The sequence below is a fragment of the Nicotiana tabacum genome, chromosome 6 (genome assembly GCF_000715075.1).
Source record: "Nicotiana tabacum cultivar K326 chromosome 6, ASM71507v2, whole genome shotgun sequence".
NCBI lineage: Eukaryota > Viridiplantae > Streptophyta > Magnoliopsida > Solanales > Solanaceae > Nicotiana > Nicotiana tabacum.
In genome coordinates, this window is record NC_134085.1 from 201,854,818 (window position 1) to 201,915,765 (window position 60,948).

Below are 60,948 nucleotides of genomic sequence, written 5' to 3' on the forward strand. Positions count from 1 at the left end.
CGTAGTATGAGCTTGCTGCTGTAAGTTTCATGGAAAGGAACTGAATCCAACAAATTCGAATCAATCAATTTATTTGTTCTCCTTTTTTTCAACTAAGAAAAGGAACACTCCTCTTTTATATTTTATGCAAACTTACCTCCACTTGATTTTGCAAAGATTGTACGTAATTAATTATTTCATCTAACATTCCCGCCATGCCCATTGTCTGCAATTTCATTAAAATGGAAAATTATTAATGTCAAAATTCTGCTCTCTTGTCCTTAGGAAAAATGAAATGTTCGGGAGAAAAAGACACTGTTTTATTCATTAAATTAAAAGAATTTGATACCTTGTAGCATCCTGGAACAATATCTTGCAAACACCTAAGTTTTTCATTAATTTTTCCTCTTCTAACCTGAACCAGAAAAAAACATGCATTAGTCATCAGTATGTTACTGGCATTATGAGTGACGGGTTCGAACCCTAAAATCAGTCATTGATACTAGCAATAGAATAGACTGACTACTGTACACCCCCGAGGCATGACCTTTTTTCAGACTGTGCGTAAACGCGAGATATTTTATATATCAGATTGTCTTTTTAATCATCAATATGTAAATGGAAAATACTATATTCGGTAGGTAGATGAGTTACCCTTTCTGCTAAGCTGTGACTATCAGTAGCTTGGCCTCTTTTGGCTCTAACATGGACCACTTCCTTTGGTTTCTCTTCTTCCTTTTCATCACTACTTTTCACACTATTTCCTCTTCTTTTAATCTGTAAATTAAAAAACAGTTTCATGCATCAGATACATGACTGAGAATAAAACATACAAATTGACAATTCGAATAAAAAATTAACTTACACTTCTTCTTTTAGTTCCAGTGGCAGAAACTGCAGGGGATGAATACGCTGAACTGCTTTCTGGTGTATCAATTGTTTTCCTCTTTTTGCTTTCATTGATAGGCACCATATCGCTAGATACTAATGAAGCATTAATCTTCTCATCTTGTTGAATATTTTCTTGAAAATATTCCTGTAAATTTCCTGGAAATTCAGCTACTTGAGTGAAAATATTTTCATGAGAAAATTCCATTGAGCTCTGTAAATTGAAGCTCGACAATTCAGAGGAACATGGGTTGATTATTTCTGGAAACTGGTTCATGAAATCCATACTCGAATCAATATTAAATAAAGAAAATGGTGAATTAATAAAATGATCAGCCATAGCAACTTGAGTTTTTTAAAAATGGTTTTTACGAGGGATGCTAATTTGTGTGTTTTTTGTAATGATAAAGAACCTTGTTATGACTTATTTATATATATAGAACATGGGGGTATGAATTTTCATTTTTCTTTTTATTAAAGAATGAAAAAGTGAAGCATTTTTAGAGTCCACGTGGAATTTTAAGCTTCTATGGTTTTGTTCCCCTTGTTGGATTATATTCAGGAGATATATCCAATTACACTGGACCCAGCTTCGGGCAGTGGTTTCCAATCAGCAAATTATTGGCAATTTAGTTGAGAACCACCAAAAATATAAAAATAACAATATTTTTTTTAAAATTAGAAGTCATGGGCAAGTAACCCTACGGGGCCAAGTTGGTTGAGCAGCGGACTTTTCCCACTTGCATACCTCTTTGGTCGAACCTGTCACGCGAGACTTATAATTACCTAGTGCGATCTACCCTCCTATGTTATTTGTGAATAAGAATAAGATTAATTTATCATATGCGCACGTGAAGGATAGCTACTGTATTTTTCCTGGTTAACCAGAAAAAAAGTCATGGGGCAAGTAAAGTAGAAGCAGTTTGGTGGGCTAGTGCTTTTTTTTATATATAAAAAAAAAATTAAAATTAGTAACAGATTCAGAGTATAAAGATCAACATTTTTATTTATATTTCTAATTTTTAAAAAGGGGCAGGGAGAAGGACAAGAAGGTATAGGCAGTATAGTAATAAAATTATGGACAGTATAGTATAATGTGGTATGAGTTAAATTAAAGTTTTGGAAAAGGAGGTAGGATAAGACATAATAAGAGATTGAGAATGATATGTGTGCAGTTCATTTGATTAATAATAATCAGTGTCAAAGTGGTTGATTGAAGATGGGACATTACTCATTATCAAAAGAGAATTATTTTTAAGATCGGATGATCTCAACATTAAATGAACTAATCCAAAAATTGGTGGAAACTCTAGAGACCATGCTGTTAATCACAATTTCTGCATTTGAATCTTTAAGTATCATCATTACCATTGTGAAGTTAATTGGTTGGTGACTGTTAATCTCCACTACCTCACAGCTAAAATGACATTTCAATGAATGTGCACGATCATCATAAAAAGTACCAGAAACAATGTTATTTGGATGCAGAGAGGGAATAAGTGATTTATTGCAAGTCGTAACCATTGAGAAAAAATCGATAAAATTGAAACGATAAAAAGAAGATTAGGATGACTTTTACGTAAAAATGATACACAGTTATACTCAACTCGATAAATGGTCCAAGATTCATCGTAACAATTTGACGTAACTTGTGTCATAGTACATTTTTTTTCTTCTTCTTCTCAAAACATACCCGTAAAAGAAACTAGAAGTAATAAATAATTACTTAAGTAAACAATTTTGGAATATTAGTTTATGATAGATAACTCGCCATGTCAACAATTTGCCTCTCAGTAAATGTCATGTCAAAAATAAATAAATTATTCTTGAATATAAAAGACAATTTAAAAAGGCATTTACATGGAAAAAAAACGAAAAACGAGTATAACATAGAAGAAGTTAGATTATAGAAAACTTACAAAATCCAACTCTGCCTAAAATATGGATAACAAAAGTTTTTTTGCGCGATGAATCCATATTATTACCGGTGCCGGCTTAAGGGCAAGCAAATGAAGCAATGGCTTTAGGGCCCCATTTTAAAATTATAATATATTAATGATAAAATACATAGTTTATTCATCGATCTTGTACCCAAATCCCTCTTACGCACATGTTTACTGCGGGGATAATATTACACGCTCAAACCTCTTAAAAGTATGTCAATACCACACCACTTTAACTACGTGGCACCTGCGTGTTCTTCACATAACACAGGCGCGTAATGCTAAGAATTTCATGTCAGAAGGTTTATAAAGAATCGACGTGTCTAATTTTTAAGTTTTTTTTCCTTTTTACGCCAATTAACAAATTTAAAAAAATAAAAAATAACCCCTCCCACTCTTGTCTTCTTCCCCGCCCCAACCCCCCACCCCGCATCTTCTTCCTAGTTCCCCACCCCCCAGGTTTCGTCTCCCCTCCCCCTATTTAGGTGTTACAACTAGTATTATTGTGGTAACTATGACAGAATATTTTTTTTACAAAGAAGAAGGGTTTGCAATGGTGGAGAAGGTGATGCACTGATTGTTGGATTTTTTATTTGAGTGGGTCGGATTTTTAAAAGGGTTGGGTGATTAAAAGAGTCCATTTAATTTAGAGACGCGCGTGTGATACACAACATATACCAGACTACACATTACATTCAGGCACGAAATCCACGTGATCGAATAACTCCATCCCTGGTTGCATATAGTTGATCACTGTTGATACCCAATTTTTTCCCTATATATTTTTCATATGCAAATACTTTCAAAATAGCATACGTATGCATATATAAGCATGTCCAAGTGTTTTATTATTTTTCACATTTCTAAATATTTTTAAATCAATTTATCGCCTTATTTTATCAGGGGAAAAACCAATAATTATTTTCCAAATTATCATTTTTGGTAACTCCTCTATTGAATTCTCATATTTTACCAAAATATAGTGAAGGTAAATTTTTGCACATTTTTTACAGATTTATTTAGCATTTTAAAGTTAAATTGCATATAATTGCAATTTTAGTCTATTTTAAGATTTAATTGTGTTTATAATTACAAATTTGATTCCAGTATTTTTAATTTAATATTTGCATATTATTAATCGATCTAGTACCTTTAATTTATTTTCAGAAATTATTTTATTATTTTTATAAAATAAATAAGTGAAAATGGCTATTTAAATGTTAGCCCCGTCTATTTCAATTTTACCCTTATTTGATCCCCAAATGAACCCAATTCCCAATCTCAATTCCACAACCCAATTTTAATTTAAACTCGCCCCTGACCCGATTAAATCCTGCCCGACCAAGACCCCTCTCATCCTGGTCGTTGATCTCAGAGATCAACGACCCCTATTCACTCTTACCTTTTTAAACCCAAACGACCACCCTAACCTTCTCATTTCTCACCTACCATCCGCCTCTGAACTCTCAAACTCTCTCGAACATTCCCAAACCCTAACCGCCTCTTACCACCACCTTCACCTTGAAACCCATCGGAATCCATGGCTTCTCAAGCTATGAGAGTCTTATACTTGTAAGCACGTGATTTTTGCCCTATATGAGAATTACTCCCAAAAATTCAAAATAAAACAATTTTCCTTTGTGTGCAATTTTGAGAATTTTCGTGGCATTTTGGATAATTATTTGTATTTTGTCCATGCATGTTTATTTGTTAAATTAATAAAAAATACAAAAATATGTCGCATTTGCATTTAGGATTTAATTTTACAATTAGAAGTAATTAAGTTTGTTTTACAAGGATGAAAATTACAAAATATGCATAGTTTGTATTTTTAGCATTCAATGTCAAATTGTGCAATTTTGTTTTAACTGATGATTGATTATGTATGATAATTGTTGCTAGGAATTAATTAGTATTTTTGATAAGTTTATTTAGTTTATAACTTAATTTATAATTTTTGTTTTATTAATTAGAAAGTAAAAGAAAAGAGAGCAAAAAATATAAGAAAAATCGAATTGGGCCACCTGTTAATTTAAATCAACCAGGCCCAAACCAAATAAACTCCTACTGGGTTGACCCGACCCGGTCCGCCCCATAACCCCAAGCAAACACCCCCACCCTTTCTTCCATTTGGACATTTGTTTTGAAAAAACCCTAAAAAACCCAAAGTCACCCGCCCCCCTCTCTTCTTCTTCTCCAAAACCACCCCTCTCTCTTCATCTTCTTCGTCCAAACGAACCAGTCCAAAAACCAGTCGAACCCCGCCCCCGTCCGCCATTGACGAGCTCCGTCGACCTACCATGGCCGCTGCTTCATCTGCTTCGTCTTCATCGCTGCTGCATCGTCCACCCAAACCACCATGGCTGCTGCTCTTCATCTTCTTCATCTCAGCTGCGTCGAACTCCAGTCAGCCCATGGCTGCTGCTGCATCTCCCATGGCTGCCTGCATCGTCCACCCAAACCCCCATCGCTGTTGCTTCTTCTTCTTCGTCCCCATAGGTCCCAAACGACCATCTGCTAAATAACCTCACGTCCAAACGAACCCCATCGGCTTCTGCTTCGTCCAGTCGAGCTCCAGCCAGCCGCCATGGCTGCTGCTGCTCAATACACATACACACTGTCTCACGTCCAAACAACCTACTGTCTCGTTATTTCTTCAGGTTCAATCCGTCGAGGTCGTCGTTTGTCGTTCTGAGTTCGTCGAGGTTAAAAGAGAAGGTGGGTTGTCGTTGAAGTCGAGATCCGTTAGGTCGTTGGCAGTCTTGGTTCGAGTTTGCCATTTCTGTTCGAGTTCGTCGTTGGTCATTTCTGGTTAGTTGGTTTAAGTTTCATTTCTGTCCGTATTTTGTTTGATATTCTCGGATTTAAAATCAGTATATGTTTGATTTTTTTCTTGTTTGTTGTTATCATTTCTTGATTATTTCTTCGGTTTGTTTTTATTCATTTGTTTTTGTTTAGTTTTAATATAGAAGTGTGTTAGTTTAATCACTTGAATCATTCATCTTTGTTGTTTAAGTTAGATTTAATTCGTGTTCATTTTTTGTTTGAATTTCGTTTTTCATCCAGTGATTTAATGTGAGTTTATGTTTTGGTTTTTAATTTTTGATTTAGTTTGAATCATTCAACTTTGTTGTAATGTTGTTGGATTTAATTCGAGGTTCGATTGATGATCGAGTTTAGTAATTTGTATTTACTTGTTTGTTCTGCTGAGTTTGTTCGGATATGAATCTGACTATGTTGTTAATTCATGAACGTTGTCGATTAGGAGTTTGTTTGGCAAGTTTATTATGCAGAGTTTGATTATTAGTTGTCAATTGTCAGGTTTGATTGGTTATAGCTGCTGTATTTTGGTTAATTGATTAGGTGAATTGGTTATAGCTGATGTGGGTAGAATGTTAAATTGCAGTATTTTCAGGTGTAGAATGGTAATTTCAGTAATTTCAGAGGGGTATTTTTGGAATTGGAAATCTGAACAATTATTTATTTTGAGTGCTTTGTCCACTAAGATAATAATATTAAAATAAGGTATTAAAATAATATAGTGGGGGACAAGACATGTGATAGTGGGGAATAATGCATTTGTTTAATCAATAATGGGGAACAAGACATAGTAGGATTACGGGGCTCAAGAAAAGTTGATTAAATAAAATAATAATTGCATTTTTTATGTAGTAGTGGGTTTGGTAAGAGAAAATGGATTGTTTTATTATTTGTTTAATTAATTAAGGGGTCTGTTATGAGGCATAAATAGAGCAGACTTGGACATAATTAGGGGGGAATTGGCTGAATATTGGGAGAAAAAATTCAAAAAGATTAAAAGATTTTTGAGGATTCGAATTTGAAGAAAGTTTAAAAGAAAGAATTTTCTGAATATAAAAAAAAGGAGAAGAGATTCAGAATTCAAGTTAAAAATTGACTGACTTTTAAATCTTGGAGAGTCAGAATTTGAGAGAAAAGAACTAGATTTTAACGTTAAGAATTCAGTTTCTTTTTTAGAGTCAGTAGTTTGAGCGTGTTCTATTTTGAGTGCTAAAAGAACAAAAATCAGAACGGGTCCATTGCATCTTTTGCTTCTGGTTCAATCTGCATTCTGCCTGTGATTGTTTGGTATTGCTGGGTTTCAAGTTGGTTTTTCCTGGGTTGCTATTTGGTTATTTGTCATTGTTTCATTAGGTGTTGCTGGATTTCTGCTCGTTTTTTTTTAAATTTGTTGCTGGGTGTTGTTGTTGTCGTATGCTACTACATTTCTGCTGATCTTCCTTTTTTTTTCTTCCAATATCAGGTACACAACTGACACGCCGGTTACTATAAACTGAAACATGAAGCATGAATATGAAATGAAGAGTTGAAGTTCTGAATTTACCTTAGTTATATTCCGAATTTTAATTGTATATATACACATTATTTAGCTTCCTCTAATCAAAATCATGTAGTTGTTTAAGATATATAATGGAACATCTGACAGTAGCTTAGTGGACGAACTGTCTATGTATTGCTAAAAAATAAATAAATGGTGTAGTAATTCTGTTCAGTTAGTTCGTTATTGTTTGATGATTATCATGTCTCAAAAAGCATGTTAGCTGATTTAGACTATTTTTAAACATTCAACAATTAGCTCATTAAACGAATAGACCGTTTCGGAACTTGTAGGAATATTGTTTAGCTAGATACTATTGGTTAATTTCAGCATGTAAATGGTCTAGGATTAAAATTAGATTGCCAAGTTTTTTTTAATTTGACAAACTGTGAGCATGCCTAGTATAATGTAACTAGGTAGTAACATGTGAATGAGATAGCCCAGGTCCAGTTTTGTGCCATACACGTTGGGCCTAGGTCCACGTTGGCCAACGGGCTGTCCATATTGTGTTTACATTCTGATTTAACAAATTGCGTTCGTAACCCGACTATAACAACTCGTAAGCATGTAAATAAATTAGGATCTTTTCTCTTTCATTTTTTAGAGACAAATTTAATAGAAAAAATGTAGGCATTTTAGGATTATCCTTTTAAAATAAATGAGATGAGCCTCACCCAATAAAACGCACAAGTTGCAGGGCCCTCAATAAATGGTTAATAATTGTATAGACTTCGGGATCGGTCGTTTAGCAAATTTCACGGCCTCACCCAAAATAATGATACGCTAGTCGCTTTAGGCGCGCCTTTAACAATTTATTTTCTTAAACTCGGGTGCACATTTATGTGACCCAAATCCAAATCTCAACAGAGTCGAAATATGTCGATAACCACGGGTACATTGATGTGACGTGGTTCGAGATATATTTTCACGATATTGCAATTCTCGATAAAAATAATAATAATGATAAAAGCGGTTAAAAGTTAAAATTCGCACATATGTTCAACATGTATTATATCAGATAATCAAGCCGAATATGACAGTTGAGCGACCGTGCTAGAACCACGGAACTAGGGAATGCCTAACACCTTCTCCCGGGTTAACAGAATTCCTTATCCGGATTTCTGATGCGCAGACTGTTAAACAGAGTCAATATTTTCCTCGATTCGGGATTCAACCGGTGCCGAAACCTTCTCTTCTTACCTCCGAGGATGTGCTTACTGGTTGAGACTCCCTATTATGTTAGTGTCATACCTTAAATAAAAGAGGCTCAGAAAGTTTCTAAGCCGGCTGGCCTTTTGGTTCCCGGAAAGGAGCTCTTTCCTCAACTCGAGTTGTACACTGTCTAGAACATATACCCAGGTTGAACCTAGAATAACTTGACTTCATGTCGGATCCCTAGTAGGAACGTTTATTTGCATCATGTTGTATTTGGCTTAGGGGACTCAACACAGGGGTTGAGTCCGTCTAGGACAAGCAACCTGAAATGAAAAAGATCATCCTGCCGCATCTTGTTTGTTTTGCACATTTATTTGCTTCAGATCTACATGCTGACCGGCTTCTGAAATCAGGAATTTTGAAAAAAAAATAGCAGTGTAGGGAGATAACTACTTATTTTTTTAGAAAAATAAAACCAATGTCTAAGTAGTGTCAAAACCCTGCCAAAATTTTGAATTTTTTTTTAGTTTGATTTATTGGAAAAGAAAGGAGTATTGTTTACAAAGTTTAGTTTATATGTGGCGAACTACGTTGTTTTGATTTTCACAGGATGTGATATACGTAGGCAACCCTTGTCGGGTCCAACCTCCTATTTTGCAAAATAGCAAAAAAAAAATCGTCATAGAGTAGGGTGATACTGTTTTTATCAAAAATAGCCGAATGTTCCCAAAAGGGACGCCAGAAGGCTGACTTTGCATAAACGGTCACTTCTGTCATTTTTTGAACAGTTGACTCACACAACCTTAAAATCTTCGTCCCTGAAGTGCTGAAAGGTCGTGTTCGGAAAATCTGGTCTTTCTTTTATGAAAAATAATCAAATCGTTTTGAGTCAAATAAATTTTCTTTTGTTTAATCGCATTAATAAATGTGCAGAATGAGCACGACTCAAAATGAACATTTTTCAATCATGAATAAAATCCCCCTCCAGTTGCGGCTATAGTGGAATGATTTAGGCAAAGAAGGGCGAGACGAAGTCAAGAAACATCTGAAAGGTCTCACGGGTTTGTTGGGTATCAGGCCTCGAAGGGATATTATAAGGGCACTGGTCCCTTACTGGGACCCTACGCACAATGTCTTCCACTTTTCAGACTTTGAACTCACCCCGACTTTAGAGGAAATAGCAGGGTACATCGGCAGTGCTGAGGTTCCGTTGAGGCGTAAATACATGGTTGCTCCAAGAGCCGTAGCAGTGCACCGGTTTTTGGACTCGTTAAAGATAGTCAGAACAATCCATAACCCAGACTTGGCGAAAGGTTTTTGCACTCCGAGCTTCATATACCAAAGATACAGCCACATAGGAGGATTCGACAAGCCAGAAAACAAGTTGTGCAGCAAAAGTAATCGTCGAAAGTGGGATGAACATAGACGGGTTGCTTTCATGATAACCTTCTTAGGGCTTTTAGTGTTCCCAAGAAAAGACGGGAATATTGACATAAAGATAGCTGGGGTCGTCAGTACTTTGCTCACTCAAGATGACAGCACGCTTGCGCCCATGATTGTATCTGATATGTTCCGAGCTCTCACGGCCTGCAAAGCCGGAGGGAACTTTTTCGAAGGGTGTAACTTGTTATTGCAAATGTGGATGACCAAACACCTATGTCACCGAGCCCAGTTCCTGAGCCATGGATCTTCTAAGAAAACCTGCATAGAGGAGTTCTACACCAGAATTAATGAGGTCCGCTTACCTGAAGGAGTCTTGGCATGGACCTCATATTTCCGGGCCCTCAACGCCAGTCAAATACAGTGGACACTGGGATGGTTACCGATCGACGAATTCATATATATGCCAGTAGCTAGGCCCCATTTTCTCTTGATGGGACTTAGAGCATTCAACCTTATGCACCGTATCGGGTTTTTAGGCAACTTGGGAGGTGTCAGATAGTGCCGAAAGATGAGGACCTGAGCACCCAAGTGATTGAGATCAGTTCTGATGGCCAGTTTCCTGAAGCAAGGGTCCGCCAGATTTGGAGCCAATATCAATACTTAGAGGCAAATACTTGTGTACTGAATCGAGCAAGAGGGGAAGTTTCACCCGGATATCAGGCTTGGTACAAAGGGGAAGTGTTGTCTGGAAGGCCGGCCAAAAGACCTCACCTTCAAGAATTTTCCAAGTCCTCACAAGAGCATTGGGATTGGTTGGAAAAGGAAAAAGAATAAAGGGCAACAATAGGCAAGTTGAAGCAGCAGGTCATAGATCTTCAATTTGAAAGAGAAATTCAGACCGCGACCGATGAAGGTGACAGAAAGAAATCAGCCCAAGAAAATGACTCCCTTAGAGCTCAAAACCGACAAGTCATAATGGATGCCGACAACCAACGGAGAAGCCAGTCCGATAAAAGGTTGATAGCAGGGTTAAGGAATCAGGTCATTGAAAGCCGAAAAGACTTGGAAAGATCCTAGGCTAGCATAGCAAGAATGCGGGCCAGATGGGCAAAAGGTACAACAGCACGTAAAAAGCACCTATGTCAAGTAATAATGGATTACGAAGGGAGCATTGCAATATTGAGAGAAACAAATTCCACTCTCAGAGATCGGGTCTTTAAACAAGCCCGAGAGGCTAGAACGGATAGGGAGCGCTGCTATGATTCAATAGCCCGAATGGAAGAACAAATGGAGAGGTTCCAAGATCAGCTCGTTGACAACACTCAAGTATTGGGACTAAAGAATCAACTAATAGAACAACTGTGTATGGAAAGGGATAGAATAAGGGGTAGGATAGATGAGATTGGGCGCTACATCACCATGAAGTGCCTAACATGTGAAGAAATGCCCCGTGATACCCTTTTTGCCTCAGTCATGGGTTATGTCCACCGGATCATGGAGAAATTAAAAGGCTTGCAAAGAGGCCTGGCACCAAAGCCCGCGGAAAGGCCGAACGATGCCTCGCCGGTACCAAAATTCAAGACCCTAATGTATCCCTAGTTCAAGTCTGCAATTGTTGTTTTTGAAAGTCTGTTGTCTACCCCTCTATTCTCTTTTCATATCAAACAATGTTAATAATATAGAGTTTGTATTTCGTTTGTTTGTTTTTCTTCAAATGCGTAGCTTGTAATAACATATTTTGGTAATAAAATGCAAAATTACGACTTTATTTTTACTTATGGCAGAACTACGCCCGGTCTGATTCATGCGGGGACATGATACGTAGGCAATCCACATAAGATTCGACCACCACTAAAAAGAAAAGTCAAAGTGAATAAAGAAAGGACATAACTCGGAATGACGCATGCAGTCGAAGCAAAAACATGTTAGAAATGGTTAACTGCCTAGGAACATTGCATTCCCCAATGTGAAATTGCAATATGTGTTAAACTCTAACGCTAACAAGTTTGTTGTTTATATCAGAGAAAGAGATTTCAAAACAGTTAGTTCGTTAGAACGTTCTGGTAGATTACCATTACCACACAAGATCAAAAGGGCCCATTCCGGAAAGTATGTCTGGTTCGAACAAAAGTGTTGAGGAGGAAAAGACAAAGATGCAAATGATGAAGGAGGAAGTAGACAAGTTAAGACAAGAGATAGTTGGGATGCACCTAGCCTGGGCTAAGGGGTAAACACCACCAATACTTCCCCCTACTCCTACCCTTTCACCAGCTCGGACTCCGGAACACCCTTCCACTGGTCCATCAACGAGCTTCCCCATTGCCCAATACTATCAAGGGGAAACTTCCTATAATCTCCAAGCTTCACCACCCAAACAAAATCCTCCTCCACCAATTGTTCCTGTTTTCGTGGCACCTACACCCGCCACGTTGCAAAAATCAGCCGATGAACCAGTGTTTCAGGTTCACGACAACCAATACTATCCTCTCGAACTCACCTTCAAAGCACCCGAGCCATACACTTACACCCCTCACCTTTAGCTCCCGGCAGAAACTGAGAGGCTGGCTAAGAATCCGGAGTAGGACGAAGTGCTTCGTAAAGTGAAAAGCCTGGAGCAATCCTTCAGGAATATGCATGGATTGGGTAACCAAGTCAGTGTGTCTTATAAAGATCTCTGTCTCTTCCCCGATGTTCAATTTCTGGCAGGTTTTAAGATGCCAAAGTTTGATCTATATGAGGGACATGGTGATCCCATGGCGCATCTACGAGGTTTCTGCAATAAGATGAGAGGGGCAGGTGGAAAGGATGAGTTGCTGATAGCTTATTTCGGTCAAAGTTTAAGCGGGTCTACATTAGAATGGTACACGAAGCAGGGTCCTAGCAAGTGGTATACCTGGGACGATCTAGCACAAGCGTTTGCAGGTCATTTCCAGTATAACCTTGAAATCGTCCCCGACCGTCTTACACTGTTAAAACTTGAGAAAAAGCCTGGAGAGAGCTTCAGGGAATTCGGATTTCGTTGGAGAGAACAAGCGGCAAGAGTCGATCCGCCAATGAGGGAAGGTGAAATGGTAGACTACTTCTTACAAACGTTGGAGCCAACTTACTTTGGTCACCTGGTGACGTCAGTTGGTAAATCTTTCAATGAAGTAGTAAAAATGGGCGGCATGGTTGAAGAGGAACTCAGATCCAACAAAATAATGAGTTATTCAGCGATCAAGGCCACAACTCAGGCTATCCAAAGTCTCACGGGAGGTGCGCTCGGGAAAAAGAAGAGGGAGGAGGTCGCAATAGTCAAAGCAGGTACTTGGTCCAGATCAAGAGGTCCAGCCCCTCGCTACCAAACCAGACCCCATTACCCAAATTATCCACACAATCCATACAACCCTATTATCCACCACAAGAGCCCCATTTCTTCGTTAATCACGCCCAAACTTACACCCAGCCTCCGGCTCATCCGCAATGGCTTGCGCCGGCTCCCCAACATACATATTCACCCCCACAAAACACATATCCCCCTCCACAAAACACATATCCACCACCAAGGGTCTACAGGAATCCTTCAAGGCCAAGCTTCCGCGGAAATCAGGCTTTCAGGAATGAAAGGATGCAGAAGCCAAGAACATTCACTCCGTTGGGAGAAACCTATACTACTCTGTTCCACAAGTTGAGATAGATAGGCCTATTAAGTCCTGTTGAACCCAAATTGCCAAATCCTCTTCCCAAAAATCTGGACCACTCAGTAAGCTATGAATATTGTTTGGGGGCTCCCGGGCATGATACTGAGAAGTGTTGGAAGTTGAAGACTGCCATACAAGATCTTATTGACACAAATAGGATCGAGGTTTAGGCACCAGAGGCACCCAACATCAATGAAAACCCATTACCGGTGCACCATGAGGCCCACATGATCGAACTAGTGCACGAAAGAGGGAAACCTAAAACACCCTCACAAACGGTAATGATGATTCGTACCAGTCCAAACGAAAAGTCGACCAGTGGAAAGGCAGTGGTACAGTTGGGAAAGGTAGATGACAAGCCATTTATGGTAGTGGAGAAAGGTTCGTCTGTTGTTGCGAAGAAGGCAGAGTCAGTCAGGGCAGTGCTGCAGGGAGTATCAAGCACACCAGTGTTAATGGTGAAGGGGGTCCACGTAGAACCAATTGTTATCAGGCCAGTAATGCAGTTGCCGATAACAAGTGAGAAAATTGTACCGTAGAGCTACAGTCAAGTGACAGTGATGCATAAGAAGGAGGTTGTGGAAGAAGTATGCGAGGCCCAGGGGTTAACTCGTTCGGGAAGGTGTTTTGTTCCCGTAGAATTGAGAAGGACCAATCCTATAACAATAAAGAAACCAGTGACAGAGGAAGAAGCAGAGGAGTTTTTGAAGAAGATGAAGGCACAGGACTACTCAATTATAGAGCAGTTGAGGAAGACCCCAGCCCGCGTTGCTATCCTTGTTGATCCATTCAAGCGATCATTGTCAGGCCTTAATGAAGATTCTGAACGAAGCCCATGTCCCGGACAAGCTCTCAGTGAACAATTTGGAGAAAATAGTGCACAAGATCTTTGATGTAAACCGAGTAACATTCTCTGATGATGAGTTACCGGTAGAGGGTACAGAACACAACAGAGCACTCTACCTGACTGTGAAATGCGAAGAATCGGTGGTCACTCGAGTACTGATTGATAATGGGTCAAGTACCAATATCTGTCCTTTGGCCACTTTGAACAAACTAAAGGTTGCTGATGATAGGATCCACAAGAACAGCGTCTGCGTCCGAGGTTTTGATGGGGGCGGTACTGACACAGTGGGTGATATCGTACTGGAATTAACCATTGGTCCAGTCGAGTTCACCATGGAATTTAAAGTGATAGATGTGGCGGTGTCGTATAATCTTCTGTTGGGACGACCCTGGATCCATGCAGCCAAAGCAGTGCCTTCTACACTGCATCAGATGGTCAAATTTGAATGGGATAGACAAGAGATTGTGGTACACGGGGATGACGGTAACCATGCTGTTAGCGATGCCATTGTGCCCTTCATAGAAACCGACGATGACAAGGGCCCATAGGTTTATCATGTTTTTGACGCAGTCTCAGTAGACAAAATTCCTGAGGGTGGGGGCCTTCCACTTCCCAGAATCACAAATGAAACCTTCATGATAGCCTTAGAGATTTTGAACAGTGGGTTTGTACCAGGAAAAGGTCTGGGGATTGATCTGCAGGGAATGGTCCAACCAGTTTCTTTGCCCAAGAACTTGGATACTTTTGGGTTGGGATTCAAGCCTACCGCAGCGGATGTAAAGCGGGCCCACAAGTTGAAGAAAAGAGTCTGGGTCCTTCCTAAGCCAATCCCACACCTGTCCAAATCATTTGTCAAAGCAGGGTGCAGAAAGTTGCCAGTCCCAGAAGTTCTCGGACCCCTGATCGGGCCAGATGGAGATTTGAATGAGGGCTTTGAAAGGATGTTCGCTGATGTCAACATGATAGAAGCTGGAGAGGGTTCCAGTAAGGCAGACATACAGTTTGTGGGTCCTAAGGCCAAGGTCAACAATTGGACATCTACTCCTCTTCCTACCCGGAGAGAGTCTTGGTAGTAGGCTTTGGATTTTCTTTCTTGTGTTTTGGGATTATTCAGAGTTGTAATCCAATTTTGTTTTATCTTTGTATTCCGTAAAAGTGTGAAACTCTGTTATCCCGCAGTTTAATAAAGTAAATTTTTTTCTTTATTTTTGTTTTAATTCTGTTTTCTTCTTTTCTTTTCTGAACAGTTCTTTTCATACTGGTTCTAATGACATGGCATACACAACGGATATTCAACCTAGTCTAAAAGATCAATCTGATTCCGAACTAACTATACAAGAGGTCGATTATGATAATGAATTGGAATACGATGAGGATGAAGCCTTCGAAGAAATAAACAGAGAGCTAAGCCAGTTTGAAGAAAAATCCAGGCCCAACTTAAATGACATAGAAGCCATCAATTTAGTAGATGCATTCGATATCAGGGAAACTAAAATAAGCATCCACATTACACCAAATATCAGGGAAGAATTAATCAAAACACTTATTGAGTTCAAAGAGGTTTTTGCATGGTCGTATGATGACATGCCGGGGTTAAGCACGGATTTAGTGGTTCATAAATTGCCCACTGACCCGGCATACCCTCCCGTCAAGCAAAAATTGAGAAAGTTCAAGACGGATATGAGTGTGAAGATTAAAGAGGAAGTAACCAAGCAGTTGCAAGCAAAGGTTATTCGGGTCACTCGATATCCCGATTGGTTGGCTAATGTGGTGCCAGTGCCGAAGAAAGATGGGAAGATCAGGGTGTGTGTCGATTACCGCAATCTGAACAGGGCAAGCCCAAAGAACAACTTTCCTTTACCCAACATCCATATCTTGATCAACAATTGTGTCGGACGTAAGATCAGATCTTTTGTAGATTGCTATGTTGGGTATCATCAGATTCTGATGGATGAAGAAGATGCGAAAAAGACGACATTCATTACACCATGGGGAACTTATTGCTACCGGGTAATGCCATTTAGTTTGAAAAATGCTGGGGCAACATACATGAGAGCGATGACCACTGTATTTCATGACATGATCCATAGAGAAATTGAGGTGTACGTGGACGATGTGATCAGAAAATCCAAGCATCAGGAAAACCACGTAGCAGACCTAAGGAAGTTTTTTCAAAGACTTCGAAGGTATGATATTAAGCTCAACCCGGCCAAATGTGCATTTGCAGTTCCATCTGAAAAGTTGTTGGGATTCATCGTCAGTCGGCGAGGTATTGAACTGGACCCGTCAAAGATCAAATCTATCCAAGATTTTCCACCGCCGAAGAACAAGACAGAAGTAATGAGTCTGTTGGGAAGGTTGATCAGCAGGTTTATTGCACAACTCACAGCAACTTGTGAACCCATCTTTCGGCTACTGAAGAACGATGCTGCGATAGAATGGACGGCAGAATGTCAGGAAGCATTTGACCAAATCAAAGGATATTTATCAAATCCACCTGTGTTGGTTCCACCTGAGCCGGGGAGACCATTAATTCTTTATCTAACGGTCCTGGAGAATTCGTTTGGCTGCGTGTTAGGGCAACATGACATTACAGGAAGGAAGGAGTAAGCCATCTATTATCTTAGCAAGAAGTTTACAGTATATGAGGTCAAGTACACTCAACTCGAGAAGACATGTTGCACCCTAACTTGAGTGGCCCAGAAATTGAAGCACTGTTTGTCCTCATATACAACTTATCTCATTTCCCGCTTGGATCCACTAAAGTATATTTTTCAGAAGCCTATGCCTACAGGGAGGTTAGCAAAATGACAAATATTACTCACGGAGTTTGATATCGTCTATGTGACGAGAACGGCCATGAAAGCCCAAGCACTGGCCGATCACTTGGCTGAGAATCATGTTGATGAAGAATACGAGCCGTTGAGGACGTATTTTCCTGACGAGGAAGTAATGCATATAGATGAGTTGGAATTACCTGAGGAACCAGGTTGGAAGCTTTTCTTTGATGGAGCCGCAAATGCGAAGGGTATTGGAATAAGAGCGATACTTATTTCTAAAATAGGACGTCATTATCCTGTTATAACTCAGTTGAATTTCTATTGTACCAATAACATGGTTGAGTATAAGGCATGCATTTTAGGTCTGCGACTAGCTGCAGACATGGATGTCCAGGACGTTTTGGTCTTGGGAGACTCGGACCTCCTGGTGCATCAGATTCAGGGTGAATGGGAAACACGGGATTTGAAGCTCATACCATATCGACAATGTTTGCATGATCTGAGCAAGCGATTTCGATCAGGGGAGTTCAGACACATCCCAAGAGTTCATAATGAGGTTACGATGCATTGGCCACTTTAGCATCGATGTTACACCACCCAGATAAAATTCATGTTGACCCGTTACACATTTAGGTTCGTGATCAGCATGCTTATTGCAACATGGTATAGGAAGAAGTGGATGGTGAGCCATGGTTTTATGACGTCAAGGAGTACCTCAGGATGGGGATATACCCGGAGCAGGCCACCAGAGATCAAAAAAGAGTCATTCGGTGATTGTCAAGTGGATTCTTCCTCAGTGGAGGAGTGTTGTACAAAAGAACCCCAGATTTGGGATTGCTGAGATGTATAGATGCCAGTCAAGCCACAATAGTTATGATAGAGGTACATGCTGGAGTTTGTGGGCCACATATGAGCGGATATGTATTGGTGAAGAAGATTCTTCGAGCACGGTATTATTGGCTCACTATGGAGCGTGATTGTATCAATTTCGTGCGGAAATGCCATCAATGTCAGATACACGGAGATTTGATTCATTCTCCACCGACAGAATTGCATACAATGTCAGCGCCATGGCCATTTGTTGCCTGGGGCATGGATGTCATTGGACCTATTGAGCCGACAGCTACCAACGGTCATAGGTTCATTCTGGTGACCATCGACTATTTCACTAAGTGGGTTGAAGCTAAAACTTTCAAGTCAGTAACCAAGAAAGCAGTGGTGGATTTTGTTCACTCCCATATCATCTGTAGATTTGGGGTCCCAAAAGTGATCATCACGGATAATGGTGCTAATCTTAACAACAATTTGATGAAAGAAGTATGTCAACAGTTTAAGATTACACACCGTAATTCCACACCATATCGTCCCAAGGCGAATGGAGCAGTTGAAGCAGCCAACAAGAACATCAAGAAGATACTGAGGAAGATGGTAGAAGGGTCCAGACAATGGCATGAAAAATTACCATTTGCATTGTTGGGTTATCGCACCACTGTCCGTACTTCAGTAGGGGCAACTCCTTATTTATTGGTATATGGAACTGAAGCAGTAATACCGACGGAAGTTGAAATTTCATCCCTTCGGATTGTCGCTGAGGCTGAGATTGATGATGACGAGTGGGTCAAAACCCGTTTGGAGCAGTTGAACTTGATTGATGAAAAAAGATTGGCAGTTGTGTGTCATGTCCAGTTATATCAAAAGAGAATGGCGAGAGCCTACAACAAGAAGGTGCGCCCCAGAAAATTTGAGGAGGGGCAGCAGGTGTTGAAACGAATCCTGCACATCAGGCCGAAGCAAAAGGCAAGTTCGCCCCGAATTGGCAAGGACCATTCATTATAACCAGAGTGTTGTCCAATGGCGCTTTATGTTTAACAGATATCGATGGGAAATGCTTCGATATGGCTATCAATTCTGACGCAGTTAAGAGATATTATGTATGATTTCTTTTGATTGTAATTGTTTGTTTGTGGTTGGCATTTATCGGAGAATGAAATGACGGAGGCAATTCTTTCTTCTATCCAAACACTTTAACCTTTGCTTCCCCTTTTGAGCCTTGTTTATTCTTTCATATCCCTCTTTTGGAATCAGTAATTGAAATAAAAGAAAAAGAAAAATAGAAAAATAATGATAATAAAGACAAAAGAAAAGTCACAAGAAAAACAAAGGAATTGGGAACTACGTTTGACCTGATTCCTCAAAGAAGGATACGTAGGCGCCTCACGGCGCGGTCATAGTGTAACAAAAAATAAGTATCCCCAAGCAAGAAAAACTGGGGCAGAAGTTGTGTTTATAATTTTGGAGAGAAAAAAAGTTTGATTCCAAGAGTTGTAATGTTTTACCCGTCAAAATTATTTTGAGCCTTTTGATACCCATTTTCCTTTCAACCAGACACGAAAACCCATATTGATGTCCAAAAAAGACCTCCCGATTAGTATCCGAGAAGTGCCAAGTCATGCATAACACTCTGATCCCCAGCATAGAAGAGGATCATAAACTTGGAATGAATTGATAACCAAAAAAAAATCCCTAGCAAAGAGAGTCATGTCGACAACACTCCAATTCCCAGCTGAAAAATAAAATAAAATGAGAGAGTCTTATTGGTGAAAACCTTTACAGGCACCATGAGGCGACGGGAGTTGAGAGAAATGAGAGAGTCTTATTAGTGAAAACCCCTCGAAGGGAACTATGAGGCGACAAGGCAAAATTGGTGGAAAGGATCCGCATTTGGAAAAGAGTTGAATGCCTGTTTATCCCCAGCAAAATAAGGCCATCCGAAAGATTGATTGATACGAATAGACTGGGTTGATCAATCCGGAATGCACGTCATGATCGTTAGGATCGGTTATATCTCAGATAAGTTCTTTTCTTTCTTTTTCCCCAGCATTTGTTCAGAAAGACTTCTTTTTCTATTTTTGAAATCATCACTTTATCATTTCTTGGTTTAAAGACTTTACCTCCCTAGCAGTTTATCTTTGAAAAGGATTTTTAGAGCTTACTACCAGTTGCCAAAATGATGCAAAACAAAATGCAAATAGGACAGGCCAAGGATAAGGCGACAAAGCAAAAAGAGGTTGGTCGCAAGACCAAATGATGAATGGGTCTAGAGCCCAAGAGGACCAAATTTCCAGGGGAAGTTGGAGAAAAACGGAAAAACAATAGTTAAAAGGTTATAAGGATCCCCAGCAGATTTGCGAAATACAGGAATAACTCCGACAGGTTCTCGACCAAGTTCGAAAATGGTCGGACACCACAAAGCGGGGAAGGAAGAGAAAAGAAAAATCATCCCCAGCAGGAGTATCATCCTCAGCAAATAATATCATCCCCAGCAAGTTTTATAGCAAAGCAGGGAAAAGAAAAGGGAAAACCATCCCCAGCAGAAGTGGCACAACCACTCGCCCCGTTTTAAAATAACAAATTTTTCTTTGATTTAAAGCAGGGAAAGGAAATATTATTGACAGCAGGAAGACAGTGTCACAAAGAAGATTATCAAACTGGGGCAGAAAATTTTCTCTCATTACGAAAATTATCTTGAAATCAGATAGCCATTTGGGAAAGAAAGAAGATAACACAAGTTTTTGAAGGAAGTAAAATCCCCAGCAGTATACGAGAAAGGAGATACAAGTTTTAAAAGAAAAGCAATCTTGGAAGAAGCAAGATAACCCAAAGTTGTAAAAGCAATGACCTTTGAATCAATATCATCCCCACAATTAGGAAGATAATTCCCCAACAGTGTTATTCCCGGCAGGTTTCAGGGAAGTGAAAGCACCAGCTTTAAAGGAAATAATCTTTGAAGAAGGAAAATGACATATTGGTGAAATAAAATATCGGTGTTATCCCCAGCAGTTTTCAGAGGAATAAAACACCAGTTTTAAAGGTAGTTGTTGAAGTCAGGAGCCCGCCTGGAGAATGGAGGCTGAATTATTTTTAAGAAGTTGTTGAAGTCAGGAGCCCGCTTGGAGAATGGAGGCTGAATTATTGTGAAGAAGTTGTTGAAGTCAGGAGCCCGCATGGAGAACGGAGGTGTTACATTTAAGAAGTTGTTGAAGTCAGGAGCCCACCTGGAGAACGGAGGTGTTACATTTTAAGAAGTTATTGAAGTCAGGAGCCCGCCTGAAGAATGAAGGCTGAATTATTTTTAAGAAGTTGTTGAAGTCAGGAGCCCGCCTGGAGAATGGAGGCTGAATTATTGTGAAGAAGTTGTTGAAGTCAGGAGCCCTCCTAAAGAATGTTGGCTGATTTATTTTGAAGAAGTTGTTGAAGTTAGGAGCCCGCCTGGAGAATGGAGGCTGATTTATTTTGAAGAAGTTGTTGAAGTCAGGAGTCCGCCTGGAGAATGGAGGCTGAATTATTTTTAAGGTTGGAGAAGTCAGGAGCCCGCCTATAGAACGGAGGTTGAATTATTTTTAAGGTTGGAGAAGTCAGGAGCTCACCTGTAGAACGGAGGTTGTTGAATGTTAAGTTGGACTCAGGATCCCGCCTGTAGAACGGAGGTTGTTATATTTTATGTTGAAGAAGTCAAGTTGGAGTCAGGAGCGTCCCCGCCTGCAGAACAGAGGAATACATTTCAAGATTAAATCAGAAGTCAGTAATGAGGAGGGTTACAACAAAAATCCCCAGCGTAACAAGTTTTTGAAGGAAGCAGTATCCCCAGCAGACCGAACAAAATGATGACACTTGTAAAAGCAAAAGGCCAGTGTCATCCCCAACAGTTTTCGGAAGAAAAAGCACCAGAGGAAACACAACCCGGCAAGAAAGCAAGGCAACAAGAACAAGTCGTAGATAGATAAGATTTTTTAATTCCTAGTTTAAGTCTAGCTTCTTGCTTTCTTTTGGCACGGTGTAATAAGGAGATCGAAAAGCAGTAGCAACAGCATGCAACAGCAGTAACGGCAAAATTGCAGTTCCATGGTAGTCCCAGCTGCCAAAACTTCCCGAACTGCATTAACCCGATTCCCTTCAAACCAGGGATATGTAGGAAACCTTTGAAGCAAAGGTTCAGTTAAATCTTTTTCAAAAAATGCTTCACACGGAGTACTCGGATGGGCAAAAATCGCTCACTTTATCTTTGCACGAAAACTCTTCGTGTCTTCGGACAAAGAGGGGCAGCTGTAAGTACATGATTTTTGCCCTATATGAGAATTACTCCGACAAATTCAAAATAAAAAATTTTTCCTTTGTGTGCAATTTTGAGAATTTTCGTGGCATTTTGGATAATTATTTGTATTTTGTCCATGCATGTTTATTTGTTAAATTAATAAAAAATACAAAAATATGTCGCATTTGCATTTAGGATTTAATTCTACAATTAGAAGTAATTAAGTTTGTTTTACAAGGATAAAAATTACAAAAATATGCATCGTTTGCATTTTTAGCATTCAATGTCAAATTGTGCAATTTTGTTTTAACTGATGATTGATTATGTATGATAATTGTTGCTAGGAAGTAATTAGTATTTTTGATAAGTTCATTTAGTTTATAACTTAATTTATAATTTTAGTTTTATTAATTAGAAAGTTAAAGAAAAGAGAGCAAAAAATATAGGGAAAATCGGATTGGGCCACCTGTTAATTTAAATCAACCAAGCCCAAACCATATAAACTCCTACCGGGTCGACCCGACCCGGTCTGCCCCATAACCCCAAGCAAACACCCCCACCCTTTCTTCCATTTGGACATTTGTTTTGAAAAAACCCTAAAAAACCCAAAGTCACCCGCCCCCCTCTTCTTCTTCTCCAAAACCACCCCCCCTCTCTTCATCTTCTTCGTCCAAACGAACCAGTCCAAAAACCAGTCGACCCCCGCCCCCGTCCGCCATTGACGAGCTCTGTCGACCTACCATGGCCGCTGCTTCATTTGCTTCGTCTTCAGTGCTGCTGCATCGTCCACCCAAACCACCATAACTGTTGCTCTTCATCTTCTTCATCTCAGCTGCGTCGAGCTCCAGTCAGCCCATGGCTGCTGCTGCACCTCCCATGGCTACCTGCGTCGTCCACCCAAACCCCCATCGCTGCTGCTTCTTCTTCTTCGTCCCCATAGGTCCCAAACGACCATCTGCTAAATAACCTCACGTCCAAACGAACCCCATCGGCTTCTGCTTCGTCCAGTCGAGCTCCAGCCATTCCGCCATGGCTACTGCTGCTCAACACATACACACTGCCTCACGTCCAAACAACCTGATGTCTTGTCGTTTCTTCAGGTTCAATCCGTCGAGGTTGTCGTTTGTCGTTCTGAGTTCGTCGAGGTTAAAAGAGAAGGTGGGTTGTCGTTGAGTCGAGATCCGTTAGGTCATTGGCAGTCTTGGTTCGAGTTTGCCATTTCCGTTCGAGTTCGTCGTTGGTCATTTCCGGTTAGTTGGTTTAAGTTTCATTTATGTCCGTATTTTGTTTGATATTCTCGGATTTAAAATCAGTATATGTTTGATTCTTTTCTTGTTCGTTGTTATCATTTCTTGATTATTTCTTCGGTTTGTTTTTATTTAGTTTTAATATAGAAGTGTATTAGTTTAATCACTTGAATCATTCATCTTTGTTGTTTAAGTTAGATTTAATTCGTGTTCATTTTTTGTTTGAATTTTCGTTTTTAATCCAGTGATTTAATGTGAGTTTATGTTTTGGTTTTTAATTTTTGATTTAGTTTGAATCATTCATCTTTGTTGTAATGTTGTTGGATTTAATTCGAGGTTCGATTGATGATCGAGTTTAGTGATTTGTATTTACTTGTTTGTTCTGCTGAGTTTGTTCGGATATGAATCTGACTGTGTTGTTAATTCATGAACGTTGTCGATTAGGAGTTTGTTTGGCAAGTTTATTATGCAGAGTTTGATTATTAGTTGTCAATTGTCAGGTTTGAGTGGTTATAGCTGATGTGGGTAGAATGGTAAATTGCAGTATTTTCAGGGGTAGAATGGTAATTTCAGTTATTTTTGGAATTGGAAATCTGAACAATTATTTATTTTGAGTGCTCTGTCCACTAAGCTGATAATATTAAAATAAGGTATTAAAATAATATAGTGGGGGACAAGACATGTGGTAGTGGGGAATAAAGCATTTGTTTAATCAATAATGGGGAACAAGACATAGTAGGATTACGGGGCTCAAGAAAAGTTGATTAAATAAAATAATAATTGCATTTTTTATATAGTAGTGAGTTTGTAAGAGAAAGTGGATTGTTTTATTATTTGTTTAATTAATTAAGGGGTCTGTTATGAGGCATAAATAGCGCAGACTTGGACATAATTAGGGGGAATTGGCTGAATATTGGGAGAAAAAATTCGAAAAGATTAAAAGATTTTTGAGGATTCGAATTTGAAGAGAGTTTAAAAGAAAGAATTTTCTGAATATAAAAAAAAGAAGGAGAAGAGATTCAGAATTCAAGTTAAAAATTGACTGACTTTTAAATCTTGGAGAGTCAGAATTTGAGAGAAAAGAACTAAATTTTAACGTTAAGAATTCAGTTTCTTTTTTAGAGTCAGTAGTTTGAGCGTGTTCTATTTTGAGTGCTAAAAGAACAAAAATCAGAACGGTTCCATTGCATCTTTTGCTTCATGTTCAATCTGCATTCTGCCTGTGATTGTTTGGTATTGCTGGGTTTCAGGTTGGTTTTTCCTGGGTTGCTATTTGGTTATTTGCCACTGTTTCATTGGGTGTTGCCGGATTTCTGCTCGTTTTTTTTAAAAATTTGTTGCTTGGTGTTGCTGTTGTCGTATGCTACTGCATTTCTGCTGATCTTCCTTTTTTTTGCTTCCAATATCAGGTACACAACTGACACGCTGGTTACTGTAAACTGAAACATGAAGCATGAATATGAAATGAAGAGTTGAAGTTCTGAATTTACCTTAGTTATATTCTGAATTTTAATTGTATATATACACATTATTTAGCTTCCTCTAATCAAAATCATGTAGTTGTTTAAGATATATAATGGAACATCTCACAGTAGCTTAGTGGACGAACTGTCTATGTATTGCTAAAAAATAAATAAATGGTGTAGTAATTCTGTTCAGTTAGTTCGTTATTGTTTGATGATTATCATGTCTCAAAAAGCATGTTAGCTGATTTAGACTATTTTTAAACATTCAACAATTATCTCATTAAACGAATAGACCGTTTCGGAACTTGTAGGAATATTGTTTAGCTAGATACTATTGGTTAATTTCAGAATGTAAATGGTCTAGGATTAAAATTAGATTGCCAAGTTTTTTTTAATTTGACAAACTGTGAGCATGCCTAGTATAATGTAACTAGGTAGTAACATGTGAATGAGATGGCCCAGGTCCAGTTTTGTGCCATACACATTGGACCTGGGTCCACGTTGGCCAACGGGCTGTCCATATTGTGTTTACATTCTAATTTAACAAATTGCGTTCGGAACCCGACTATAACAACTCGTAAGCATGTAAATAAATTAGGACCTTTTCTCTTTCATTTTTTAGAGACAAATTTAATAGAAAAAATGTAGGCAATTTAGGATTATCCTTTTAAAATAAATGAGATGAGCTTCACCCAATAAAACGCACAAGTTGCGGGGCCCTCAATAAATGGTTAATAATTGTATAAACTTCGGGATCGGTCGTTTAGCAAATTTCACGGCCTCACCCAAAATAATGATATGCTAGTCGTTTTAGGCGCGCCTTTAACAATTTATTTTCTTAAACTCGGGTGCACATTTATGTGACCCAAATCCAAATCTCAACAGAGTTGAAATATGTCGATAACCACGGGTACATTGATGTGACGTGGTTCGAGATATATTTTCACGATGTTGCAATTCTCGATAAAAATAATAATAATAATAAAAGCGGTTAAAAGTTAAAATTCGCACATATGTTCAACATGTATTATATCATATAATCAAGCCGAATATGACAGTTGAGCGACCGTGCTAGAACCACGGAACTAGGGAATGCCTAACACCTTCTCCCGGGTTAACAGAATTCCTTATCCGGATTTCTGGTGCGCAGACTGTTAAACAAAGTCAATATTTTCCTCGATTCGGGATTCAACCGGTTACTTGGGACACCATAAATCTCCCAAGTGGCGACTCTGAAATAAATAAATAAATCCCGTTTCGATTGTCCTTCAATTGGAAAAAACTCCCTTCCGCGCCCCTTTGCGGGTGGCGCGGGCGAAAAAGAAGGTGTGACAATACTCACCTTCTCTTGCTCCCACGTGCCTGATACCTTAAGATTCGAGCCTTGACCTCGAAGGCTTGCACCCAGACCTCTGTTGATTCAAGGTTCCACGGCCATCTCCGACTTTACTCCGGCATACCATGGTGGTTTGACACTAATTCAACCTCTCCGACTCAGATCGGTGACCTTTCAAAGCCTATCTCACTTCTAGGGTTTATTTGAAACCCTAACCCTTCGAGGTTTTCTCTAATTTCCTTAGATCCGTTGTATATCTTTGCTCTCATTGAGTTTTCAAACGATTTCCCTAACTTTTCTATCAAAAATTACTTTCAAAACTGCTTCGTTTCCGATCTAGGGTTTTCTGAAAATGTTTAAGCGTTTCTCTGACTTTCTCTCCTTTGTCTTTTGTGTTTATTTGCCTCTACTCTGTTCTTATGTTTTCTTCTACCTTGTATGTTCTTCTACTGATTTTTTACACTCCATCTTGTATGTTCTTCTACTGAGTTTTTACACTCCGTTCTTGTATGTTCTTTTATTGGGTTTTATATACTTCATGATTATATGTTCTTCTACCATGTTTTCCATATTATGCTCTCATATGCTTTTCTACTTCTTATATTTTTTGTCTTCTACTATGTTCCAGCATGTTTCTACTATTGTATTTTCCTGCTAAGTTCTTTAGTTTCCTTACTTTCCTTCTATTAAGCCCTGTTTAAGTTTCTTCTGAAAAATCTCTTAAGCATGTTTCTTTTACTGTCCCTATCAGTATTTTCTTTTTAGTTCTTCTACTATGTTCCGTATGTTACTTTGCTATCATGTTTTTCTCATGAGTTTCTGTTGATGAAAGAAGCATGCAAGAGGTTTCAACTCTGAAACTTCTTAGCCTGTTTCAACTACTTGCCTTCTGATCTCTGTACTTGATTCAATATGGAAACCCTAGAATTTGGGGGTTCCGCCAAGCTGATTATGTGATTTGATTGAACTTAGAGTTTATTTCAAAACCCCTAACTCTTTCAGACCCATTCCTTGCTTTCATATGACTCTGACCTTTTGCTAAATTTTTTTATACTAGATTTTCTACTGACTTTACAATGACACTACAGTCTTCTTTCATGCTTAACATGTTTGTATGCTCCTTATATATGATAGACTTCCCTTTAAAGTAGCTTTTGAATTTGTGATTAGTTCCTACTTCCCTCTGAATATGGGTCTAATTGTTTACTTTTCCATTGTTTGCTGATTTCCCTTAAGTTAAAAACCTTTCCCATCTTCTGACTCGGTTCATTCATGCAAAATCTCAGAGTCTTTTGATTTGCTGTTTGTTAATTGATTTGTTTACCTTATTTGCACAAACCGTGTATTTCAAAAACCCTGTCCTTAAATAACTTTTATGTATTCACCCCTAATTGCCTACTTTGCATAAAGTGTTTGATTAATTTCTTTCCTTAATTGGTTTATACCCGTTTGAATATGAATCTCTTAACTAAAGGGAGTCTTGTATAATTGATTGACAATCAGCTCTTCAATTATTCCTTACCTTATTTCTACTTGGTTTTTACACTATAAAGGGCACGACCCTTTTCACAAACACACACGGCAGACGACACAATTCACAATCTCTTCTGAACTCTAACTCACATAATAGAACTCTCTTTTCTTGTCTGCACTGAGGTTTTTACCGGACTACTGCATTTTTCTCTACTTGTTTCTTTGAAACTGGTATGTCCTAATTTCAAATTTCAGCATCCCCGCAATGTGTTTACATACAGCTTTCTGCATCTATGCCTACTTTACTACTTCTTCAGAGTTAAATACTTAAACTAGCATGTTGATTCCCTTTTGCTTGTTTCTGCTATGAATCCCTATTCCCTATTTTCCTTTATGTGCTTTGAGTTACAGTTTAAAACATGGCAATATACAAGTTATTGTCTATGGATTGAACTTGATCCCTTAGGGGATCCTAACCTCTAAACAATGTGTTTCAGTAGGCTTATGGGTGTGCCAACATCTCCCATTGTTGGGTTATACCCAGTAGCCTGCTTTTTACCTCTTGCAATTCCCCATTCCTTATATCCTTATGTGTGTTGTTTCCTTTTCCCTTTCCCCCGTTCAGAATTCTGCACTTATACTCTCTCTTAGTCTCTAAGTCAGTTCTGCCCCCCTCTTGTGAGCCTTGCCTTGGGACCTTGAGTTCCCTCTGAACTTGGACACCTGAGGGTTGTCCCTTCCACACTGTACTTTGGCTTAATATGGTGGTACATTTGGGTGTAAGCACTGCCCAGAGTTCTTATAAAACTCTTAGGGAACTCTGACACACCCAAGTGGGAGAAAGGCTTTGAAATATGATCTTTGGAGTTGGTTTACTTCATATTTCAGACAGGAAGTCTGAATCAGGCTCTCCTTGGTTGTAATTTTCAATTTCTGATGTATTTTTCTTTATTTTATTTGGACTGTAATAACTTGTAATAACTTTTGGGGATGGTTAGTGAAAAGAGAAGGGTAACCATGCATGTAAAAAAGGGTAGATAACTTGCCTATAAGATTCCTGCATTTTTCATATAGCTACCATGCCTATAAGATTTCTGCATTTTTCATATAGCTACCATGCCTATAAGATTTCTACATTTTATTTAGTTACCATGTCTATAAGATTTCTACATTTTTTCATATAGCTACCATGTCTATAAGATTCCTGCATTTTTCATATAGCTACCGTGCCTATAAGATTTTTGGCATTCTCATTTAGTTTCCACGTCTATAGGAACTTCAACATTCTCATTTAGATACCATGACTATAGGGACCCTGCACTTTCATATATATACCGTGACTTCTGCATATGCATGTAGAGAACATGTCTATAGGTTCTGAAAATCAACTATAATTAGATGTCATGCCTATATGGTTTCTGCATTCTTATTATGTCCAAAAAAAAAATTTTAAAAAAAAATCAGCAACGTATAGAAAGCATGTCTATAGGAACTATCAACCAAGTCTGAAACGTTTCACTCGCTTATAAGTCTAAAACCAGTAACAACCATGTCTAATGTCTGCAGAATTTATGATCTTTTGTCAAAACTCGTCTTTCCTGAATAACTGACAACCTTTTCTAAAATCAGTATACCTTTTTTTTAAATCAGTAGATATCATGCCTATAGGTTTCGTCTATCACTTAGGCAAGCCATATGACAGTTTATGAACTGAATAAGATTTTATTAACTACAACTAGCAAGCAGACCTGATTTGGGCTTCTTATCTGAAATATGCAATAAATAAGTCTGCCCCAACTTTTAAGTTTAATCAGACCCTAATCAGTACGTGTAAGACATGCTAAACTATATGCTTTTCTTTTATTCAAGGAGGTCTGTTTGAGCCTTATTTGTTTATGTGCTTCCCCATACTTGCTATATATATGTTTTTGCTTGTCGCCTTAGTATTTTTACTTTTGAAACCACAAATAAACCCGACTTCTCCTCCTTTTTAGGAATAATAATCCCAAGTACCTCCGGGGCTGATAGGATTGGGGCGGGTAATAGCATGCAATAAGTAAACGAGACTGATCTGCGCTTTAATACCTTATGAGGTGGGAAGGGTAGATATAGATATGATGACCACGCAATAACATCACGTGTAGCCCCTCACTGAGGAGTTATTACCGGATGTTGTGTGGGGTGATCCATATTATTAATAAACCTAGGACCCCCTTGACCCCCCTTTCCTTTGTTTTCTTTGTTTCTTTTAAAAAAAATTTAACCATTTCTTTTAAGAAAATCAACTCTTTTAGTTCCTTTTTTCTTACTTTTGTTTATTTGTAACCATTACGTGAAAATTCCCTCTTATTTGAAGCCTTTATTTGCCTATGTGCTATTTGCACTTAAGTCACAACAATAGTTTGGCCGGAAACCACACTAGTGGATCCTGAGGGGTGCTTAACACCTTCCCCTTGGAATAATTTTAAGCCCTTACCCAATCTCTGATTACTCAAAACAAACCCCTCCTAGTGTCCTAATGCACTTTAATCATTAGGTGGCGACTATTCAATTCAAACCCAATTCCCGAAAGGGAACGAGTTGTCCTCCCAAATGTCACAAACCCGATTTTTGCGAGAAAAAGGGTGCGCGACAATCACCAGTATGGTCCCCTACCCCACAAAGTAGCTTGATGGCCGAACCACTCCCAAGGCGAATAGTGCCCTAGGGGCCGACCTGGCACCGACCGGCTAAGACTCTCGCGCAGTAGGAGCGGACTGAGTCGGTATTCGTCTACAAGAGGTGCACTCGTATGCCTTTCGAGGCTTCCCCATTCATTACCTTATTGTTTAGTTAGAACCGGAATCTATATACCTAAAGCTGCTGATTCAGATTCTTTTATTAAACCAGAGCCTTCTGAAGGAAGAGTCCATGTCCTTTTAGCCGGCGGAGCTGGTTCCCTCTCCTTTCAGTCGAGTGACTTCGTACCTATCCTTACCGAGAAAAACAAGTTCTAGAGGCATCTTCCATTCATATCACCATCTTGGACTTCCAGCATTTGCTTCAGACAGAAAGTTTGGGACTCAAAGTGTGCCCTCATGAGGCAGGGAAAAACAAAAAAATGTGTCTTTTACGTAACTTGGATAGCTGAGTGGTCAATCCTGCACCAATCGTTGATGAGTTGTCTCGCTCGAAAGCTATAACCTGCCCCCCGAACTCGGTATCCATTCTGCCTGATGTTTCACTCCTCCGAAAGGCTATTGAAACAAGTCCTGATCCGAGACTTCTCTTAAGGGAAAACCTTAAAAACTTATTTTGAGCAGGGTCCTTTGTTGGCATATTCATTCTTTTTCTTTATTATATTATGTATGGCATTTCCAAGTTGATATTTTTTTAGCACGTGTGCCTTAGTCCCAAAAAAAGATGCGGACATTTTGTCGTGGGTTCTACTAGAAAAAATTGTTATCCGGCCGATGGATCCCTCGGTTTTTGGATTTTCATTTATTTATGTAAAAAAGAGTTGGATCAAAGGCCTCGTCTCTGTACCCTTCCGTAGAGGAGGGGCCTTCAAGCATACAAAGTGTTAAGAAAGATTAGATGTTGCTTAGTCGCTGCTCACGCACGGAGCTCGCCGCTGAAGCGTTAAATGTGCTTCTATTTAGCAAATAGAGTTTGACTGAGATAAAACAGAATCAAAAGGAGCTCTGGCCCGCAACGAAACTAAAATAAAATTAGTTGGAGACAGATTCAGTGGGGCACCCCCTTATAGCAGGTATGCAACCAACCCTTCTTCTGAGGACTATCTATAAGTAGTATTCAAAAGAAGAAATTGAGGTTTGATACCATTTGTGTTCAAAATAGGATACCTCCTAGGTCATTTCTTTTCTCCCCTTCTGCTGTTATCGCTTCAACTTCTTTCTAATAGCTGCTTGTTTGGCTTCAAAGCCTTACCATCCCTTCACCGCCTCCACAGAAAGATTGGTCACTTTCTTCGACGAAGGCATACACACATCGATAGGGAACACAAATAAGAGCTAGAAAAAGGAAAGCGACACCTTAACTTAATATCTCCATTTCTTGTTCCTGAGCGGAAGGTACGCTCAGCCCCTGATACATTGCTATTTCTAGAACCTTGCAGCCAGGGATAATGAGTCGGTTGGCTGTTAGAGTATAGCCTCTCTCGGGGTTAGCGATAAGAGTACACCAGCCCGCGTGGTAGCGGGCGAAATCCTATTACTTGGACTTATCAAAAGTGGTGTGTTATTGACACACTTTTGAAAGATTGAGTGTGTAATATTGTTCATGTGGTGAACAAGTATGTAAGAGGGATTTGGGTACAAGGTTGATGGGTAAACTATGTATTTTGCCCCAAAAAAGGCTATGGTAATTTTATTTAAGAAATACTAAATATTTTTGGTAAAAGAGTATAAGATCTTCATAAAAAGAGAAGAATTATTTTGCCAATGTGATTGATGGTGACTAATAGTTAATTTACATTCTGATATTAATATTTTTTTTCTAATAATAAAACTTGTATTTTATATTCTCTTTTATTTCTCTAATTACTAAGTTCTCTATTCTCTAAAAATAAGGGATGAAATATGGAATACATAAACTTCTTTTTTTCACACTTGAAAGATGGAAGTTTTAGAAAGAGAAGCTCTGCCTTCTCTCTAGGAAAATACCAACTAGCATAAATCTCCAAATTAGTCCGACACTGAATATACAAATGGAAAACCACACTGGTTTAGAGGACCTACCTCCAAAATCACCTGATATTAACTCATCCCAAGCTGATCAATATGTTACCTTCAAGGACAAACTATTATCCAATGACAGTGAGAGAAACCTCTCTATATCCCAACCTCCTTCATATTTATTACCTATGGTTGTTGACACAATCGAGGAAGAAGGGGAAAAGGTTCCTAAAGACCAAGAGGATGAATACACGGTTCCAATAACTGGGGAAGACAAACATCACATTTATTATCCATGGAGATTCTCAGTGATAATTACACTACAAGGAAAAAAAAAATCTTCACTAAATCCTCAAACGAAAATTGGAAGATCTTTGTAATCCAATGGAGACCTTTCCTCTTATTGATCTTGGTGAAGACTACTTCACAGCTAAATTTAATAAAGAAGAAAATATGGTTAGTGCACTACAAAATGGCCTGTGGTTCATCATTGGTCATTTTCTATCGGTACAACGTTGGGAGTCAAACTTCATACCTTGCCAAATAAACTCTCACGGCAATTTGGATACATCTTACACAACTCCTCACTGAATTCTATAATGGAATATTTTTGAAAAAAGTAGGTAACACAATTGGAAGACTACTTAAAGTTGATGTTTGTACATCTACATCTCTCTGAGGCCGCTATGCAAGCTTTGTGTGGAATTACCATTGAACAAAGCGGTTAAATCCAATGTGTGAATAGGATCCCATAAACAACAAGTATTATACGAGCGTGACAAACTCCTATGCTTGAATTGTGGACACCTAGGCCATTCAACATACCAATACAACATGATCAAACAACAATCTACAAACTCAGCAACAAAAGAAATGAAGAGAAGGAACAGGATCGTAACATGCAAGAACAAATGCGCAAGATCAACGAGGAATGGAAGATTGTCACGTTTAGCAGGGGGAAGAAAAAAACATGAAGAGTGAGATCCCAGAATCATCAACAAAGGCATGTATAAATGTGAACATTTTTATACCAATATAGGTAAATTCATTAGCTCTCAAACTTTAAGCTACAAAGCCCCTCCCAAATTAACACTTCTTGATACAAACACTACTGAAAAAAATACAACCATTGAGGAACACCCTCCACATAAAATAATTTCTCAATCAAAAAACCATTTTTCAGCTTTGATGGAGGAGGACATGGTTTTGGATAATACCATAAACCAGCCATCCAAAAAAATAAGAGAAAAAAATCTTAAAACCAATGATTTACATAATAGGGACACATTAAATGGACATGTGTCACCAAATATGGAAGACACCCCTAATTACCAAAGTAAACGTTCCTAAGTACTATTAACCCTACTCTTAATCTTGTCTACAATGCCAAACAATCTACTAATACTAATAATAACCTCAATAAACTATGCTCCAAATGTTCAATGCCATCGAACACGTATCCCCAACCCAATCTGCTATATTCCCTAATAAATCCCATACGATATCCCCCTCAAATAACATGGAAACGAAAGCCGCTATCATTGAAAAAGATACTGTGATCTTTCGAGAAACCAACAGTCTTCTTAAGCCCTCTATAAGTTCAAACACTTCTACTAAAAATTCCAAGAATCCCTCTATCAAGTAGGAGACGTCACAGTCTCATTCAAATCCTATGCCTCAACCGACTATAAAATATGGCAAATCAAACACCATCCAACCCTCAAACACTGAATATCCCTACAATCTTCATCCAACCTCCACTGCCAGAAAATCACCATTCATTATCTTGGGTGGAGCTAGAATTGATGGGTCATGCCATCTCCTTCAACATAATGTTGAACGGAAGAGAGACGGTGATAATACTACAAAACCCCCACTATCTAGCCCAGCTCTCGGAGGGAATCTGTCTATCGATGAATAACTTCATAGACCACGTTTGGTGAACAACATTCTATACCCAGTAGCACCAAACTTGACTCCCAACATAACTTAAATGATGATGGGAGAATGGAACCTGCCACCCCATTTTGTCCAAATCCAAAACACCAATTCAGTGATGGACTTAGCATTCTTCACTCCGAAAATAACAACAAGCATCAACCCAATTTTTACCACATGGGATGCACATGCAAACCAAGTTCAAGCTCCCAATGCTCGTCATACACCTCCCATACCACATCAAAATCCGCCACAGTCCCATACTCAAGCAAATCCAACAAACTAAGAGGAAATGATGGATGAGGCAGTGGAACCTCCCATCAACTTTATCCCAGAATCAATGATCGAAGATTCAAATCTCGACGAGGTAAAAGTATTTATCTTTGCATAGATGCAAGAACAGATGCAAGTGCTCAATTGTCCAATGGCACTCTATAATTGCACGATGAACATAAGACCACAAGCCGACCCAACAGTAGGACAACATGCAATGATCTTAGTGCCCTTCCAAAGAAAGAACTCAGTGCATGCACCAAGAGTGCTGGAGAATAGAGATCTTCACAACTGGACCATCAACATGAATAGACCTATATAATTCATCATTTGGAATGTTCATGGTAGAAACAATGACAATTTCAGACTAAATCTTACGGAAATTATTAACATGCATCGTCCTTGCATGGTCACATTGTTGGAAACTAGAATGGACAATCATATGTCACTACTAAACCCTTTTGGCTTCTCTGATATGATTGAGATACCAACTGAGGGACAATCAGGTGGTATGATTATCCTCTGGGATCATAACCTTATCAATGTTAATATCTTCGTGCGTAGAAGCCAAGAAATTAGTGCAACAAATAAGGTAATTCCCACTCACAAAACTTGGTTGTTTACCTCTATATATGCTAGTATTAACATTAACCACAGAAATCAAATATGGAACAATCTTATTAATATGCAAGCTAATTTTAATGAGTCGTGTCTAGTAGGAGGAGACTTTAATGATGTCCTAGATTCAACAGAAAAATTATGAGGTAGCCAAGTAAATAGAAATCGTACCAAATATATATATGGAACTATATCAATAAATGTGGTTTTATTGATCTAGGATTTAAGGGATGCAAATTCACATGGACAAAACGTAGAAAGAAGAACAAAGGTCTTATTATGAAAAGATTAGATAAAATCCTTGCCAATAGCGATTGGATTAGCTGCTTTCCAAATGCCTCAGTAACTCACCTTTAAAAAAAACACTCTGATCACAATCTTTTACTCCTACAAATAATCCCTAGATCAAATACTTCCCTTCCAAAACCTTTTAGGCTCGAAACCTATTGGTGCAGACACCCAGACTTCAATAACCTAGTAAAGGAAAGTTGGAAACACTAACTATCTGAACTCGGCTAATCGTTTTCTAGGTAATGTTAAAACTTGGAAAAATAAGATCTTTGGAGATATCTTCAGGAAAAAAAAGAATCTTGGCTAGGCTAAAAGGTATATAAGAATGCAAGCACTATTATAATAGTATTTTCCTCCAACAATAGAAAACTCTCTACAAATAGAGTACAACAACTACTTTAAAATTGAAGATGATTATTGAAAACTTAGAGCCAGAATCTCTTGGATTCAAGAGGGAAATGCTAATACTAAGTTCTTCCACATCATGGCCTCTAACAACAAAAGAAAAAATAAAATTATATTTTTTTAAAAATGGTGCGGGCAACTGGATCAATGGTCCATCAGAAATTTTAACACATACTAAGCAATATCTTTTCAACACCTTCAAAACATCCCACACATCCACTAGTTGGATAGACATACACCATGATCCTACAAATTTCAACAAAATCAATCTCAGAATGTTGGATAATCGCGTAATGCCTTTCGAGGTCACCAATGCTATCTTTTCTTTCAAACCCTTTAAGACACCAGGACTAGATGGGATTCATCCTTTTTTCTATTAAAAATACTGAAAATTTATGGGGCCATCAATCACTAATCTTTGTTTACAAGTTTCACTCCTCGAGGGTATCAATAACACTTATATCTGCCTTATTCCAAAAATTCATAATGTAAATAATCTAAAAAATCGACCAATTGGTCTTTGCAATACAGTGTACAAAGATATCATAAAAATTATTGTCAACAAATTAAAACCCTTTCTCAATGACCTGATTAGCCTGTTCCAAGCAAGTTTTATCAATGAAAGAAGAACTAGCGACAATGCTATTATAATTCAAAAAATCATTAACCAATTCAAAAAGATTAAAGGGAAAAAGGCTAGTATGATCTTAAAAATAGATTTTTTTCCACTCTAATGGCTAAGGTGAATGACAAGTCATGTAACTCAATTAAAAAATTGTCTTTCACTCTTCGGCAGACTATCCAGACAAAATATTAATCTACCAAAATCAAGGATCATTCTCTCAAAAAATTGTGCTCCCAACTTAGATAAAGAAGTGGCTAATAAATTTAACATGAATATTAGCAACTCTTTTGGGAAATACTTAGGATACCCCATACTCCAGAATATACTAAAACTTAGAGACTACCAATTCATAATTGATAACATGCAAAAATAAATTACTGCTTGGAAAGCCAATTTTCTTAATATTGCTAGGAGAACAACCCTAGCAATCTCTTCCCTAAACTCAATCCCCAGTCATGCCATGCAATACACATACCTCCCTAACAAACTCTCAATCAAATAAATCGTATCCAACGTAATTTTATCTGGGAATCAACCAATGAATCCAAGAAACTTCATTATGTAAGTTGGACTAATATAACCAAATCAAAAGTGGAAGGAGGTCTTGGCCTAAAAAAGGCCAAAACAAAAACCTAATTTCCTAAAGCAATCTTGTTTGGAGGATCCTCACAAATCCATCTACTCTATGGTCCAGAATTCTCATCTTCAAATTATAAATTCTATTATTACTCAAAAAAATAATTATTTTTTTCACAATCAATTTCTAGTTCTCAAGAATTACAACAAAGAAATTGAAAAAATAGAATTTTGTTCTGATATCAAATTCTAAACTTATAATATCAAGTTCTGTTATTCCAACTTTCTATTTTTGTTCTTTAAATTTGAAATTTGATATTTTTTATATTTTTACCTCATAACAATATATTACTTGTTTGTTATTTATCAGATCATACACATTTGTCAACAATAAAACATTAACCAAGTTACTCAATATGAATTTCTTTCAAAAGTTTGAGGCCTCCTAATAAATTTGATTTTAGGCCTCTAATGTTGTTTAGCCGCCCTTGATTATTACAAATCCAACTCAACTCACTTCTATACTCGACCCAAAAGGTTGACATTTGGTAATATTTTATGCATATTTACATAATTCAATTTTCTTATTTTAATAAAAAAAAAAAGTTTGTAATTTTACCGATTCAGAAAATAAAGTTCCATGACCATACGATAAAGTAACCCTAGGTTTCTAAATGGGGAAAGTATTTAAGAAAATGGTAATACCCGATTGAGGGAGGGAGACAACGTAAAAGTCGTCGATTCCTGGATCTTAAAACATACAACCTAGACCATCACCGAAGCTGGAATAGCTCAGTTGGTTAGAGCGTATGGCTGTTAACCATAAGGTCGGAGGTTCGAGCCCTCCTTCTAGCGTTCTTTTTTATATTTAGTCCAAAAAATTTAGCTAGAAATCTGTTACTGTTTATCTTGAAATCGATTTTCGAAAACCGCTTTTCAATTTTTTCAGTTGATCTCTATTTTGTTTTTCGTTTATAGAGTCGATTCCGTTTCTTCTATCGGAGAATTGCAAGTATAAAGAAACCCTAGAGACCTTTACTCTCTGTTCTTGCCATTGTTAAGGTAACATTGGTCGTAGTAATTATCGCTTGCTACGTGCTGTGCTGTAAATAAGCGTCAGCTCGGATTAAATGTGATTGGATTGATAGAGAAATTGTAACATAGTTTATTTCTGAGAAGGAAAAAAATGCATGGCTGTTGATGATCAGTGGTTCAATTTCATATTATCTGCATAGAGAGGAAACCGAAATATCTTTCCTTGAGCCGAGGTTCAAGGTAGGAGTAAGGTCTACATAATCTAACTTGTGGGAATATAATGTTTTTTTTTTTTTTGTTAGAGAAGAAAAAAAATGCAATTTTATTATTATTTCAGTAGTGCCCAGTCTTAATTTGGTCTGCTTAATGTGCATATCTGAATTTCTTTGAGTTTTTAGTTGGCTTTTAGTTATACATGAAGGATGATGATACAACACATGCATCTATTTGTGGTTGTTTCATGTTATTTTTCTGGACTGAAGTGCATCATATATTTGCAGGTTTTACTTTGGTTTAATTCAGTTCTAGTTTAACTATAATTGGCACAATAGGAGAACAATTAAACCAAGACTATTTGGTTAAAATGGGTTCTTTTGAAAGCAGTGCCTCTTCCGCTAGGGGGTTCAAAAAAGAGAAAGGTTAATAAATTAAAAGAAATTGCGGCCAATGGGGAATTGAACCAATGACCTTACAAAGGTTTTGAACCCCCTTGACTACTAAGCTATATTTTTGGCTTGTGCCAATGAGATTCAAAACATAATATAGAGTGTAATTTTTCGGCGAAGGGGGTTCGTCCGCCCCCCTAAATCTGCCCCTGGTGGAAAGGGATGGCTCTGAGTTTTTGGATTCTGTTCTAACTGGAATCAAGTTCAACATGATGAAAGGCATGAAGGCTAGATAATTTAACACATGCATCTATTTGTGGTTGTTTCATTTTAATAAGCTTCAAGATCATTCCATTATTTTTCTGGACTAAAACATGTGCATCATAAATTTGCAGGTTTTAATTTGATTTAATGCAGTTATAGTTTAACAGTAATTGGGGCAACAGGAGAACAATAAAAACAACTGGTCTATTTGGTTAAAATAGGTTCCGTGGAAAGCGATGGCTCTGAAGGGGCAGCAGCTATAGATGACTGTGAAGATAAATATGACAGCCAGGATAGTGCTGAAGAAGAAGAATTTGAAGGCGTCTCTTTCAATTTATTATCAACCGATAATTATGAATTACTTGCTGAAAGAAAGAGAAAAGCATTAGCTGATTGCCAAAGTAAACAAACCAAAAAGAATCATGAAGAGGAAGATATTGTTGGTGCTAGTTTTGATGAAATAATGGAAGCCATGAGTTTTGGAAGTAAAAGGAAACGAAAAAAGGACAAACGAGTTGGAAGGCCAAAGGGCTCCAGAAACAAGGTAAATCTTGAGGCCAGAAAGTTATTAGGGGAAGCCACTCTTTGCTATGCTGCCGGTAAATATACAGAGGCATTGAAACTGTTACATGAAGTCATTCTGCTAGAACCTACGTGTGATGCATATCATACACTTGCTGTTGTATATGATGCAATTGGTGAAAAGAGAAAGTCCATGTATTTTTACGAACTTGCCGCTTTATTTATGCCACGAGACACCTCATTATGGAAGTTGCTTCTGTCGTGGTCTTTAGAACAAGGGAATGCTGCTGATGTAAATAAGTACCTTCCTAAGGCAATAGCTGCAGAACCTGAAGATATTTCACTCAGACTCCTTTCTGCATCCCATTACATTGAGTTGAAAGAATATGAGAAAGCTGCCAAGGCATATGAGAAAGTATTTCAAATTAATCCGGACAATATTGAAGCATGCATATCAGCAGTGAAGTTGTATAAGCAAATTGGTAAAACTGAACATTCCCTTGTGATGCTGGAGGATTATCTTAAATATCACACATCAGATGCTGATCCAATAATTATTGATATGCTGGCTAATATATGCATTGAAAATGGAGAATACGCTAAAGCTCTTCAACATATTGAAGGATGTTTTATGGGGAGAGAATGGCCATTGAATCTAACAGCAAAAGCAGGAATCTGCCACATTTATCTTGGAAATCTGAGTAAAGCTGAAACCTTATTGAAGGCTTTTGGACTAGAAAATGCAAATGATAATGTTGATTCAGTTGTTGAAACTGCAGACACATTAAAGATTCTTGAGCACTATGAATATGCTTTACATTACTATTTGATGTTAGAAGAAAGTCGGGGAGTTGGTGATGGAATCTTGAATTTGAAAATTGCACAATGTTACCTGTCATTGGAGAAAAAGGAAGAGGCAATTGGATTCTTCTACAGAGCTGTACATTCACTTGAGGACAATGTTGATGTGCGAATAAATTTAGCCTCTCTTCTTCTTGAAGAAAAGAAGGAAAATGAAGCCATATCATTGCTCTCCCCACCAGTTATAGATTTTGGAGCAGATTCATGCAGCGAGAAGTCTAAGTTTTGGTGGTATGATGAGAAAGTAAGATTAAAGCTTGCTAAGATTTATCAGACTAAAACTATGCTTCAAGAGTTTGTAGATGTATTTTTCCCCCTGGTTAGTCAATTAATCACCTCCGAAACAACAGAGCAGCAGGTTTCTAAAAAGAAAAAGCTTTCAACGAGTGAGCTGATTGAAAGAGCTAGAGTGTTGGAAAACAATCAGGTCGACAACCTATTTCAGAAATTTAAACCAGCAGCTACTGCTGCTGAGCGTGAAAAAGCTGCTAGAGCAAAGAGGCTCCTTCAACGGAGAACAAATTTGAAGGAGGAAATGAAATTGAAAGCATTAGCTTCTGGTATGGACTGGCAAAGTGAAGAGTCAGACGATGAATGTTGGCCAAAGAAGAAGAAGAAACTCCCAACTCCTCAGCTCTTAAGAGACGAGGAAAATCATCAGCTTGTTATTGACTTGGCCAAAGCGTTGGCGTCTCTAGGGAGACATGAAGAAGCATTGGATGTTTGTAAATGGATCATGAACTTTTCTTCTAATGTGATATCTTCTGACAAAATTGAAGAGCTTACACTTCTTGGAGCTCAGATGGCATACAATGTGATAGATCCTAGACGTGGGTATGATTTTGTCAGGGATATTCTTCAGCGACATCCTTACAAAATATCAGTGTGGAATTACTACTTTAAAGCACTATGCAAAATGGAGATTTATCGGCATAAGCATTCTCGATTCTTGCGTAGGATTCGGGAAAAGGAGAAAGAATGTGTACCTCCAATTATCATTAAGGGGCATCAGTTTAGTATGGGCAGCCTATATCAAGCTGCTGCAGAAGAATACCTACATGCCTACAAGCTTCTTCCTGATAGTCTATTTGTTAATCTTTGTGTTGGGACTTCATTGATTAATCTAGCCTTTGATGTCAGACTTAAGAATAAGCATCAGTGCGTGGTACAGGGCATGGCATTTTTATTCAAGTATCTAAAACTTTGTGGAGAGAGTCAAGAAGCATTATTCAACATAGCTCGAGCATATCATCATGTGAGCCTTATGTCTTTAGCCGCTTCATATTATGAGAAGGTGCTTTCTATTCGGGAAAACGATTATCCTATTCCCCAGCTTCCTTATGAAAGCCAACATCTCAGAGAAAATCAAAACTCAGGTTATTGCAGGTTGCATAGAGAAGCAGCTTACAACCTTGACTTGATCTATAAGACAAGTGGAGCATTGGATCTTGCACGACAGGTTTTGCGTGATTACTGTACTTTATGAGGTTATTCATCTAAATTACAGGAATGAGGTGAAGTCTTTTTCTGTTTGTTCCTTTAATTTATGGTGAAATGTTTATTTCTTACCAAACATGGTTAGCAGCTAGTAATAGATATTACCAGATTTTGACTGAGACATTGTTTGTGTTATTATTAGAAATAAGCACAGCATCCACTATATTTCACATACATAGAATCCTTTTTTCTTTCTTTTTCCTGAGCATTCCTTCCCTTCCCAATAGCTTCTACTGTTAACAAAAGGTGGTATTTCCTTTTCTGTCCTGTTGGCTGGTGAATATTTGGATCTGTTGGTAGTGAATTGTAGACGTAAAATCCAGGGGAGTTTCATTAGGATCTACAGATAAAAGGATCTTTGTAATTTCCAGTACATTTAAGTATTTGATTGAATGGATATATTAACGAATATTTAGATATATGAATTGTAATCATGAAACTAGCTAAGATCAGTCAGTCAGTCACCTCCTCGTGGCTGCATAATGTTTGATACTAGATGTAGGGAATATAAGTACATAAATATGTTCTGATGCCTTACTACTGGATATAGCGTGTTTCTTTCATCTCCATTTTGGTTTTATTTTTGTTATTTTTCTCACTCACCATTCTAGACATGTGATGTACTGTAAAAATACAGTAAAAAAGTTTTATTAGTGGTTGTAAACAGCTCAATTATTTTAATTTTTTGGGTTGCAAAATGGGGGTAGCCTCTCTTCTCTTCATTTTGCAGATCTAATTTCTGAAAGTACTAGCATAATTAGCGTCTGTTATTTGAGTTCTTTTAATCGTTTGGTGAGCACACTTATAGGTAAAGGTTTCACACTATGACGTGCATCATCTCTTCTGCTCCTTTTTTGTTAGGTTTGAAGTGAGGGATTCCTTGATTGCATTTTCAATTGATTAAATGTAAAGATGACTTTCGAGTATCACTTAGTCTTCAAAGCATCACGATCAATTTTAGTGGTAGTGTATCCCTAATATGCATAACATTGTTAGTTTGCATAAGCTTTCTTGATTACATTTTGGAGCAACAGAGTCTCTTCTTCTTTCATGTGTTACTTTAAAATCTGCCAATTCCAGTGGGGTATTTGGCCCTTCTTTGTCTAAATGGAGGTTTTTCAAAATCATCTCAAATGGAGTTCTGCATGAAATGTGGCTGATCCAGAAAGAGATGTTGTTGTCACATCATTCAAGAAAAAAATTGTATGTATGATTTCTGCACAGTTCTTTTCTCTCAAAACTGAAACTTGATCAGAAAGTATTAATCTGCTGGAACACGAGTAAAACTGTGTCAAGCATGTAGATTTAGAGCTCAGTGATTCTTGCTCTTGTATCCTGTTACATCGTTTGCTCTTCAATGAGTGCTTTGCAAATCGTTTAGATTCAGCTGCGGAATTCCTGTGCAGCGTATAAGTGCATGAAAATCATTTAGTTCCTCTACCAAGTCCTTAAACGCCACTATAGGATTTTAAGTTGCCTTCAGTATTAGTTCTGTGTATTGTGTTTCAAAGGGATATTTGTTCTCTACCTTTGCATTTGGATTTGTATTCTTAACTATTTGGTTAATCACTTGTCCTATTTTTTAATTGGGGCCGTTTATCACGCCTAATCACCTTGATTGAGAAATTATGGTGAATTGTCTTCTTTGAAACTTCTGAAGGACTTGTCAACAAGGTTTATCTTCAAATAATTGTTGCGGCCTTTGTAGAAAATCAGGCTTGGACTCGAGCCATGACACTGATGTTTTGTGGAGAAATGTATCTCTTTTTAACCTCATCTGAGTTTATGAAGACATGCAATTATCGTAATAGAGATTTATCAAAGATTAGAAGAGCTGTTAGCTACTCTTAACTGAGCAGTAAAAGGTTTGAGTTTGACTGTCAGAGTTTGTCGGTTTGGAATTAAGTGTTTTAGTCTACTGAATTATCAGGATTTCCAACGGCAAATGCAATTCTTCTTGTTAAATTTCTTGGTCACTTCACACGTTCTGAAAATATGAAGTCATGTATTATGTCACCCCAACTTTGACTGGGGAAGGATTTATAGACTTTGTGTCATGTTTTTTGTTCTTTTTTTTTTAAGACTTATACTAGTCAGTAGTCTACTAAATAAGTTAGGGTGGAATAAGGCATCAAATTAATATTATTAAACATAATATGGAGGTGACTAGTATCCTCTTTACATAAAGATAAAATACCTTAAATCACCCCTAAACTTGGCTCACATTATTAGAATCGTCCCCGAACTATACCCGGTCTTAATTATATCCATTACCCCCCTCAACTTGACCTTTTGAGACTCATTACCCCCTAGACGCTGATATGGCAAAAAGTGTGGGTGCACTCACCTGTCACGTGAATTTTTCTGTCTATGTGACATTTTTTTTGAAATTAAGATCAGGCATAATTCGAGAATGATACTAATAATTTGAGCCAAGTTTAGGGGTGGTTTAAGGTATTTTGCCTTACATAAATGATAGCAAGTTAGTCTTAAATGAAAAATCTTCTTACTTTCTGCTCCTATTTGTCTTTCTTCTAAGTCAGGGCTATTATCACTTTTAGCCCGCGACAGAAATTATTTATATTTGATAGCCGAAAAAATATATAAAACTTGTTTAATATATATATATATATATATATATATATATATATATATGTTATATACAAAAATTATATAAATTTTATATCTTTTTTCGGCTATTATTTTTACAGCGGCTATACATTTGTCATTTTTCCTAACAAGAACTTCCCTTGCTATGGAATAAACCATTGCTTGTTGAGATTGCCTATATCCTGCACTTGTAAACTTAATAAATAGTAAATGATGTAATTGAAAAATTTGAGTCAAATTTAGCCGAATTGCAGGACTATTCAATTAAATGGAAATGTTTGTAATTATTCCGAGTATTGTGATGGCCTTTGAAGAACCACAAATAATATGGCATTTGACAAGGAATCCAAGTTAAAGTGGGGAACTTGTTTTGAAAATGCAAGCAGCGGCTCAAAGTGCCGCCTTCTTGGGCTAACATACAAATTCCCACGTTTTATAACTACTGTTTGGTGAACTCTGGATACATTTGTTGTAATACATGTGTTTCGGTCAACCACGTTTATAAGTGGAGAATCTTGAAGGGATAGACACTTCTTGAACTCAAAATAATATGATAAATACTCGGTATTTGCATTAAACAAATATATATATATATATATATATCCTCCATTAAACGACTATCAATTGACTAAGATTAAGTGCTATTTTTCATTTATATTTGCAGATTTTTATGGCTAAATTACTTGGTTTAGTGAAAACGTGAATAAATATTTTTAATACAACTCATTCCCCGCCCGCTCCAGTAAAACTACATTTGATAACTTTTTGTGTCCTTATCGAGAAGTTTATCACCGCCTTTATCTTCAGTTTGGAATTCTACAGAAAGTGCCTATAGTTTCACATTGACCCTATATTTTATAGGACCTGTGAACACCATTAGTTATATTTAATTAATAAATGAGAGTTAGATTAATAATTAGGCACTATAACTAGGTGGAAGTCACCTTTATGCACCTACTTTTAATTTCTAACTGACTTAGGAATCTAATTAATTTTTCTAATATATTAAAAGGTCCTCTAAATTTTCTCGTTACGTTCTATACCTTTTATTTGGTTCAAAGAGAGCCTTGACATAACTGGTACGAGTTTGAGCTGTGGAAACAGTCTCATGTAGAAATGCAGGGAAAGACTGCGTACAATAGACTCTTATGGTCCATGTCATTTCCTGAACCCGCGTATAGCGGGAGCTTAGTGCACCGGATTGGGTTGAAAACTTTTGGAAATCAACTTGTGGCAAGTTCGACCCAGCATCTACTTATATATAGTAGAAAGTGGTGAGTCTAAAAAATCTCTACACATATAAATCTGAGTTGGCTGCTAGCCACTCTTGCTTCAATCATATATTAAGTACTCCACTTTTTAGCACATTTTCAGTACTAAGATCTGTCAATGGAAACAGACATGTCTTTCTTGTCTAAAAGTTCAAGTAGCTCTAGTGATGAAGAAATTGGATTGAGGAGAGGTCCATGGACTGTTGAAGAAGACAGTCTCCTCGTAAATTACATTTCCCAACATGGCGAAGGCCGATGGAACATGCTTGCACACCGTGCTGGTAATTCACCTGTCCATAGCTAAGTTAGCTCATGGTATATATTGATCTTTTAGACACTTTGATTAGTTGCTGATTCCATGTACTTTCTTGATTTATTAGGATTGAAGAGAACAGGCAAGAGTTGCAGATTGAGATGGCTGAATTACCTGAAACCGGACGTTAAAAGAGGGAATCTCACTCCTCAGGAACAACTCCTGATTCTTGAACTTCATTTCAAGTTGGGTAACAGGTACAGTACTCTTTGGTTCTTCTTCCACCTACAGCAACTGTTTCCGTTTTAGAGCCTGTTGTAAGCCTCATTTCTAGTACCAGTGGGCAGGGTTTGTCGTAGGCCTCATTTCTAGTACCTTAGGGTAGAGAGGTTGTTTCTAACAGACCCTCGGCATCCTTCCCTTAAAGAACTCCCTTGCTCTTGGGGTGACTCGAACTCACAACCTTTTGGTTGGAAGTGGAGTGTGCTTACCATCAGGGAAATCAACCTTGTACATAATTTGTACATATTAATGAATTTTTTAAGACAAATACGGAGTTTGAACTAAAGTTACTAAGTTTGGTCGAACCTGTAACTTGGTTTCTGACTCTGACCCTGCTAGTGTGGGTATATAATTATATATTGGTCTAGCAATCTCCTTTAATCTTGTCATTGCTCAGAAAACCTGATGTTAAATCAATTTTTTTGTTAAGCTTATCAAGTTTTGAACTATAATAACTGGTGTGATTCTCCTTGACAATGTTATAGATGGTCAAAGATTGCGCAATATCTACCAGGAAGAACAGATAATGAAATCAAGAATTACTGGAGAACAAGGGTGCAGAAACAAGCTAAGCATTTGAAGATTGACTCCAATAGTGCAGCATTTCAACACATGATTCGATGTATTTGGATACCTCGGCTTCTACAAAAGATACAAGGTTCATCTGCTATTCCATCAATTCAGACTTCACAATCAACTTCATTATTGGATTCACAATATGGTCCTTTAAATATCACAGAAATTACACAAACCCCACAAGTTTTAAGCTTAGAGAGAAACAGCATCAGCAGCAGCAGATGCTGCAGTTCGAGATCACCTTCGTCAGAATCCATGAGTATCTATAAATCTCCCAACATTATTTCGGAATGTCCTAAAATTCCACCTCGTGAGATGGGTGATTCTGTTGTCAATGTTCATTTTCCATTTGACGACAACAGTTATGATATGGATACTTTCAGCCCAGCAACTGGCAACTTTTTGACAAATTATGATCAAATGGTGGGTGGAGAAAACAATATGATGAATGGTGATATTTTAGCTGACAGCTTCTGGAGCATGGATCAATTTTAGCAATTTCAGTAGAAGGGACCTAAAACTATGGTCATCTTTCTTGTTTCATGGCATTTTAGATAGTGACCTTACATCATGATATTTTTACCAAAAATAGTGAGGTTATGACCAATTGTTAATAGTTGAAATTGCGTGATTGAAGCTAGTTTCATTTTCAACTGCTTCTTTTCTTGAAAAAACAGAGTACTCTGTTTTCTGTCCACCTTTCCCGTTAGTGGACATGGTATGTACAAGTCAAACTGAAATGATGTATACTTAACATACATATATTGCAGAAAAAGGTTACTAAAAGCAAAATAATGAGGGTTATTCACGACATATTTTTTTCTGATTGAGTCAGTTCTAGGAAACAGAGGGATTTATTGATAAGACCTTAAGACTTTTAGAATTACTTCTCGCCAACTTTTGAAAACCATAAGATGCCACAAAGGACGGAAATATTAAAGGTGGCAACTGAAAAATATGAAAGGAGGAAGATTGTCTAGCCGCCCATTAAAGAGTTGAAAGACTATCATTTTTCTTTCTTCTCCTTTTTCTTCGGTTGGTTATGGCAAATAGGCGGGTTGGCTCGATATGAGCGGATTGAATACAGGTAATGAAAGGGAAAAAAAGATAAAGTATTTGATAAGACCCATATTTAATACGGATAAAAACGGGTTATCCGGCGGATAATATGGATATAATAGAGAATTTCTAGTCTTCCAAACTTGAGGAACCCAATTTGAGGCCTTGCAAATGTAAAAGTTAAACCTATTAGTTATCCATTTTCTAAGTGGATAATATGACTTTTATCCATATTTGACCTGTTTTTAAAAAGTTCATTATCCAAACCATTTTTAATGGATAATATGGGTGGATAACTATTTTCTTTTAACTATTTGTAAAAATTGTATGGGGCGCCCTATTTGGTCGCCTCATTTAACCTATGTGAATGTCAAAAATCTAACGGTTGTAACTGTTGAAGTTTGGCAAAATGCCAAAGTCCCACATCGGTTGGGAGTTGAGTTTGGGGGGATTTTCCCCCTATAAAAGAAGATCTAATGTTTAGGATTTAAACACACCTCTCATTTGCCTTCTCATCTGTTTAAGGCATTTGTATCTTCTCTCTTTAGTATTATTTCACTTGTATTTTTGGAGTGGAATAAAATATTGGTTGTGTCCGAGGAGTAGGCAAAATTAGCCGAACCTCGTAAATTCTGGTGTTCCCTTTATTGTTACTTTATTGTCTTATTTATTATTATTTGGTGGCTGTCATAATTTTTGGTATAGTAGTTGTGACTTATTCACACTATATACATTTGGCTTCCGCAACAATTGGTATCAGAGCCAAGGTATTGTCTAAGTATGCTCTGTGGTTGTAGCATAGTCTGATCTTCCACATCAGAAAAGATTTATCTTGGTAACTGAGTCAAGATTCTGTCTGAGTATGCTCTGTGGTTGCAGCTTAGTCTGATCTTCTACATCAGAAAGGAAATAATTGTGTCGTCAACTATTAAATAATATTTGTGTCAAATATGGGAGACAATAAACAAGAAGAATCTACATCAAGTGTCAACAATACCTCATCATTGGCATCTTCGCTTATGACAAGAATTGTGTCAAATGCGAAATTTGCGGTAGAAATTTTTGATGGGTCCGGACATTTTGGGATGTGGCAAGGCGAGATTCTAGATGTCCTTTTTCAACAAGGGCTAGATCTGGCCATTGAAGAAAAGAAACCAGATGTTATTGGAGAAGAAGATTGGAGAATTATCAATCGTGTTGCTTGCGGTACCATTCGATCCTACCTTGCTAGAGAGCAGAAATATCCATACACAAAGGAAACTTCTGCAAGTAAATTATGGAAAACACTGGAGGATAAATTTTTGAAGAAAAACAGTCAAAATAAATTGTACATGAAGAAGAGACTGTTTCATTTCACCTATGTTCCTGGTGTAAGCACGTGATTTTTGCCCTATATGAGAATTACTCCCAAAAAATTCAAAATAAAATGATTTTCCTTGGTGTGAAATTTTGTGAGATTTTGTGATATTTTGGATAATTATTTGTATTTGTCTGTGTTTGTTTATTTGTTAAATTAATAAAAAATTACAAAAATATGTCGCATTTGCATGTAGGATTTAATTCTATAATTGTTACTAATTAAATTTGTTTACAAAAAATGAAAATTACAAAAATAGGCATCTTTTGCATTTTTAGCATTTAATGTCCAAATATACAATTTTATGCTTAATTATTACTTAATTGTGCGTTAATTGTTATTTGGAGTTAATTTGCACTTTTATAACTTAATTTAGTTCTTAATAATAGTTTAAGTATTTTTATAATTTAGTTTTAGAGAAATAAAAGAAGAAAAGAGAGCGAAAATATAAAGAAAGTCGGAATTGGGCCTCGTCTTCGATTTCAAGCCATAGGCCCAAAAAATGGCCCAATCTTCCCTACGACCCAGTCCATTTCGAACTGGGTCGACCCAGTCCATAACCCAAAAGACCCAAACCCCTTTGTCTTACATTTTACAAAACAAAACAAAAATTAAAAGACAAGAAACCCTAACACTAAACCAATCCGCCCCCACCCCTCCTATCTTCTTCTTCTTCCTCATCCAGCTTTCTCAAGCACACATCCATGGCAGCCCTTCCTCACGCCTCCACCACCTCAACACACACACACACACATGACATTCTCCATCATCCCATCGACCCCAACACGAGCAGCCATGGCTGCTTTCCCCCCCATTTCCCGTTGTCGAAACCAAACGACCATTGGAGTAGCTTCACGTCCACCATTGTTGCTGCGTTTTCTTCCAGTCGTTGCAGCTGCTACTGCTGTTCCTTCGTCATCCATGGAGGTCCTTCTGCTTCCATCTTATCAACCTCAAGTCCAAGCGACCAAGCTGCTCCGTTCTCCAAAACGCAGCAATGAGAGCTGCTCGAAACCAGCCCAAAAACGAGCTCCATTGTCGCTCCGTCGTGTTGCTGCGTCGCTGCGTCTTCAGCTTCACCATTGCTGCTGCTGCTCACGTTTCTGCTCCAGCTGCTTCTCGCCGGGTCTGCCTTCGTCCTCTTCGTCGAGCTCAAGCTTGAGCTCGACATCCATGGACGCCGTTGTTTCTTCTTCATCGAAGCCCAACTCCATCGTGCTACTGCTGCTCCGTTCCAGCTGCTTCTTGCTGCGTTTTTCTTCATCTTTCACCTCAAATGATGCTTGTTTCTTTGTCGTCTTCAAGTCCGTTTATGCCCAAGTTCGTTGGTTTCGTTTAGAGTTCATTCGATGTTCGTCGTTGGACATTCACGGTTAGTTATTCTAAGTTCTATTACGTCCATAATTTGTTTGATATTTTCAGATTTTGAATTAGCATAAGTTTGCTTTATTTTTCTTATTTTGTTTTAGATAAAAATTGTTAGTTTAATTATATTGTTGTTAGATTTAAGTTGAAGATTTAATTTAATTATTTTCAGTTTGTTTTATTAATTTTAAGAGGATTTAGTTTTAATGTAGAAAGGTGTTAGTTTAAATCGTTTAAATCCGTTGTTTGTTGTTAATATAGATTTAATTCGTATTTATTTTTTGAAGTTGGTTTTAATTTAGTGATTTAATGTGAAGTTATGTTTTGGTTTTAATTTTTGGATCATGCATCTTTGTTATAAGTTTCGTTGGATTTAATTTAAGAAAGATTAGTTGATTATTTGAAGATTAGTGATTTGAATATGTTTATTTGTTTTGTTTAAGTTTAATTCGAAGTTTGAACAAAGTTTGTTTGTTATTGTTATTGAATATTTTCATTCATGTTCATACTTTGTTTGGTTGATCTTGAATCCGAAATTTGTATAGTTTGATTTCTTGTTTACCATTTATGATTATTTCTTGAATTGGTCTCATAATCTTGTTTAAAGTTTAATATAAGAATTGTTTGTTGTAATATTGTTAGTAGTTGATTTTAAGTTCAATATGATTGAAGTTAGAAATCTAAATATACTTGTTTGTTGTTGTTGTTTAAATCCGAAAATAGGTTTGTTGCTAAAATATTGTTCAATCAAATTTTAGTTGTTCTTTGTTGTTCAATTTGTGTTCATGTGATTTGTTGTTGAAATGTTGTTAAAATCGTGTTCATGTGATATTGTTGTTATGATGTTCATTCGTGTTCATATTGTTGTTTGAACATTGTTAGAAATTGATCATATTGTCTATATTTTGGTTAAGTTTGATTAATTGATGTGTTATAGCTGATGGGTAGTTTGGTAATTTATAGTACTTTCGGGGGTAAAATAGTAATTTGCAATAGGGTCAGAGGGGTAGTTTAGGAATTGTACATTTTGTAATTGTTTATATGAAGCATGGGGGACAAAATGAAATGGGGTGGGTTGTGATATGATTATTTAATATAAAGGGGGGACAAGATTTAATTTAAAGGGGAATCTTGCATTATTTTAAATGAAGCATGGGCGACAAAATATAATGGGGTGGTGTGATATGTTTATTTAATGTAATGGGGATGAGTGGAAAGATAATGGGTTGGGTAGAGAAAAAGTATTGATTTAATTGATTAAAGGATTTATGGGATGGGATTATATATATGTGAAGTCTTGAACACAAGACATAAGAAGAGAATACAGAGAGAGATACGAGACAGAAAACACATACAGATAGAGAGAAAAAAACGGACAGAGAATAGAAGAGAGAAAAATTCCGAAAAATATTTAAGCTTTCAAAATAAAAATAAAAACTAAAAAATCTACTGCTTTCTTTCTTTGTTTGAAATTAGTATTAATGGTTGTTGTTTCATTTAAAGTTTAAAGCTTTTGTTTTTGGGATTACTACTCCACCGGTCTGTTACTGGGTTGTTACTGTTGCTGGGTAGTTGTTGCTGTTGTACTGTTATTACTGCTGCTGATTCTCATCTTCATTTTCTTTTGCTTCCAATATCAGGTACATAGCTGTAAATTCATGTCACGAAAAGCTTCAACATGACAAATTAATGAAGTTCGGGAATTATAATTCTGTTTTCCATTCGTTCAAGTTCATTAGTTAAAAATTTGGTTTTTGTTTCAGTTGATTAATATAGTAGTACGTTTGGCGTAATGAATATAAGATAATTGTTACCTCTTAAAGTTCGTTTAAGTGTTGTAATAATATCATCTATTTCGGAATTTTCATTAAGTGAAGTCATGATTGAAATATCAAGGTAGGGAACATGGTATAAAATGGGCCATTAATTACATCCCGTAATATTGTTAGCTAAATGTAAAATAGAATGGAAGTATCAAGAAATTACATTATTAGTAAAAAATCTGATTTTGGTTTAGATTGATATAAGTTATATGTTCATATATGGCATGATGATGAGTATATATATAATCATATGTGGAAGGTGATTTGATATAGCTTGTTATGAGTTTAGAATATTAGGAATGGTCCAAACGTACAACTATATTGCATGTGATGCAATTTTATTGAATCGATTTGTATAATAGTTCTCTTTCTTATCAACTCGATTCTTATCTACCATTGAAAACAAATTAACTAAACGATTATAACTTTGGATTAAAAACAAGTAACGTAGAAGGTGATTAGGTCTATAGATTATAACATTTTAAAAAATATAAAAAAAATATATAGTATTCGCCTCAAATAGAATGATGAAAATTCTTGGAAAATATCATTTCCTTTCTTACATCAATTCTTTCCCAATGTTTATACGTAATTCGCACGTTGTTTATTTGGGTAGGCAAATAATGTATTCACTACAAATGGTAGTAATCATACGTTGTTCATTTTTACTCCTTAAATTCGAATGGCTTGGAGGAATATAATTCATACGTGTAAAATATAATTTGCGGTCAACACTTAATGAATTGTGAATTCTTTTCAAGGAATTTAGAGGCATCTCAAATAGTGATTTCTCATGACTTCCATTAGAAAATCGATGGATGCAATAAACATTTGTAGAGAATTTATATTACTGTCAAGAATATTTGCATAATTAGGGATGCGTTCGCGTGACTTGATTATACTTCTAAAGGCAATTCGGATTATGCGTTCGCGCAACTTCGAGCAAATTTTTAATAAAAAGAGATTCGTCGGAGGATCTTAAATTAATTTCATATAACCCGAGAAGTGCAGTTCACTATTTAATCATACAAGAGCGACAGACGTTTTTAATTTTATTTTAAACACAATTTCGAACTTAAGTCTATTTTTATAAATAAATAAAAATTTCGAAAAAAAATAATAATTATTATATTATCAATATCATTGTGTATTCGTGCGCGTAACACGATTTTTCATGTTAAAAAATATAATATATAAAACGGATACACGTATGCGTGATTCGATTCGAAGAAGGGTCTTTAAATTATAAACAATCTAAACAGAAGCGATAACAAAATCATGCAATAAAAAACGTAAAATCGAGATAATTAAGCCAAGAATAAAAACAGTTAAGCGACCGTGCTAGAACCACAGAATTCGGAAATGCCTAACACCTTCTTCCGGATTAACAGAATTCCTTACTCAGGATTTCTGGTTCGCAGAATAATAAACAGAGTCATATTCTCCTCGATTCAGGGATTAAAATTGGTGACTTGGGACGCCTTAAAATTCCCAAGTGGCGACTCTGAAACAAACAAACAAATCCCGTTTCGACTGTCCTTTAATTGGAGAAAACTCCCCTACGCCCCCCGCGGGTGCGGAAAAAGGAGGTGCGACAGCTCTGGCGACTCTGCTGGGGACAAAAACCCAGAACCACTGGTTCAGGGTTCAAGAATTCGAGCTTAAAATAATTGTTATAGTTGGCTTTATTTATTATCTGATTTTTTTTACATGATATATGCCCAATGTGCTAAATGACACTTTTACCGCTTTAATATTATTTGAATTATGAATATATACAACTGCTACGAAACCCCCTTCTTTCTGAGTCTTCTAAATTTATGGTGCACACGTGCGCGTGGCCCACCTTTCTGTTAAAGTCATACCAAATAAGACGAAGTTGGGACAAGTAACTAGGCTGGGTAGACTTTCGTGCTCCCGGTACGTTGCCCCCGCTTCGGCTCAAACTGTCCGTTTGGGTAAGCCAGGGCTAGATCAATATGCCTCAGGTTTTTTCACTTAGAATAACTCAGCTTCATGTCGGATCCCTAGTAGGAGCGATTGTTTGCATCACGTGCATTTGACTTTGGAGGCTCAACACAGGGGTTGGGTCTGTCTAGGACAGGTGTACCAAAAAAAATGACCATCCTGATGCATCTTACTTGATGCTACTTGCGCATTTATTTGATCCGGATTTGTGTGTTGACTGACTTTTGAATATCAGGAATAATATTTTAAAATTGAAAAAAAGAAATAGCGGTTAGGGAATTGACTGTTTATTTTTGAAAAAAACCAATGCCCAAATACTGTCAAAACTCTGCCGAATTTTGAGAAAATGAAAAAAAAATGTTTTATTAGTTTGTTTTATTAAAAGCAAAGGAAAAATAGAAAAAAAAGAGTCGTTGTTCTGTCTTGTTTTTAAAAAAAAATAAATTAGAAAAAAAAATAGTTTGTCTTGCCATAAAAAATGAAAATGAAAAAGAGTCTTGTTTTTAAAATGAGTTTTTATTTATTTGCGGAAAAAGAAAAAAAAGATAAATTAAGTCCAAAAAGTTTTTCTTTATTTCCAAAAAATGTATATATATCTTTATTTGTTGCAAAAATATTTGTCCTGCCAAAAAGTCTAGAAATTTTTTTTTTAGACTCCCAATTTTCAAAACAAAAAATCCAAAAATATTTTCCATTATTGACTTCTTTAGAAAGTCTTTTTAATTATTAAAAAAATATATATATATATATATATATATATAATAAAATAAAACAAATTCGAAAATATTTTCCTTCTTCTTTAAAAATTGAAAAGAAAATTCAAAATTCAAAAAATATTTTTTTAGAAAGCATTTCTTTTATTAAAGGTAAAATTCCAAAAAAAAAAATATTTTCTTTCTTCTTAGAATAAGAAAAAACAAAAAAAATATCTTCCTTTTACTTTTGAAATTCTCAAAGTTCGAATCAAAAGAAAAGGAATTCTTAGAAGTCTTTCTTTCAAAAAGAAAATCAATCAAAAATCAAAAAAAAAAAATATAAAACTTTCTTTCTTCTTTTAAAGTAGTTCTTTCACAAATTCAAAAAAAAAAAGAAGTTAGTTCATTTACTTATTCTTGATCAGCCCGAACTACGCGGGTTTGATTCTCACTGGATGTGAGATACGTAGGCAACCCTTATCGGGTCCAACCCCCCTTTTTTGCTAAAATAGCCAAAAACCAATAAATAAATAAAAAACGTGACAAAATTTTAATTTTGTCATAAATAAGTCGGACAGTGTCCAGCCTCCCCTTTTGCTTAAAAAAAATAGCAAAAAAAAAAAAAATATGTCTAATTTTAATTTTGTCATAAAGAAATCGGGTGACGCTCTTTTATCAAGACATAGCCGAATGTTCCCGAAAAAGACGCCGGAAGGCTGACTTTGCATAAACAGCCACTTTTTGGGTCATGTGTAGGATTTTGGTCCAGTTGACCCACACGGCCTTAAAAAAAAATCTTCGTCCCCGAGGCGCTGAAGGGCCGTGTTTGAAACACCCGGTTTTTATTGTAATTTGAAAAAAAAAACAAAGAGTCAGCGGTCAGGTGAATACCATTTGAATTTTTTTTAGTCAAAAATAAGTCAAGCCAGCTTCGGCCGCGTCTTAAACCGTTCTTGCCGAAATAGCCTTAGAATATCTTTCAGTTGTCGAAAGGCTATTTTCGTAAAAGAACGAACAAGTGTGTAAAGTGTCATAAAATAATCCTCTCCGGCCTCAAAATTTGGAAGGGGCCACGTTTGCAAAAATAACCGTTCGGTTGCATCTGTCAAACGGAGAAAGGAAGCTGGCCGTTTGTTTTGAATTTTGTAAATCTTTTAATTAAAATATGTGGGATGTTTGATTTTTGAGTTTGTAGGTCATCTTCAAACCTTTGAAACCCAGTTTATTTTAATATGAAAATCGAAAAAATGATTAGTATTGTTTATCTTTTATTGGTCCGAACTACGCAAGGTCTGATTCATGCGGGGTCATGATACGTAGGAAATCTCCATAAGATTCGACCACCACTGGAAAAAAAAGGAAGAAATAAAAATAAAGGAAAGCGCAAGTGCATCGCATCTCTGATAGAACGGTTTAACTGCTTAGGTGCATTGCATCTCTAATATATGATTATCTGTCAAATGCCCTGACACTAACGTGATGGCTTCCCTTTGCTGTGTTCATATATAGAAAAGTGGTTGGTTGTGGTAACTCCTCCCTGCAAAGCAAATGACACAGAACCTCAGAACAGGGTGGGTCGGTACTGATGACCGACAACAATTGGTCGAACAGAACAATGGGTTGGTAGAAGAAGTGAAAATGCTGAGACAACATGTGGCAGACATGTATCAAGCATGGATAACTGGGAAAGCACCACCCCCACCACCGCCAAGCTTTTCAAACTCTGGCATTACCCATCCCCCATACTCTCCATCCCAACCCACTTATGACAGCTTTCCTAGCTACCCGAGTAGTTCCATCACTCGTCCACGCTACTCCCCTCCCCAATGCTACTTCTCTCCACGAGGTTCCCAAAGATGGGCTTCACTTTCCAAATATCCAGCTCCACAGAAGGCCTATCCACCCTCACAAGCCTACCGGAAGCCCCCTGGATCAGGTTTCCGGCCCAATCAAGCATTTAGGAACGAAAGGTTGCTGAAACGAGGAAAGGCTCTCACCCCTATCGGAGTATCTTATGCAAGTCTGTTTGAAAGGCTAAAGCATGCTGGCTTGATTGAGCCGCTCCCCGCATATACTCCAGATCCACATGCAAGAAACTTTGATCCGGCAGCGCAATGCGCGTACCACTCCAATGTCATAGGGCACAACATTGAGAGTTGTCGTAATTTGAAAAGGGAAGTAGAGAAAATGATCCAAGAAGGGCGGATTGTGATCGATAACAGTAACATGGAGCACTCGAACCCTATCGAGAACTTGTTGACGGAGGTTGATGATATGGAAGCTGATAATGGTCTTGGCAATACTAATGCAAAGCTTAGTGGCTAAGATGCCAATTTTGATAAAATGGGAGGACGCTCCATTCCTTGGTTAGCAAGAGAGAAGCTGTTGGTGGTTTATTTTGTTGTCATTTCTGTTATCCGGATTATTCTTAGGGTTGTAATCCGAATATTGTCTTGTGTCAAACCTTCTTATCTTTCCATTTTTTGTCGTATCAGTTTGTTTAAGTCTCGTTGATGTTGTGTTAAGATTTTATTCTGGTTGTTTGTTTGTTTTTCTAACCATTTCGCCGGAAGTTTAATACAAAAGCCGTTCTTTTATTATTTCCAGTCATCTTTTTATTTAGTCCTTTTGTCATTTTCGTTCAATGCCGATTCTAGGGACATGACATGCGCACACAGTTTGGGCCTAGTCTATAAAGTTAATCATAAAACCCTGGGAAGGTGATCAAAGCATTTAAAGGAAATAAGAACGGTTTGAGATTATTTGAATCCCGAGTCATGTGAAACCGGGGCAAGTAAAACATAAAGAAAACCGTTAAATGCAAGATTCGCCAAATTGGCATGAGGGTCGTGCATGAGAGTGAGAGTGTCGCCCAGCAGTGCTTTAGAAATGACAAATGAAAAAGCAAGTGTTTAACATAATTGTCAAGTCCAGCACCATCGGAAGAGACTATAAATCTATGTTCAATTGTGTTGTTTGCACTTGGCATGTTTTAAAGACTGGAATGACGAAAGCATTTTATTCTGCTACCTAAACACTTTATCCTTCGTTACCCTTTTTGAGCCTTATTTTATTTTCTTTCATACCCCTCGTTCGGAATCAATAGCAACGACTAGGAAATACGAGCCTAGAAGGTAAAAAAAATCAAAAAAATCAAAAAAAAAACGAAAAAGAAAAAAAAAAGAAAAATGATAACAATAAAAAAAAAGTCAAATGAAATGAAAGGAATTGGGAACTACGTTTGACCTGATTCCTCAAAGAGGATACGTAGGCGCTTCACGGCTCGGTCATAGGGTGCACAATGTGCATAGTGTGCATGGTGTAATAAAAAGTAAAAAAAATTAATTAATTAATTAGTTATAAATAAATAATCCCCAAGCAAGAAACTGGGGCAAGGGTTGCGCTTGTGGGAAGCAAAAAAAAAAAAAATTGGTTCCGAATGTTGTAATATTGAACCCCAAATTTATTTTATTTTTGAGCCTTTAATACCCTTTCTTTCTAGCCTATCCAAAACCCACATTACGGTCCAAAGAAAGACCTTCTGACCAGTCTGCAAAAGATGCCAAGTCAGACAAATGAGAGTCTCACCGGCTAACATAACACTCTGTTCTACAACAGAAAGGACTCTAATCCCCAGCAGAGAGAGTCATACTAGCAACACTTCAAATCCCCAGCTGGAAAGTGATACAAATGAGAGAGTCTTATCGGTAAAAATCTTCACGGACACCATAAGGCGATGAAAGCTGAGAGAAAAAACAAGATGAGAGAGGCTTGATAGTGAAAACCCTTCGGGCATTACAAGTCGAATAAGATTGGGAATCAGATGGGGGATAGTCAAGGGAAGACCTTGAAAGACGATTGATGACGAAGGATAGGCCACATATGCATGTCATGACCATTAGAGTCAGTGTTTTCATTTGATAGGTTTTTATTTATAGTTTCTTTTGTTAAAGAGTCATTTTTTTTCCTTTGTCTTTTATTCTGTTCCCTTTTATCTTTTCCTTTCATAGAAATTTCCCCAGTAGAGTCTGTTTGGTCAAGACCAGTGGGAAATGACTTCAAAGTAGACCATCAGCTTCCAAGATAAGATCTGACTAGTACATCCAAGTGATATAGTCAGGAAGGAACAAGCGCGAGGCCAGTGTCAAGAAAGATATCCCCAGCAAAAGGATTGATGAGTGTCAAGAGGGATATCCTTGCCGAAATCAAAGGTTATTAAACCTCAAGACCAGAGCCCGTCGACAAAACAAGAAAAACAATAAGCATGATTTGGGAAATTCATGCGAGACTAAAAGGTCGGGAAAATGCAAGTTTCCGAGCCATGCCACGAAAGAAGAGGGATATCCCCAGCAGAAAAGGATTATCCCCAGCAAACAATATCATCCCCAACAAGTTGTGGAACGCAGAGCAAGGAAGGGAAAAGGGAAAACCATCCCAGTGGGAGTATCACAACCAACCACCGCGTTTTAAACTAACAAATTTTGTTTAAATTGAAACAGGTAAAGGAAGTGGCATTGATGACAGAAATGCAGGCCATAAGGGAGACTGTCAAACTAGGGCAGAAAATTTTCCTTTCATTTGGAAAATTTTCTGGAAGTCAGATACCCATTCAGGGTAAAATGAATATAGCACCAGTCTCGAGGGAAGTGGTCTTTGAACCAGTTTTACCCCCAGCATAACAAGTTTTAATAAAAGAGGTTGTTCCCCAGTAGACAGAACAAAGGGATGACATTTGTGCTCAGAAAAGCAAAAAACCATTATCATCCTCAGCAGCTTCCAGAAGAATGAAGCATCGATTTGAAGGGATAAAATTCCCCAGCAGCATTATCCTCAACAACGTTATCCCAAGAAGATAACACTTTTATCCCTAGCAATGTTGAGCGAAAATAAATTCTGAAAAAAAAAAAATTGAATTTGAAGGAGGGGAAGAAAGGAGACTCCCACAGTGGTATTATCCTCAGCAAGCAAGAACAAAGCAGAGCGAAGGAAAAAGAAAAGAAAAAGTCAGGCGTCCACCTGGAGAATGAGGATGAAAAAAAAAAATTTAAGAAGAAATCAGGCGTCCACCTGGAGAATGAGGATGAAGAATTAAAGAAGAAGGCATTTTTTTTTAAAAAAAAAAGGGTTGTTAAAATCGTGCCAGCCAAAGAAAGGAATGGCACTTTTGAAAAAAAAATGGTTGAAGTCAGGAGCCCCCCTGAAGAATGGAATGGCGATTTATCGGTTGAAGTCAGGAGCCCACCTGAAGAGAGGATTGGCGATTATTTTCAAAGTTATTGTCAAGAGCCCGCCTGAAGAGAGGAAAGGCATTTTTAAAAAGTTGTTGAAATCTTGCCAACCCAAAGAAAGGAATGGCGATGTACGGTTTGAAGTCAGGAGCCCGCCTGAAGAAGAAATCAGGCGTCCACCTGGAGAATGAGGATGAAGAATTGAAGAGAGGAAAGGCATTTTTAAAAAAAAAAAAGTTGTTGAAATCTTGCCAACCTAAAGAAAGGAATGGCGATGTATGATTTGAAGTCAGGAGCCCGCCTGAAGAGAGGAATGGCGATTATTTTCAAAGTTGTTGTCAGGAGCCCGCCTGAAGAGAGGAAAGGCGTTTTTAAAAGTTGTTGAAATCTTGCCAACCTAAAGAAAGGAATGGCGATGTATGGTTTGAAGTCAGGAGCCCGCCTGAAGAGAGGAATGACGATTATTTTCAAAGTTGTTGTCAGGAGCCCGCCTGAAGAGAGGAAAGGCATTTTTAAAAGTTGTTGAAATCTTGCCAACCTAAAGAAAGGAATGGCGATGTATGGTTTGAAGTCAGGAGCCCGCCTGAAGAGAGGAATGGCGATTATTTTCAAAGTTGTTGTCAGGAGCCCGCCTGAAGAGAGGAAAGGC

At 37.4% G+C, this 60,948-nt stretch overlaps 3 protein-coding genes and 1 non-coding gene across 10 annotated transcripts in view; 3 read left to right on the plus strand and 1 right to left on the minus strand.

Annotated features, from left to right (window-relative positions):
* The window catches only part of LOC107816606 (transcription factor BEE 3-like), a 1,891-nt gene extending 609 nt beyond the window's left edge, over nt 1-1,282 (minus strand). Inside the window, exons 1-5 of the mRNA XM_016642334.2 lie at nt 845-1,282; nt 634-756; nt 329-394; nt 137-205; nt 1-40 (exon numbers count right to left, since the gene is read on the minus strand). The exon at nt 1-40 is cut by the window's left edge and continues 38 nt beyond it. Of these exons, the coding sequence (XP_016497820.1) occupies nt 1-40; nt 137-205; nt 329-394; nt 634-756; nt 845-1,207 (661 nt within the window). The 5' untranslated portion in view covers nt 1,208-1,282. The remainder of the gene's footprint in view (nt 41-136; nt 206-328; nt 395-633; nt 757-844) is intronic.
* Nucleotides 1,283-37,708: 36,426 nt separating this feature from the next.
* Nucleotides 37,709-41,986, plus strand: LOC107827214 (uncharacterized). Of its 5 annotated transcripts, XM_016654312.2 has the most exons (3): nt 37,899-38,303; nt 39,064-41,609; nt 41,692-41,986. In XM_016654312.2, exons 2-3 carry the CDS (start codon nt 39,396-39,398, stop codon nt 41,734-41,736), a joined length of 2,259 nt encoding a protein of 752 aa, XP_016509798.1. In that variant the 5' UTR covers nt 37,899-38,303; nt 39,064-39,395; the 3' UTR covers nt 41,737-41,986. The 5 variants fall into 5 exon arrangements, with proteins under 5 accessions (XP_016509797.1, XP_016509796.1, XP_016509798.1 ...); XM_016654311.2 differs by lacking the exon at nt 37,899-38,303 and adding an exon at nt 37,709-37,855 and having other exon boundaries at nt 39,064-41,986; XM_016654310.2 differs by lacking the exon at nt 37,899-38,303 and adding an exon at nt 37,710-37,862 and having other exon boundaries at nt 39,064-41,986.
* Nucleotides 37,810-37,883, plus strand: TRNAN-GUU (transfer RNA asparagine (anticodon GUU)). Its single transcript has one exon. It is a non-coding gene; the product is annotated as a tRNA-Asn (tRNA).
* Nucleotides 41,987-44,985: 2,999 nt separating the features above from the next.
* Nucleotides 44,986-47,457, plus strand: LOC107827213 (transcription factor MYB62). Of its 3 annotated transcripts, none has more exons than XM_016654306.2 (4): nt 44,986-45,696; nt 45,822-45,974; nt 46,074-46,203; nt 46,714-47,457. In XM_016654306.2, the coding sequence occupies exons 2-4, from the start codon at nt 45,824-45,826 to the stop codon at nt 47,297-47,299; spliced, it is 867 nt and encodes a 288-aa protein (XP_016509792.1). In that variant the 5' UTR covers nt 44,986-45,696; nt 45,822-45,823; the 3' UTR covers nt 47,300-47,457. The 3 variants fall into 3 exon arrangements, with proteins under 3 accessions (XP_016509792.1, XP_016509793.1, XP_016509791.1); XM_016654307.2 differs by lacking the exon at nt 44,986-45,696 and having other exon boundaries at nt 45,705-45,974; nt 46,714-46,886; nt 46,968-47,457; XM_016654305.2 differs by lacking the exon at nt 44,986-45,696 and having other exon boundaries at nt 45,705-45,974.
* The last annotated feature ends 13,491 nt before the right edge of the window (nt 47,458-60,948 follow it).

Coding starts and splice junctions, on each gene's coding strand:
- LOC107827213 (XM_016654305.2), top strand. CDS start 45,812: ATGGAAACAGACATGTCTTTCTTGTCTAAAAGTTCAAGTAGCTCTAGT. Junction 45,975..46,073: donor CATGCTTGCACACCGTGCTG/GTAATTCACCTG, acceptor TTGATTTATTAG/GATTGAAGAGAACAGGCAAG. Junction 46,204..46,713: donor CATTTCAAGTTGGGTAACAG/GTACAGTACTCT, acceptor ACAATGTTATAG/ATGGTCAAAGATTGCGCAAT.
- LOC107827214 (XM_016654311.2), top strand. CDS start 39,396: ATGGAAGCCATGAGTTTTGGAAGTAAAAGGAAACGAAAAAAGGACAAA.